The following is a 72089-nucleotide window of genomic DNA, read 5'->3' as shown; positions in this document are numbered from 1 at the left end:
ATTAGAGAAATGCAAAGCAAAACTACAATGAGGTATCACCTCACACCAGTCAAAATGGCCATCATCAAAAAATCTACAAACAATAAATGCTGGAGAGGGTGTGGAGAAAAGGGAACCCTCTTGCACTGTTGGTGGGAATGTAAATTGATACAGCCACTATGGAGTACAGTATGGAGGTTCTTTAAAAAGCTAAAAATAGAACTACCATATGACCTAGCAATCCCACTACTGGGCATATACCCTGAGAAAACCATAATTCAAAAAGAGTCATGTACCACAATATTCATTGCAGCTCTGTTTACAATAGCCAGGACATGGAAGCAACCTAAGTGTCCACCAACAGATGAATGGATAAAGAAGATGTGGCCCATATATACAATGGAATATTACTCAGCCATAAAAAGAAACAAAATTGAGTTATATTTAGTAAGATAGATGGACCTTGAGACTGTCATACAGAGTGAAGTAAGTCAGAAAGAGAAAAACAAATACCTTATGCTAACATATATACATGTAATCTAAAAAAAAAAAAAAAAATGGTTCTGAAGAACCCAGGGGAAGGACAGGAATAAAGATGCAGATGTAGAGAATGGACTTGAGGACACAGGGAGGGGGAAGGGTAAGCTGGGACGAAGTGAGAGAGTGACATGGACATATATACACCACCAAATGTAAAATTGGTAGCTAGTGGGAAGCAGCCGCATAGCACAGGGAGATCAGCTCGGTGCTTTGTGACCACCTATTGAGGTGGGAGAGGGAGGATGGGAGGGAGACGCAAGAGGGAGGAGAAATGGGGGTATATCTATATGTATAGCTGATTCACTTTGTTATACAGCAGAAACTAACCCACCATTGTAAAGCAATTATACTCCAATAAAGATGTTAAAAAAAAAGATTACAATTAGACACAAGTAGGCAGAAATATTTTAAATTTATATATAAATGGTTCTAAGAAAATAAGTATTAGAGTGATATTCTGGCAATGATCTCATAAAATTCTTAAATATTCTCTTTGTATTTTATGTTTAACTCACAAATAGTATTACTATTTCATCATATTTAAATTTAATTAATCAATTTACAAATGTAGGTTATAAACACTTTGGAGCGATTCAAATGTGTACTAAATGTGATAGTATTTCAGTTATACTCTTCACTGAGGATTCACGCACATGAACAGAAACAACTCATGACCTTCAGGGTAAGAAAGATGAATACACTATAGTGATCACTAATGATATGTTCCCTCCTCTCTGTTTCCTACACAGGCATCGAAAACATCAGAAGACTTCAATATAAAGATATCAATTCAAGTTTATGTATTTAACTTCCCCTCTTACCCAAATCCTATTGGAAAGTCTAAGGAAACATAGAAATAAGAAAGATAGAATTAAAGATGGCAGACCAGCTTAGGTATTACCAAAGAGGCAGATTAAGTAAATTGCCAACCAATGGATAATAGTTTGAATTTCAACCCTGGTGTTATGGGTTGAATTGTTTGCTTCAAAAATTTATATGTTGAAGTCCAACCCTTAGTACCTCAGAAAGTTACTGTTATTTAGAAACAGGGTCTTTAAAGAGGTAATTAAGTTAAAATGAGATAATTAGTGTGAACCCTAGTCCAATATAACTGGTGTTTCTATAAGAAGAGGAAATGAGGACACATATGCAGAGAGGAAAGACCATATGAAGACCCAGGGAGAAGATGGCCATCTACAAGCCAAGGAAAGAGATCTCAGAAGAAACAAACCCTGCAGACATCTTGATCTTGGACTGTTAGTCTCCAGAACTGTGAGGAAATAAATTTCTGTTGTTTAAGCCAACAAGTCTATGGTAATTTGTTATGGCAGCCCTAGCAAACTCATAAGCCTGGCAAAAGAAGGTCCTACCTCAAAAGTAATTGGTAGTATTTTCCAAACAAATATCTGGAAAACCCTTAAGCATGGAACCATATTTGAAAAGATGCTATAACCTCAGTTTGGGATGGCAACAAAGGTAGATAGAGAAGTCAAATTTAGTTGAGCCCCAAGCAACCAGATGCAGCATTTGTCCAGTGATTTCACTTAATGTAAATGAACACTGATGGCTTCTGATTGAGACATAAAGACAAGAGAGAATGAGGATAGCAATGTAATAGGTAAATTTGGGTTATCATAACAAAAATGAGTTAAAACAAAACCAAAAGGTTCAGAACTCCACTTACCTTCCATAGCATTCCTAGTGTTCTAACTGTGAGTTTCCACTGTCACCTGATGCAGACACCTACAAAATCCAACCAGTAGAGGCTGGAGGAAATGTTGGGGAGCAGCTCCAACAGAGAACATATCAAGAAGCTTTGAGAATTTTACAAGAACCCTATGCCTTAGATGACTTCTCTCAAAGTCTACTTGGCACGGAGAACCTGAATAGTTGAGTGGAGACTTGAAGCATCTTGAGTCTGGTGGACTCCCACATTGAATGCAATACACTTCACTCATCTGCAAGTCCAACTGTAGAGTAAGCACCAAAAGGAAAAGGAAAACCACAAGATCAAGAGCCCCTAAAAGGGAAACCAAGATAAATTATGTTAAATATTCCCCTAACTAATGTATACCAGAAGTAGTGGTGAGTAATAAATTCAAAGAAAAAAAATACAGTTAAGTATATCTTGATTTTTTTCTAAATTTTAATTCCTAAGTTCTTAGATTCTAATTCTTGGGTTCTAAATTCTTATTTATAAAGTTTACTTTGAACTTTACAACTAGTTGATTGTAATCATTTAAAAAATTATTTGACTACAAATGATGTAAGCAACAGTGATGTACTGGAATCAGTTTATAACAGCTCACAAGAGTAAATTCAGCATACATTCCTAATTCCACATCTGGTGGCATTGATGCTGATAGCTTGAAATTTGCCATGGCAGAAATATTTACACCATAAAAATCAGCAACTTCTAAAATTCAGGGATTTTTTTTTTTTTATTCCTCCAGAGAGTTACCCGTTAAGGATTTATCGGTACCCATACTTATAATAATTATATAATGGAGTTTGCAAGTTTGAGGATGAATGAGTCAATTCACCAAAACAATTAAAATACAAGATGTTGAGGATTGACTATAGTAAGAATTGCACAGACATACAGGAAGAAAGCTGTAAAAAGTTATCGAAGAACATAAATGAAAACATACCAAGTAGGTAGGAAGTCTAAATTTTATAAAAGATGTCAAACTTCCCCAAAAACTATTCTTTAAATTTATTGTAATTCCAATAAAATATCTACAATTTGGGAGGTTGATCCAGTTAAAGTTTATTTTGTCCATTTGGAGAAAAAAAGAAATGCTAAAGTATAGACAAAAAAAAAATGTTTAAAGCAAAATGATAATAGATTTCTCTTAAAATATTTTATAAACTCATTTTATTAAAAGAATATGGGACTTTCCTGGTGGTGCAGTGGTTAAGAATCCGCCTGCCAATGCAGGGGACAGGGGTTTGAGCCCTGGTCCGGGAAGATCCCACATGCCGCGGAGCAACTAAGCCCGTGCACCACAACTACTGAGCCTGCACTCTAGAGCTCACGAACCACAACTACTGAGCCTGTGCACCACAACTACTGAAGCCCATGCGCCTAGAGCCCATGCTCTGCAACTAGAGAAGCCACAGCAATGAGAAGCCTGTGCACAGCAATGAAGACCCAACGTGGCCAAAAATTAATTAATTAATTTTAAAAATAAAATAAAAGAATATGACAATGAAAAATAATGATTATATCCTTGGAACAATGTGGAGTACAGGAGGAGATAGATACTTAAATTTATTATATAAAAAAAGATAGCATTTCAAATTTATTATATAAAAAAAGATAGCATTTCAAATCCATGAATGAAAGGGCACATTGTTTTATAAATAATATTGGAAGAATTGGCAACAGTTGAGAAAAAAGTTAGATCTTTGTCTCACACCACTCTATTATGTTGAAGAAACAGGACTCATAGGTCACAATTATAAACTAACTTTGTCTTGTCTCCATTTTCCTTTAAATATGATCTGAGGTCTGCTGATATCTGTTTGCCCCCATTGGTGACCCTTTGGGACAAGACCTAAGCTGACCCCACCTGGTGTGCTTTTGTGCTGAGAGGCATAGTGAAGGAACTTTTGATCACAGGAAACATTCAGGAAACTCTGTTCTGAGAAATTCTGGGAATGCAGATCAGCCAATCAGCAGCAATCTGTCCTTCATTCTAACATCAAAGAACCTAGTAAACTAGTCACTTGTCCCTTAAGTTCTCCATCATGCATCAGACACCTATCCACCATGTCCTGAAACTTTAGAGGACACATTGAACTTGCTAAATGGTATCCTTAAAGAGAAGGGAGACCCACCTATGCCATCCCTCTCCCTGACAATGATAGTGAGATTCGTAGGACACTAGGAGCTTTATTGCAAGAACATCCATTCCTTTAATTAGCAAATCGTGACCCTCGTCTATCCCTGATGTAGTTGAGAGGTTGAAGAGTCCTGCAACCATTATGATATAAAATTGCAGTGGCTGCATCATGTTCTGGTCCGTCTAGATAATTTAGCATACGGTATCTATTGTATCTTGGCACCTTAACACAACTTTAATTGTAGGATCATGTACATATTTATAAAAATAAATTCAAAATGGAGTTAATATACCATGAAGTATTAGAAGAATATATGAAGACATATTTATAATCTTGAATAAGAAAGGACCTTCTAACCTTAAAGGGTAGAAATTTTGAGAGAAGATGGCGGAAGAGTAAGACGCAGAGATCACCTTCCTTCCCACAGATACAGTAGAAATACATCTACACGTGGAACTGCTCCTACAGAACACCCACTGAACGCTGGCAGAAAATGTCCGACCTCCAAAAAGGCAAGAAACTCCCCCCGTACTTGGGTAGGGCAAAAGAAAAAAGAAATAACAGAGACAAAAGAATAGGGACGGCACCTGCACCAGTGGGAGGGAGCTGTGAAGGAGGAAAGATTTCCACGCACTAGGAAGCCCCTTCGCGGGCAGAGACTGCGGGTGGCAGAGGGGGGGAGCTTCGGAGCCACGGAGGAGAGCGCAGCCACAGGGGTGCGGAGGGCAAAGCGGAGAGGTTCCCGCACGGAGGAGCGGTGCCGACCAGCACTCTCCAGCCCGAGAGGCTTGTCTGCTCCCCCGCCGGGGCAGGCGGGGCTGGGAGCTGAGGCTCGGGCTTCGGTCGGATCGCAGGGAGAGGACTGGGGCTGGCGGCGTGAACACAGCCTGAAGGGGTTAGCGCACAACAGCTGGCTGGGAGGGAGACCGGGAAAAAGTCTGCAGCTGCCGAAGAGGCAAGAGACTTTTTCTTGCCTCTTTGTTTCGCTGCGCGCAAGGAGAGGGGATTCAGAGCGCCGCCTAAACGAACTCCAGAGAAGGGCGCGAGCCGCGGCGATCAGCGCGGACCCCGGAGACGGGCGTGAGACGCTGGGGCTGCTGCTGCCGCCTCCAAAAAGCCTGTGTGTGAGCACAGGTCACTCTCCATACCGCCCCTCCCGGGAGCCGGTGCAGCCCGCCACTGCCAGGGTCCCATGATCCAGGGACAAATTCCCCGGGAGAACGCACTGCGCGCCTCAGGCTGGTGCAACGTCACGCCGGCCTCTGACGCCGCAGGCTCGCCCCGCCTCCTCCGTACCCCTCCCTCCCCGCGGCCTGAGTCAGCCAGCGCCCCCGAAGCAGCGGCTCCATTAACCCCATTCTGTCTGGGCGGGGAATAGACGCCCTCAGGCGACCTACACGCAGAGGCGGGTCCAAATCCAAAGCTGAACCCCAGGAGCTGTGCGAACAGGGAAGAGAAGGGGAAATCTCTCCCAGCAGCCTCAGAAGCAGCGGATTAAAATTCCACAAACTACTTGATGTGCCTGCATCTGTTGAATACCTGAATAGACAACGAATCATCCCAAATTCAGGAGGTGGACTTTGGGAGCAGGATATATTAATTTTTCCCCTTTTCCTTTTTTTTGTGAGTGTATATGTATATGCTTCTGGGTGAGATTTTGTCTGTATAGCTTTGCTTTACAATAGCTTTATTTTACTTCACTATATTATAGCCTCTTTCTTTCTTTCTTTCTTTCTTTCTTTCTTTCTTTCTATTTTTTCTCCCTTTTACTCTGAGCCGTGTGGACGAAAGGCTCTTGGTGCTCCAGCCAGGCATCAGGGCCGTGCCTCTGAGGTGGGAGAGCCAACTTCAGGACACTGGTCCACAAGAGACCTCCCAGCTCCACGTAATACCAAATGGCAAAAATCTCTCAGAGATCTCCATCTCAACATCAAGACCCAGCATCACTCAATGACCAGCAACCTACAGTGCTGAACACCCTATGCCAAACAACTAGCAAGACAGGAACACAGCCCCATCCATTAGCAGAGAGGCTGCCTAAAATCATAATAAGGCCACAGACACCCCAAAATACACCACCAGACGTGGATGTGCCCACCAGAAAGACAAGATCCAGCCTCATCCACCAGAGCTCAGGCACTAGTTCCCTACACCAGGAAGCCTACACAACCCACTAACCCAACCTTAGCCACTGGGGACAGATACCAAAAACAACGGGAACTACAAACCTGCAGTCTGTGAAAAGGAGACCCCAAACACAGTAAGATAAGCAAAATGAGACGACAGAAAAACACACAGCAGATGAAGGAGCAGGGTCAAAGCACACCAGACTTAACAAATGAAGAGGAAATAGGTAGTCTACCTGAAAAAGAATTCAGAATAATGATAGTAAGGATGATCCAAAATCTTGGAAATAGAATAGACAAAATGCAAGAAACATTTAACAAGGACGTAGAAGAACTAAAGAGGAACCAAGCAATGATGAAAAACACAATAAATGAAATTAAAAATACTCTAGATGGGATCAATAGCAGAATAACTGAGGCAGAAGAAAGGATAAGTGACCTGGAAGATAAAATGGTGGAAATAACTACTACAGAGCAGGATAAAGAAAAAAGAATGAAAAGAACTGAGGACAGTCTCAGAGACCTCTGGGACAACATTAAACGCACCAACATTCGAATTATAGGGGTCCCAGAAGAAGAAGAGAAAAAGAAAGGGACTGAGAAAATATTTGAAGAGATTATAGTTGAAAACTTCCCTAATATGGGAAAGGAAATAGTTAATCAAGTCCTGGAAGCACAGAGTGTCCCATACAGGATAAACCCAAGGAGAAACACGCCAAGACACATATTAATCAAACTGTCAAAAATTAAATATAGGGAAAACATATTAAAGGCAGCAAGGGAAAAAAAACAAGTAACACACAAGGGAATCCCCATAAGGTTAACATCTGATCTTTCAGCAGAAACTCTGCAAGCCAGAAGGGAGTGGCAGGATATACTTAAAGTGATGAAGGAGAAAAACCTACAACCAAGATTACTCTACCCAGCAAGGATCTCATTCACATTCGATGGAGAAATTAAAACCTTTACAGACAAGCAAAAGCTGAGAGAGTTCAGCACCACCAAACCAGCTTTACAACAAATGCTAAAGGAACTTCTCTAGGCAAGAAACACAAGAGAAGGAAAACACCTACAATAACAAACCCAAAACATTTAAGAAAATGGGAATAGGAACATACATATCGATAATTACCTTGAATGTAAATGGATTAAATGCTCCCACCAAAAGACACAGGCTGGCTGAATGGATACAAAAACAAGACCCATATATAGGCTGTCTACAAGAAACCCACTTCAGACCAAGAGACACATACAGACTGAAAGTAAGGGGGTGGAAAAAGATATTCCATGCAAATGGAAATCAAAAGAAAGCTGGAGTAGCAATTCTCATATCAGACAAAATAGACTTTAAAGTAAAGACTATTACAAGAGACAAAGAAGGACACTATATAATGATCAAGGGATCGATCCAAGAGGAAGCTTTAACAATTGTAATTATTTATGCACCCAACATAGGAGCACCTCAATACATAAGGCAAATACTAACAGCCATAAAAGGGGAAATCGACAGCAACACAATCATAGTAGGGGACTTTAACACCCCACTTTCACCAATGGACAGATCATCCAAAATGAAAATAAATAAGGAAACACAAGCTTTAAATGATACATTAAACAAGATGGACTTAATTGATATTTATAGGACATTCCACCCAAAAACAACAGAATACACATTTTTCTCAAGTGCTCATGGAACATTCTCCAGGATAGATCATATCTTGGGTCACAAATCAAGCCTTGGTAAATTTAAGAAAATTGAAATCGTATCAAGTATCTTTTCCGACCACAACGCTATGAGACTAGATATCAATTACAGGAAAAGATCTGTAAAAAATACAAACACATGGAGGCTACACAATACATTACTTAATAACGAAGTGATTACTGAAGAAATCAAAGGGGAAATCAAAAAATACCTAGAAACAAATGACAATGGAGATACGACGACCCAAAACCTATGGGACGCAGCAAAAGCAGTGCTAAGAGGGAAGTTTATAGCAATACAAGCCTACCTCAAGAAACAGGAAACATCTCGAATAAACAACCTAACCTTGCACCTGAAGCAATTAGAGAAAGAAGAACAAAAAAACCCCAAAGCCAGCAGAAGGAAAGAAATTATAAAGATCAGGTCAGAAATAAATGAAAAAGAAATGAAGGAAACAATAGCAAAAATCAATGAAACTAAAAGCTGGTTCTTTGAGAAGATAAACAAAATTGATAAACCATTAGCCAGACTCATCAAGAGAAAAAGGGAGAAGACTCAGATCAATAGAATTAGAAATGAAAAAGGAGAAGTAACCACTGACACTGCAGAAATACAAAAGATCATGAGAGATTACTATAAGCAACTCTATGCCAATAAAATGGACAACCTGGAAGAAATGGACAGATTCTTAGAAATGCACAAACTGCCGAGACTGAACCAGGAAGAAATAGAAAATATGAACAGACCAATCACAAGCACTGAAATTGAAACTGTGATTAAAAACCTTCCAACAAACAAAAGCCCAGGACCAGATGGCTTCACAGGTGAATTCTATCAAACATTTAGAGAAGAGCTAACACCTATCCTTCTCAAACTCTTCCAAAATATTGCAGAGGGAGGAACACTCCCCAACTCATTCTACGAGGCCACCATCACCCTGATACCAAAACCAGACAAAGATATCACAAAGAAAGAAAACTACAGGCCAATATCACTGATGAACATAGATGCAAAAATCCTCAACAAAATACTAGCAAACAGAATCCAACAGCACATTAAAAGGATCATACACCATGATCAAGTGGGGTTTATCCCAGGAATGCAAGGATTCTTCAATATACGCAAATCAATCAATGTGATACACCATATTAACAAATTGAAGGAGAAAAACCATATGATCATCTCAATAGATGCAGAGAAAGCTTTTGACAAAATTCAACACCCATTTATGATAAAAGCCCTGCAGAAAGGAGGCATAGAGGGAACTTTCCTCAACATAATAAAGGCCATATATGACAAACCCACAGCCAACATTGTCCTCAATGGTGAAAAACTGAAACCATTTCCACTAAGATCAGGAACAAGACAAGGTTGCCCACTCTCACCACTATTATTCAACATAGTTTTGGAAGTGTTAGCCACAGCAATCAGAGAAGACAAAGAAATAAAAGGAATCCAAATCGGAAAAGAAGAAGTAAAGCTGTCACTATTTGCAGATGACATGATACTATACATAGAGAATCCTAAAGATGCTACCAGAAAACTCCTAGAGCTAATCAATGAATTTGGTAAAGTAGCAGGATACAAAATAAATGCACAGAAATCTCTTGCATTTCTATACACTAATGACGAAAAATCTGAAAGTGAAATTAAGAAAACACTCCCATTTACCATTGCAACAAAAAGAATAAAATATCTAGGAATAAACCTACCTAAGGACAAAAGACCTGTATGCAGAAAATTATAAGACACTGATGAAAGAAATTAAAGATGATACAAATAGATGGAGAGATATACCATGTTCCTGGATTGGAAGAATCAACATTGTGAAAATGACTCTACTACCCAAAGCAATCTACAGATTCAATGCAATCCCTATCAAACTACCACTGGCATTTTTCACAGAACTAGAACAAAAAATTTCACAATTTGTATGGAAACACAAAAGACCCCGAATAGCCAAAGCAATCTTGAGAACGAAAAATGGAGCTGGGGGAATCAGGCTCCCTGACTTCAGACTATATTACAAAGCTCCAGTAATCAAGACAGTTTGGTACTGGCCCAAAAACAGAAATATAGATCAATGGAACAGGATAGAAAGCCCAGAGATAAACCCACACACATATGGTCACCTTATCTTTGATAAAGGAGGCCAGCATATACAGTGGAGAAAAGACAGCCTCTTCAATAAGTGGTGCTGGGAAAATTGGACAGGTACATGTAAAAGTATGAAATTAGAACACTCCCTGACACCATGCACAAAAATAAACTCAAAATGGATTAAAGACCTAAGTGTAAGGGCAGACACTATCAAACTCTTAGAGGAAAACATAGGCAGAACACTCTATGACATACATCACAGCAAGATTCTTTTTGACCCAGCTCCCAGAGAAATGGAAATAAGAACACAAATAAACAAATGGGACCTAATGAAACTTAAAAGCTTTTGCACAGCAAAGGAAACCATAAACAAGACCAAAAGACAACCATCAGAATGGGAGAAAATATTTGCAAATGAAGCAACTGACAAAGGATTAATCTCCAAGATTTACAAGCAGCTCATGCAGCTCAATAACAAAAAAACCAACAACCCAATCCAAAAATGGGCAGAAGACCTAAATAGACATTTCTCCAAAGAAGATATACAGATGGCCTACAGACACATGAAAGAATGCTCAACATCATTAATCATTAGAGAAATGCAAATCAAAACTACAATGAGATATCATCTCACACCGGTCAGAATGGCCATCATCAAAAAATCTAGAAACAATAAATGCTGGAGAGGGTGTGGAGGAAAGGGAACACTCTTGCACTGTTGGTGGGAATGTAAATTGATACAGCCACTATGGAGAACAGTATGGAGGTTCCTGAAAAAACTACAAATAGAACTACCATACGACCCAGCAATCCCACTACTGGGCATATACCCTGAGAAAACCATAGTTCAAAAAGAGTCATGTACCAAAATGTTCATTGCAGCTCTATTTACAATAGCCAGGACATGGAAGCAACCTAAATGTCCATCGACAGATGAATGGATAAAGAAGATGTGGCACATATATACAATGGAATATTACTCAGCCATAAAAAGAAATGAAATGGAGGTATTTGTAATGAGGTGGATGGAGTTAGAGTCTGTCATACAGAGTGAAGTAAGTCAGAAAGAGAAAAACAAACACTGTATGCTAACACATATATACGGAATCTAAGGGAAAAAAAAAAAAAGGCCATGAAGAACCTAGTGGCAAGACGGGAATAAAGACACAGACCTACTAGAGAATGGACTTGAGGATATGGGGAGGGGGTGGGGTGAGATGTGACAGGGTAAGAGAGTGTCATGGACATATATACACTACCAAATGTAAAATAGATAACTAGTGGGAAGCAGCCGCATAGCACAGGGAGATCAGCTCGGTGCTTTGTGACCACCTAGCGGGGTGGGATGGGGAGGGTGGGAGGGAGGGAGATGCAAGAGGGAAGAGAAATGGGAACATATTGTATATGTATAACTGATTCACTTTGTTATAAAGCAGAAGCTAACACACCATTGTAAGGCAATTATACTTCAATAAAGATGTTAAAAAAAAAAGGGTAGAAATTTTAAAAGATCTATAGATTTGACTAAATAAAAGACTATACTGAAGGAGACAGAATATTTAAAAGCAAATTACAAACTCAGAAAAACACATGCAACATAAATGACAAATAAAGCGTTAATATCCTTATAGTATAAAGATTAGCACAATAGAAAATGGCAAAAGTGGCATAAACAGGCAAGTCACTAAAGAAGAAATATGCATGGCCTTTAAATATATGAAAAGATATTAATCTCACTAATAAATGAATGTAAATTAAGACAACAGTGAGGATTTTTGTCTATCAGGTTGGCAAATATTACAAAGATTGATAGTTCTTAGTGTCGTTAATTTGGGGCAACAAGCATTCTCACACACTGTTGATGGAATTAGTATATTTTAGCAAATTTTTGGTTGGTAATCTGGTATAATTTATCAATTTATAAATGTATCAATTTATATCATATGCATTGCCTTTGACCCAGTGCAGTGATGCACCACCCAGACCCCCTTGTAGGAACTCATTCCTCCAGCTGCTGGGAGGGCTGCTGGCAGACAGCCCGCAGCTGTCAACAGTCTTCAGGAGTCCGAAAGAGAGCCACCTTGCTCAAAGGCAGGCCAGCCTCCTTCCTTGGGTAGCCTGCATCCAATGACTAATCAATTTAAGGATCATCTACCTCACTCCAGCATGAGACAACTCAAGCCATCCCAGGGGCAGCCCAGCTTAAAATTTCCCTGGAGGATCAGCTAAGGTTTCCTGAGACTGCATGGCAGCCAACTTCTCACTAGTGCTGCTTCCTTCCCTTCCATTCCAGCGGCATTGACCCAGGAGCACTTCCTAATATACCTCCTAAATGCAATCTTCATCTTAGAGTGTGCTGTTAGGAGACCCAACCTGCAATACCCAGCAATTCTACAGGTAAGATTTTATCATATTGAAATAATCACAGGTTTATGAAGGTGTAAGGGGCAGAATGTCCATTACATACTAGTCTATAAAAGGAAAAAAAACCCAAAAACAACCAAGCTAAATATCCATTAACAGGAGTGTGGTTAAATACATTATAGAAATCATACCATGAAGTTAAAAAGCCAATTATAGAATGATACACATATAGTTAAATTTTTAAATATCCCTATATGATATGTTTAGATATGTGTTTATACATGCATAAAAGGATTTGGGAAGATACTGCAAACTCGTAGCCATGTTTATGCAGGTCTCCACATGCTACATTTCTGTGTTTCGTTTTGTTGTTTACATAAAAAGCTACTGAGATACCCAATAAACAATGTAAAAACAGGATCACTAAACAAATATAGGCTGAATGTTTAGGTTCGAGTCTCAACTTGGATAAAGAACACAATATGAAGGGGCCTTCTCTAACTTTATGGCCACTGGCATCTTCATGCTGCAAGTTCACAAATTATTTTGCTTTCCTCAATTAAAAAGTATTTCATTAGGATAATTGTTAGCATGTCTCTAGAAGCATAATCATTCCTCATTTTTTATGCACATTCACATAAATATGAAGACAACAACAGAAAGTGAAAAGGACAACAGGCTATGACTTTAAACATTTAGGTTCAAATTCTGGTTCAATCTCCGATTCAGTTTATAACCTTAAACACGTTTCTGTCTCTCCTCATCAAAGGTGAGAGGTGAATATGAGAATGCGTGTATTCCTCACAGTTGTGAGGATCGGATGCAATGACCCCTAGAAAAATTCTTCGAAAAAAAAGGAAAGTAAGATACTAACATAAAGGTAAAAAGTAGCCATAAGTTTTAAATTGTTTTGCCATCTTGGAGACCAGTGTTATCTCACCTGAGTCTTCAAGACCTATTTATATTGGCCATTCTCACACAGCTCCAGTTCCCATTTAACATCTGTGGGCTGGTTTGTTTGAGCCAAATGGAGAAGTAGCTAGTGGGGTCCATGCATCAGAAAAACAGTATCTTTTCTAGGATGTATATGTGTGACTGGGAGAACAATATTCTAGTCCAGTCTCTGCCAGTAATTCCCGATATGACCTTTACTAGTCACTTTCTTCTCTGGGCTTATTTGATTAAAAATAATAAACACATACAGACATGCGTGCATGCATACGTACAGACATCCATCCATCCATACATACATAAATAGTTCAGAAAATAATGAAGGTATCAAGCAATATAATATATAAGTTTTCTTCCAGTTCAAAAGCACTTTCACTATGTGTTCTTGGACATACTATTTATCTTGCTTTTAATATTCAGTTTCTCTGAGCTTCAGCATCTTACTGAGTAAAATATGGACAAACAGTGGAAAAGAATAACCTCTGGGATCACTCTTGACTCTGAAATTTCAAAGTCTGTTTATGGTAAAACTGTCAAATACGTGGGTGTAGGTGTGTGTATGTATCTCACTTTGGCAGTTAGTCCACAAGTGATGGACCTCAAGTGGGGAGGCATTCATTCATTCATCCATTCATTCATTTATTCATATATTTTAATAATCTGAGTATTTATTTTTGGTAAAGCAGTGAGGTGAACATAAAAGCGAACAACACAAATGCCCGCTTTTCCTGGACTAACATTTAAATAGGAAAAATACAAATTATATGGAAATAATGACAACATAAGGTAGAAACTAATAAGAAATGCATAAGAAGTATAGATAAAACATTAGAAATTCAGAGTAGGGAGATAATGCGCCCACCTGAGGGAGGCTTGGAAAATTTCATTAACAATATGACCTTTGAACCAAGCCTTAAACATGGGGAATGAATCATTCCAAAATTCTTTGTATACAAAGATCACAGAAAAAAACTCAAGAGCAGAATCAGTTATACATGCAGAATTTCTTCCTCCTACCAGCAAGTCACATACTAAGTAGCTTGCTGTTTATTACAAATTTTAGAAATTTCTTGCCTTGTATTGATAGCAAATTAGGTGAAAATGTAATTTACTGGATTTTTTTCCTTTGGATTTACATTTGAAAAAACACCATTTTACAGCCTAATTGATTATAATAGAAAATCTAAATATCAATATTACTCTAGGGGCTTCCCTGGTGGCGCAGTGGTTGAGAATCCGCCTGCCAGTACAGGGAACACAGGTTCGATCCCTGGTCCGGCAAGATCCCACATGCCGCGGAGCAACTAAACTCGTGTGCCACAACTACTGAGCCTGTGCTCCAGAGCCCGTGAGCCACAACTACTGAGCCCACATGCAACTACTGAAGCCCACGTGCCTAGAGCCCATGCTCTGCAGCAAGAGAAGCCACCGCAATGAGAAGCCCGCGCACCGCAATGAAGAGTAGCCCCTGCTCGCCACAACTAGAGAAAGCCCACGCACAGTAACACAGACCCAACACAGCCAAAACAAATAAATAAAATAAATAAATAAATTTAAAAAAATATATATATATTACTCTAAAGGTGACCCAGGGGTCTCTGAATAGGTGCACTAATGCTGCTTATTGATAACACTCTCAATAAGAAAACTATTTGGATGTGAAACACAGCAAACATGTTAGCTTCTTTCCTGTTTTATTGTCCTAACAGACAAAAACCCCTATAGCCAATAAACTGAATCTGCTTTATTTTTTATTGCTTTGTCTTTGAAATTGTGGCCCTTGGTCTTAAAACCAATGGTAGAGTAGTTACAGATGAGGAAAAGATATGGTCACTTTGGAGTGTGATGCTTACTTGTTAGAAATAAACAAGCCAATTTTAGCAAAATAAAACTGACTTAACTTTGTGCTAAGATCTCAGACTTAATAGCCACTCCAATTCTCCCTGACATTTAAAAATTATAAGGCACTGCAAAAAGAAATTCTTAAATGTCAGAATCCTCATAATTTCTTCAACTTTTGCTACTGAATTCTTAACTCCTTCCCCAACACCCCCCGCCCCCTCCCCCTCCGCGAGAGTACCATGCATATAGTTCTGCTAGCAGCAAGGCCAATCAGCCTGAGACACATTTCCCATCATTATCCTCAAGCCAGCTCCTCTGAGAGGCTCCTTCAGAATCATTTCATTGCATCATTAGACACATTTTAAAGGTGGAGTTAATGAAAGGAGAAAGGCTGAGAAACTGAGGCACCACAGTTCTCTTCCCGGTGTTTCCTTTCCATTAACTTATCAAGATAACTATTTTTAGCCACTGCAGTTGTGCCACATTTGCCTTTAATCTAGTGAAGTCTGAGTCAAGGCAGAGCTGAAATCATATGGTAATTCTAAATGAGGTGGCGGTAGTAGGGAATTTAATAAGAGGAAGATGATGGAGAAGGAAAAATCAAATGTAGGAGGGAAACAAGAAGGGGGGGAGGAGGAAGAGGTGAAGAGGAAAGAAAATATAACATTTATTCATATTTACTAAAGGGAAGACACTCTGGAATTTTGTATAAACCATGACACCAGCACAGTGCACCTATTTTATATACAAACAACCAGCGGTTGAGGTTCAGAGGGGTCTATAACTTGCCTATGATCACACAGCTAATAAGTGGGAGAACTGGGATTCAAAATCCCACACTATGTCTCCCTAAAACAGGAAGCTGGTAGCTCTAATGAGATGTTTATGTTTAGGAAAATTTACAGAAATAGTCCTCAATCTAATAATACTAAGTCATTTCACGTGACTTATTGAACGTCTGTCAGTATAATAACATCTTTTAAGCTATTTCTTCTAGTTTCAGTCATAACATTGAAATGAAGCAGAGATATTCTGATCTGCTTTCTTAGTATTTTATGTGAACTCATTTCTTATAAATTCCAATTTTACAGACCATAAAATAAAGGGAGGCCCCATTCACTTTTTTCTCCTATCAAATTTCAATATACATTCTCAGAGATGGTTCGTGTGTGTGTGTGTGTGTGTGTGTGTGTGTGTGTGACTAATATGTACATATAAAACACAGCACTTCATAAATTATTATTGTTGGGCAACATCTCAATCAATTCCCTTTTCTCAGTTCTACATTCTGAGGAATCCTGCTGATTCTGTTTTCAGGGTTGTTGTTGTTGTTGTTGTTGTTTTTCAACATTTACTGATTGCCAGCAAAGGAGATTTTATTGTCTACCAGTTTCCTCAATTTAGAAATAAAGTAATTATCATTATGGAGAGTACTGGTTAATGTTCTACAAAAAGGAGATTTTAAAAAAGGAAGCCTTATTTCCTAGTCAATGAAACCATCACATTATTACAGGAACATTTTCTCTTAATTCTTAAAATACTGTCTAATCCAACAATCCAGAAAACCCTGATTTGACAGTGACCCTTTATAGCAACAGAGGGATTTCATATTGCCTTGTCAGAAGTAAATGAACTGTGTTCTCTCTAAATTCTACCATATTTGTGTCCATTCTCTGATTTTGCTTTAGTTTGGTTGTTATCTATAAAATTACTGATAAGTAATAAAACACAGGTCAAAAGTCTTAAACCCTTGTTGCAAGTACCACCAAATTATAACAAGGAAATATCAACTGAAAGCCACAATTCCTAGCATTTACCTGTAAAATACAGTTTAAATAACAGGATTCTTTTTCTTCTTCTTGTGGTGGCTTAAGATTTTGCATTGTTCCCATAGCTTGCCATCCAAATGAAAGGAACTGTTTCTAGAAACTTCTTTGGTAAAATTCACTTGAGAATAAACTATCTTTAATTATTAAATATTCATGGAGGGTTTTGGTTATATTATTTTTGTCTGGCAAGGAGTTGGTACCATATAACCACTTGTCTCTAAAGTATAAGGAAGGAGGATGAATGCATGCAATACTTGCTCTGGCTAATTCTTCCTAATCCATTTCCCTTCTTTAAAAAAGGACAGTACAGTTTTGGTCTTTTTTATGATGTTTTAAGGTTCCATAGAGCTCTTAGAAATGTTCTCTGACTTGTAGTTCTATATGAATTACAAGTTACATGAGGCTGTAATGCCCTTGCATAGACTAAGACAACCAGGGGTAAAACAGTGAGACCCAGGGGAGAGCTTGGGCAAAACCACGGTAAGCAAAGCCAAAGAACAATGAACTGTGGTGATAACGTTGACTTTTCTTATTATTACATGACATCTCCCATTAGTAAAAGCTTACTTAACCAAATAGTTGTTCCATTCTCCTCCTGTAACTTGACATCTCAATAGATTTATGGCCAGCATTCTCAATATACATTTTTAAGGAATAGTTGGTTCAAAGAAATGTTAGCAGGTGTTAACCTGAAAAGGGGTTCTAAGATCAAAGAAGTTGGGGGACTACTTAGACTATAGAAAGTTAAACAGGTTGCTTTTCTCAAGGTCTTCTTAGAACTTTTAGTATGATAATATTTACTGTGAATCACAATAAGAAGCATACATATCTACAACATTTCTTGAATGTATTTGTTCTTTGAAACTTTTTTCATACAATCTGCTTATAAGAATAATGCTCAACAGTATTCACTTTGGGAAACACTGAAATACATAACTACAAAATTACTGCTGCGTGTATCTTTAAATGTAAGAGGTAGGCAGAAGTGTGGGTAAATGGAAAGCTTACCTCTTCTACTTTTGAAACAATTGGCTAGGAAGGGAAAGGAACTTGAAACCATTACAGGAGAAACAATTAATAGAAAAATGGGCATTTTACATGGAAATACTGACTCCAAGGTGATATGATGTGGCATTCTCCTTACATAGATGGGTTTAGCCTTATTTTAACCTCATGAGGTCAAACTGGTCACACTAATTGTGGTTACTGTGTAAACTATCTCAAAAGGTGATGAAACTTTTGTCACTGTAGATACTGAAACATAAACTGAATGACTATCTTATAGCAAGTTGGGGGACAATGGGATTTTGATTGGCTGGGTAAGATACTTTAAAGAACCCTTCCAACCTTGACAGACTATGGTTCCAAGACTAGTTTATAATAATCTGTTGCTGCACAAAATCACCAAGCTACAACTGGTAGTACATTTTTCTCTTAGAAATTCTTTAAAAAGTGTCACAATTGATTATTTTCTTTCTTCTCCCCAAATAGTTTAGTGGCTTTCACAATGTGGAAACTAGGAATGCAGGAGGCATTCACAGAGCACATCTATCCATGCAGTTTTACAGGGAGAGATTCTTATCTATGTTTCTTGTACCATGTAGAAAATCTCCATAATGCTTCACTCTAAAACTCTGTAAGAGCTTTATTTGTCTCCACAAATCAAAGAATTGAAGATAGTATTCTCAATTCATGTACTGCAAATGAAGTCATGGAATTTTATAAGATATCACATGAGAACATATACACAGGTATTTTTGGAGATGAAATTATCATCATCCATAATGACCTTGTGAATGTTTGCAATTTATTTTTTAAATATTTATAAATTATCCATGTGAACTTGTTAAAATGTTATGTTTTTTAAATAGTTAGTAGAACATCTACGTTTGGCAGTATCTCCAATTCTTCAACCCACTTTGTTTTTCATAAGGTCCTAATGTTAAAGGATTCAACAATCCACATACTCAGCCCAGGAGGTGACCAGGAAAACAAGCTCAGTGTTATGTGAATTCTGTCACTGCAGGACAGCATTTCCCTCCATTGTTAAGTCTACAGCAGGAGTGGGAGGAATTATTAGCCTGTCTCCTCCAAATCAATGAAGCGTTTACTCTTTCAGGTTTTGTGTTTATTCCCTATAAATATCCTAACTATTGATATCTATTTAAAGAAGATTCAGGTTCCTAGGTTTCTCAGTCTCCCACAATGTCCCTCACTCCAGAATCATGGCTTGAAATTCATTTATTCCTTAAGTCCTGGATAATTTTTATCATCCTGACACAGTACCTCATTTAGTTACATAATAAGGTTTTAATACATAGCTTACGTACATACATATATTCATACGCACAACTATTTAAGCTCTTCTATCATTTAAGAAGTACGAATAATGCAGGATTCCTACCAATTTTCTTCTCTGCTTGATATAAGAAAACAACCTGGAACTAAGAGTCGGAAGACCTCTAGGACCAGTCTTTTGCACATACATGCAAACTGTGCTTTTAACTCACGTATCATCAATAGCGTAATTCTCTCCAAGACATACTCCTGAAAATTTAACAAATTCTCAAGTCATAAACTTCAAACTTAACAAGTTTCCAGTAAAATCCATTTTCTAAACTATTGTTTTAAAATAATATTATTTAAATTCCAAATATCCAGTTGAATATGGATTTCATTCTTTTGTAAAATATGTAGTGATATTCCATCTAGATCTGAATTTTCTATTAAATATATTTCTACGCAATAGAAATTATAATGAATGGGTTATATATTTGCTTCAAAATTTGTCAACGTTACTCTGGCTCCATAAAGTTCATTTCTTTTCATTTATATCCAGGAAAAGTCATGCCATATGTATTTGGCTGTATTTGTAAATTAAACATCTTTCTAGTCACAAAGGAACTATATATTGCATGACTTCTTCAGTAACAAGTCATAGAAGAAAATTGCATTATAGGCATATATTTTATGAACAACCATATTATTGAGTATTACATATAGGTAGTTGTCATCATTTTTACAAAAATACATGAAAACATTTCCACGCCCCATTTTCTTACTTGATTTATCAACAGATATTCAATGAGTGCCTATGTGCCAGGATAAATGCTGCCATGTGATCAACATCTTCTTAGAGGGTACCACACAGAAAGAAAGATGGACAGTGAACGAAGAATGACAATCATGGTAAGAGTAGGAACGAGAAGCACAGGATGCTTTTTCTCTGAGATAATATGAGGAACATAATACTCTCAAACTCCCTCCCAGACTCTCTCACTCCCTGAGACACCCAGTTTGCACAAGAGTGCATCATCTACTTTTTGTGTGCAGATACAAAGATCTCATAAGGGTATGGGATTATATGCCAGTCAGAATCTGGTCAGAAAAATAGAAGGGAAGAGAATTTTAAATTGAGAATTGGTTAAACAGGTATTGAAGGACTGGAGAGGCAAAAAAAAAAAAAAAAACATGGAAGTAACACAGAGATAGTAACCATGGGGAGAGGCTACCTCCTTAGAAATGGGGGCCCAGAGGGAAAAGACTGGGGGTAGAAGACCCTAGAAGTTCAGAGGAAGAATCCTACATAGTTAGGCTCCTTCTGAGGACAGAACACTCTCCAGCTAGAGCTGGGGCCTCTGAGGGGGCATAATAAGGATGGTTCTAAGAGCGTGGGGAAAAGGCGTGGAAACTAGAATTAATTACCAATACTCAGGGGGAAGGCCATCGCTGGGGTGCCATTAAAAGGAACATCACACAAAACAGGAGCAAGTCGCTTCTCCTTCCTTCAGTCACAGAATCTCCCTTTAGTGCCCCCTATTATCAGAACTTAACAGGGATACAGTTGGCAAAGGAGAGGTGAAGTTTGCAGAGTCCCAGCCCCAGTATCACAAAGCTTAATATAGAAGAATGAGTTTGGAGATAAGAGACAATAGCTTAATAAGAAGTACTGGGAACCGGAGAGGGTGGATCTGAGGGTTGGAAAAGCAACAACTCATTTTGAGGGCATTTGATACCCCCAACCTCTTCCCTCTGCCCCTCTCATGCCTAGGGAAATAGTTGCTCCCTGCAGTTTCTCTGTGTTTATGTCATGCTGCTGCCTTTCCAGCCCTCCAATAGCAATTCAACCAATTCCCTATTTGAAATTTTTATTATTTCTGTTTTCCCAGCAAAGCACAGGCCTTGCTTGACCTCCTCTATCTAAGTCCTAGAGATTCTATACCAGCCCTGCTCAGTTACTGTTACTTAAGCTGCCTTGCCTGCCTTAAAAAGTCTTCTCTGCCCACACCTGAATCCTGCCCAGTTCTCCTAACCAGTACCTGATGTTGATTTGCGTATCTCTATTACTAGTTAATACAATTCCACTTTACATCCTGTGTTTCCATCAAAAGCCATCTTACTTCCACTTTGATGGATTTCATTTCTAATCTCGGTATCATGTCAATGTACGGAAGTATCTCATGGGAACTTCCAAAGACATTCATTAGAGAATTGCTCTGTATCCCTTCCTAGCCCCTTACCATGCTGTTTGGAAGCTCGTGTGTGGGAGGGTATATCCTTGAACAGTGGGAGGAAAAATTAAGGGAGAAAAATTAATGAATATATATAACCTAGTTGATAACTTATTCATTAGTTTACATACATTAACTCATTTAACTTTCCAAATAACCCTGTGAATTAAGATATTATTCCCACTTGAGAGAGGAGGTTCAGCAAACTGAAGGAATTTACCCAAAGCTGAGCCCAGATTCAAACCCAGTCCTACCTGATTTCAAAACCCCTGTACCCACTGATATAATACTTTTCAGTGGAGTAGCAGGGTTACAGACTCTAGCCCACATGAAAACTTCCTAGCATAACAACTTAGGCAAAGATAAAATACTGTCCCCATATCCCACACTGATTGCACTTTTTATATATAATGATTTGGAATCCAATATTAATCCAATTCAACAAAGACGTATTGAGCCTCATGTATGTGGCAGGCATATGATAATGATTGCTAACACATTTATTAAGGGCTTACTATGTGTTGGGTACTGTTTTGAGAACATGCCTCATTAATTCTCAGAACAACTCTGTAAGACAGATGCCATTATTAACAGCCTTATCTTACAGAGGATGCAAATGAGGCCCAGAGAGGCAAAGTGATGTGGCCAAGATTCACAGCTGGGAACTGGCAGAGCCAAGAAGAGAACCTAGGCAGGATGACTCTGAAGCCCATGGTCTTAACCATTATACTGTATTTCCTCATGTGTAAAGGCTGAAGAGACAAAAATGAATAAGACTTAGGCAAAGAGATCAGAGTCTAGGTGGTGGAAAATATCAAGAAACATAACAGATACGAAAAAGACACTTGTAAAGAAATATATACTGTAAAATAGTGACTAGTTTTGCCAGGCGAAATCAGAGAAGATAACTTTTGAGCTGATTCCTAAGGAGATGAAAGTATGGAGGAGGTTGATTCTCTCTTTAGAAGGAGAATCAACAGGTCCTCGTGATGTAAGGCATGAGAGAGGTGGGAATCCAGGATGGCTCTGTGGAGGAGCAAATCTGAGGCGGTAGATTTGGAGATTCATTTTAGACAATTTAACTTTGAGAAGTAGGCAGCCGAAAAAGGCCTAGATTTGAAGATGAGTCACAACTCTTTTATAGACTTTGAAATTTCTAACACAGAAATTTCATGGGAGTGGATGGTTTCCTAGGAAGAATATGTGGAGACAAAGAAGTTGAATTTTTCTCACTCTTCTTCTGGGCAGGTACCCATTATGATCAGCCGGGTAGCTGAGATAAAAAAGCACGGAACTGAAAAAGGACAAGGCAGCCCCTGACATCTGGGAACTGGTAGCCTTGCACTTACTATCAGCTGGGCCTTGGTGTTGTTAGGAGCTGGCCTGGTTCTGTCAGCTACGTCTTGGTTTCTCCTGTTGAACATCAAGGATTCATAGAACATCAACATCAGACAAGGGTGCTCTGTGATCATGACAGACAAGACAAAGACCAGTCTGTAATCACTTCTGAACACAGACAAAACATGAACATTTCCAAACCACAAAATGATCAAACATCCCTCATCCTGGCTAATATAAGTGACTGCTTCTTCTTCACCAATGACAGCATCAGCCTCGCTCTGGTCTGCCCTCCTGGCTCTGGAAACCTCACAGGAGCTAGGAGTGGATGCGGCACCTTGAAGCCCAGGTGTAATGCTTGGAGCAAGTGTCCAAGGAACTCCCTCCCCTCCAGCACCTCCCAGCCAAACCCCATTTCAAGACCCTCAACCCGGTGAGAAATTAAAGTTAATGAACACTGTACATTGCTACTTTTTTTTGACTTGATTTCATATAGCCAGTATGCACTTATGAGTCAAATACCCTATTTGTTGAAAAAGCATCGACTTGGATGATTACTTCACGGTGAAAGTAAAGTGAGAATAGTGGAAAATCTTACTGTGAATGTGACATAACTTCTCAAAAACGTTTGTTCAAATTAATAGTAAAAACATTGATCTTTAGTCGCTACTGATTGCAAACACTCAAACTCTAACCATAATTTTTAAAAAGCAATACATCACTAGTAGATTTAGACCCATATAGAGCTATAATTTTTTTATAATACAGGTGAAATAAAATTAGTTACAATGAGCATGTGTTGTTTAAATTGTCAGTCATTGGTTTCCTTCATTTTTTTACTACTCAACATATTTTTGTTTCTATCATTAGAAACAATAATAGGGAATATTTACATAAGAATTCTGGTAGACTATGAAAAATAGAAAAATACCTTATTTTTCATTGATTCTTGACATGACATAATGTGAACACATGTGACTGATGCAACCTGACAAATCCAGTCACAATATGAAATGTCACAGGAAACATGGGAAAACTACTATCTTTATCCAGACTGAAAAGAAAAAAAAAATACTTATCATGAAATATAAAAACAAAGGCTTTGGAATATGAGCAAATAATATGCCAGCATGGAGTCTGTTCAAATATCTTATATTTAGCCCTTTTGAGACATATTCTATAATGGATATTAGGCCAGTGTCATGGATTTTAGAAATTATTTTTTCCACTGGAAAGTATTAGAAATATCACAGCCTGAGGCCCTTTTCTGTGTTTAAGCCTGTTTAAATACATCTGGAACCTGTGCTTTCTAAAGGACCTCTATTCTGTGGTTTCATAACTCAAAGTCTGTGCTTTCTCATAGGCTCCAAGGTAATTCTAAATGGACTACACTTCAGCTGAGCTGGTTTTCTGAGACTGTACCCTGCCTCTGAACTGTGCTAAAATAACCTTGCATTATCCTAATTAGGATTATTCACAATACACACATATTGCAAAGAGCCATTTTCATTTTCAATTAGTTGAAAAGGATTAGTTGCAGTGATACTCCTATGGTCCTGAATGCAATTATTATTAAATCCAATATTTTTTATTGCTGTTAAAATTATACTCCTTAGAGATATAACTTAGCTAATGGAGTAAAAAGATGGTCTCTTCCTGACAAATCATTCTCTTCTAAAGAAAGCTGTGAAGGTAACAATACATAAACGGAAGAAAATATATGTGTGGTAAAGAGGCTGTTTAATCACAAGTAATGGCAAACCTAAAATTAGTTCCAATTAGAAGAGAAATGCATGAAAACCAAACTGAACGTAGCAGATAAAGGGTGGCATGAAGAAAGATCATTAAGCAGTAGCATAGAACAGGCCCCCAGGTGTAGTACTTCCTCATTATACCTATTCTCAAACAGCAACATACTGAATGTACAGTAAACCAAAAAAAAAAAAAAAAAAAAAAACCTCCAAGAAATAATTTTACATGGTGGCTACACTTCAGATGAACAAGTACATGTTTTTTAGAAGAAAGACCACAACAACTTGGTTTTTACTTCCAAAATACAGTGGCATGTTAATTGCTTGATCAGCCAAATGAAACTAAATGTAATTAAGACTAGTGTGGGGTTAATTTGATCCATAATTATGTTATATAAAGTAAATGAAAATTATTTCTTTCCTAAATTGCAATTCATTAAAATTACAGATATTAAAATAAGATACTATAAAATTACATGAAGCATGTACACATTAATAGCCATTAGTAATAGCTTGATATTTCTATCTAAGCAACAGTTTATTAGAACGCTAAAAGGTGATATTTGACCGCTCACATGACTGATTTTTTTTACTTTGTTTTTCTACTCTTCTAAGAAATTATTTTTTTAATGAAGCAAAGTATTCTAATCTTAGTCTGTTTTTGCCATTTTCTAGATATTTATCATCTGCTTAAATACCTTTGGATTAATGCTCATTGAATCTTCATTAAAATACAAACACAGGTATTTAAAAACTCAAAATGGCATACAGGTATGTACATTTCGTATGACACCAAATGCATACATTACAAGTAAAGTATTTGGAAGATTATTATTCAAAGGGAAAATTCTGCATCTTTAATTAGAATTATAGTCATATATCTATTTATAGAACATTTTTGTCTTAACCTCATTAAAAAAGAATTGAAAGAAAAGGAACTAACATTTACTGAGGGCTTATCCTGCTTCAAGTACTATGCTATGTGCACTTTAAAGAAACTATTTTCATCCCTTTATGAAATTGATATTATTTATTCTTCTCCTTTTACATATAAGAGAACTGAGACTCAGAGAGACTAAGGATTTTGCCTGAAAGCATGGAGCCACTTACTTGTACCATTTACTGTGAGGTGGGGAAGGGTTCTCTTTTTTTAGACATGACGACAACACAAGGGAAAACAATTAATTTGCTGTGAAACAACACAGTGTTTTAGTTCCCACTTTAGATTCTTTTTCATTGAAGATAACTTGTTTATTTCTGTGAAAATAAAAACCAGAAGGTCATAGCATATAATCTCTGCGCCCATTCACGTGACATTAAATACAATTTGGCCAAACAATCCTATCATTCCAAGTCCAAAATTGTCTAACAAAGCCTCTTTAGTAACAGAGAAGGAAATACTGACGGCTAATGGATCTATCCTACTGAGCAGTAACGAATGCCTTACACAAGGTTCCACACAAAGAAAAGACTCGCATTTAGGCTAGGAACAGAAAGCACCAGCTGATTATTATACTGTGCAATTGGAGGGAAAGGAGTATAAAACAGTAGAAGGTGTGTACAGATTCTACTGAAGAAGCCTGGCCTTCCTATATGTAATAATGCCCATTACCTTTACTTGTTTTGGGATTGAGGACAAGAGTGGTGACTTGAAGATCTGGTATAATTTAAAAGGAAAAGCACTTACAATAGGATTTGCTTATAACACATAGCAATAGCAGTTTACCTGTTAGAGACCAGAGATATTAAAACCAAGTCTAGAGGACTTCCCTGGTGGTCCAGTGGCTAAGACTCTGTACTCCCAATGCAGGGGCCCAGGTTCAACACGTGGTCAGGGAACTAGATCCCACACGCCACAACTAAGAGTTAAATAAATAAATAAATAATAAAAATAAATAAAATAAAACCAAGTCTAGTTGAAACTTCAATGTGCCACAACACATTTATTTATTGCTATAAAGCAAGGTATCTGCATACCCAGGAGAATCTGATATACTTTGCACAATAAAGTATCACTATATTACGATTAGTAGTAGCATACAAATATTAACAAATGTTTCTCAATAATTGATTATACTGTACTAATGAGGACAACCATCCTTTCGATTTCTTGGAAGTCATCTGCATTTCTCCTTAAGTTACAGCCAGATATCATCCATGAAAAAAACGAAACTAAAGGATAATCGTACTTAACAAGTTGCCAGAACACATTATTTACAGTAAGAATGTGTGCTTAACAAACCAAATATTTAATATTTCATGCATGAGAAATGGGCAGACATAATAGTCATTAGTATTCCAGGTGAGGCAGAACATGCATATTTACTCAGCTATTAAGGAATGAGTCATATGCTATTTAATATAACAAAATAGTTTATGTATATTAGAGTAAACAGTGAAATCACAATAGGAAAAAAAATGGATTTGGTTCAGATGTTGAGCTGCTCTGTAAACCAATTATCTATCCGGAGGGAAACAGCTCTGTCTACAACTACTTAGGCTCTAGGGCCTATTAGAAACCCTGGAGTGGGCTGTTGTTGTTGTTCTCAAGGGAATTTACCACGTCACACTAGAAATAGCTGACAATAATTGGAAAGCCTGCTCCTGCCAGTTTTGCACACATTTTTAATACCTTCCTAAGTATTATGGGAGATAATACACAAGGTCTTTAGAATTCTAGTCATGCCACAACAAGCCATGGAAAGGACAACTAGACAATAGCCCCAAACTGGACTGTGACAGGCTAATTATTGTGGCTTCATTATAAAACCTCTTTTTACATAGGTCACCTGGGAAGTGTAATTAAAAATGCATTATTGGTGTATTTTTTATTGAAGCAATTAAACTAAAAAGCCAAAAAAATAATTATATGAGGAGCAAATAATAATGTTGGTCAACAGCGTTTATCTGAGAAAGAGAGAACACGTTAGTGGTTCATTAGCAGTAAATGTGTTAACGGGAATCTGTTTGAAAAATGAGCCATAGAACAGCTTTTAAATACGCAGATTAAAGGATTTATAATGTCAAGTTTAACACAGAAATTACAGACAGTATTACATAACGATGAGTAATAGCACCTTTAATCTGACTTAGTAAAATGATTTACATCATACTTTGTGCTGCTTCAATTGCATGTGTATTATATGTGCTGCATCTCAGATAGATAATTTCCCTTATATTTTTTACACACTTATGGATCTGTTCTTCCTGCTTTCTAATTATGTAGTACATCTAAATAATTAGATGTTAAAATAGGTATTATCCAGGGGCACAATGTTTGTCTTGGATATCCATTCTGTAGGAATACCAGAACATGACACCATTTATTTAGGAAAATTTTTACAAAGCCCTAAAGGTATCATGTCAAATCAACCCTCTCTCATCTCAAAACTCTCCTGGTACCTCCTTACATCATCATCATCACCACCCTATAATTATCATGATCACTAATAATTAATGAGTGCTTTCTACATGCCAGGAACTAAACATTGCCTATATTGTTTAGACATTTAATTCTCCAAATAACCTTCAGAGATTGGTATTTTATCTCCATTTTTTTTTAATGAGGATAATCAATTAATATTTAATCAATCTCTCTGGATATATCTACAAAAATGTACTCTCCTTCAATAGACTAGCCTAAAATCTCAATCATTTTTTCCGCTATCCTACTGGAAATCCTCCATATCTTAAGCCCGGTTATTTTAACTGACTATTTTCCAAATATATAAAAGCAACTAGTAAGCATCTACTAAGTAAGACTCTCACAAGCAACCCTTATAATCCCTTTGGAGAGGAAAACCAAATTCAGGGAGGTGGAGGAACATCAATTATGAAGGGTGGTGAATTACAAGATGAATAAGTGAATGAATGGATAAATGAGAGAATTTTGTTGTTAAAACATGGGACTTTTGATTCAAGAAAAATATTTTTACGGTTTACAGAAAAAATAGAGTTCTATTTATTTTCCGTATTTTTTTTTTTATCCTTTCACCGTTGATTCGTTTGTAAATATTTTCTCCCATTCTGAGGGTTGTCTTTTCGTCTTGTTCATGGTTTCCTTTGCTGTGCAAAAGCTTTTAAGTTTCATTAGGTCCCATTTGTTTATTTTTGTATTTATTTCCATTACTCCAGGAGGTGGATCAAAAAAGATCCTGCTGTGATTTATGTCAAAGAGTATTCTTCCTATGTTTTCCTCTAAGAGTATTACAGTGTCCGGTCTTACATTTAGGACTCTAATCCATTTTGAGTGTATTTTTGTGTATGGTGTTAGGGAGTGTTCTAATTTCATTCTTTTACAGGTAGCTGTCCAGTTTTCCCAGCATTACTTATTGAAGAGACTGTCTTTTCTCCATTGTATATCCTTGCCTCCTTTGTCATAGATTAGTTGACCATAGGTGTGTGGGTTTATCTCTGGGAATTCTATCTTGTTCCATTGATCTATATTTCTGTTTCTGTGTCAGTACCATATTGTTTTGATTACTGTAGCTTTGTAGTATAGTCTGAAGTCAGGGAGTCTGATTCCTCCAGCTCCATTTTTTTCCCTCAAAACTGCTTTGGCTATTCGGGGTCTTTTGTGTCTCCATACAAATTTTAAGATTTCTTGTTCTGGGTCTGTAAAAAATGCCATTTGATAGGGATTGCATGGAATCTGTAGATTGCTTTGGGTAGTGTAGCTATTTTCACAATACTGATTCTTCCAATCCAAGAACATGGTATATCTCTCCAACTGTTGGCATCATTAATTTCTTTCATCAGTGTCTTATAGTTTTCTGCATACAGGTCTTTTGTCTCCCTAGTTAGATTTATTCCTAGGTATTTTATTCTTTTTGTTGCAATGGTAAATGGGAGTGTTTCCTTAATTTCTCTTTCAGATTTTTCATCATTAGTGTACAGGAATGCAAGAGATTTCTGTGCATTAATTTTGTATCCTGGAACTTTACCAAATTCATTGATTAGCTCTAGTAGTTTTCTGGTGGCATATTTAGGATTCTCTATGTATAGTATCATGTCATCTGCAAACAGGGACAGTTTTACTTCTTCTTTTCCAATCTGTATTCCTTTTATTTCTTTTTCTTCTCTGATTGCCATGTCTAGGACTTCCTAAACTATGTTGAATAACAGTGGTGAGAGTGGACATCCTTGTCTCGTTCCTGATCTTAGAGGAAATGCTTTCAGTTTTTCACCATTGAGAATGATGTTTGCTGTGGGTTTGTCACATATGGCCTTTATTATGTTGAGGTAGGTTCCCTCTATGCTCACTTTCTGGAGAATTTTTATCATAAATGGGTGTTGAATTTTGTCAAAAGCTTTTCCTGCATCTATTGAGATGATCATATGGTTTTGTTTCTTTTTTAATGATCAGTTTTTTTTTAAATTTATTTATTTATTTTTGGCTGTGTTGGGTCTTCATTTCTGTGAGGGCTTTCTCTAGTTGCGGCAAGCGGGGGCCACTCTTCATCGCGGTGCATGGGCCTCTCACTATGATGGCCTCTCTTGTTGTGGAGCACAGGCTCCAGACGCGCAGGCTCAGTAGTTGTGGCTCACGAGCCCAGTTGCTCCGCGGCATGTGGGATCTTCCCAGACCAGGGCTCAAACCCGTGTCCCCTGCATTAGCAGGCAGATTCTCAACCACTGTGTCACCAGGGAAGCCCAATCACATGGTTTTTATTCTTCAGTTTGTTAATATGGTTTATCACATTGGTTGATTTATGTATATTGAAGAATCCTTGCATCCCTGGGATAAATCCCACTTGATCATGGTGTATGATCCTTTTAATGTGTTGTTGGATTCTGTTTGCTAGTATTTTGTTGAGGATTTTTGCATCTATATTCATCAGTGATATTGGTCTGTAATTTTCTCTTTTTGTAGTATCTTTGTCTGGTTTTGGTATCAGGGTGCTGGTGGGCTCATAGAATGAGTTTGGGAGTGTTCCTTCCTCTGCAATTTTTTGGAAGAGTTTGAGAAAGATGGGTGTTAGGTCTTCTCTAAATGTTTGATAGAATTCACCTATGAAGCCATCTGGCCCTGGACTTTTGTTTGTTGGAAGATTTTTAATCACAGTTTCAATTTCATTACTTGTGATTGGTCTGTTCATATTTTCTATTTCTTCCTGGTTCAGTCTTGGAAGGTTATACCTTTCTAAGAATTTGCCCATTTCTTCCAGGTTGTCCAATTTATTGGCATAGAGTTGCTTGTACTAGTCTCTCAGGATGGTTTGTATCTCTGCGGTGTCTGTTGTAACTTCTCCTTTTTCATTTCCAATTTTATTGATTTGAGTCCTCTCCCTCTTTTTCTTGATGAGTCTAGTTAATGGTTTATCAGTTCTGTTTATTTTATCAAAGAACCAGCTTTTAGTTTTATTGATCTTTGCTATTGTTTTCTTTGTTTCTATTTCATTTATTTCTGCTCTGATCTTTATGATTTCTTTCCTTCTGCTAACTTTGGGTTTTGTTTGTTCTTCTTTCTCTAGTTCCTTTAGGTGTAAGGTTAGGTTGTTTATTTGAGGTTTTTCTTGTTTCTTGAGGTAGGATTGTATTGCTTTAAGCTTCCCTCTTAGAACTGCTTTTGCTGCCTCCCATACGTTTTGGATTATCGTGTTTTCATTGTCATTTGCCTCTAGGTATTTTTTGATTTCCTCTTTGATTTCTTCAGTGATCTCTTGGTTATTTAGTAACATATTGTTTAGCCTCCACATGTTTGTGTTTTTTAGGTTTTTTTTCCCTGCAATTGATTTCTAATCTCATAGTGTTGTGGTCAGAAAAGATGCTTGATATGATTTCAATTTTCTTAAATTTACTGAGGCTTGATTTGTGACCCAAGATGTGATCTATCCTGGAGAATGTTCCATGCACACTTAAGAAGAAAGTGTAGTCTGCTGTTTTTGGATGGAATGTCCTGTAAATAGCAATTAACTCTATCTGGTCTACTGTGTCATTTAAAGCTTGTGTTTCCTTATTAATTTTCTGTTTGGATGATCTGTCTATTGGTGTAAATGAGGTGTTAAAGTTCCCCACTATTATTGTGTTTCTGTCGATTTCCTCTTTTATAGCTGTTAGCAGTTGCCTTATGTATTGAGGTGCTCCTATGTTGGGTGCATATATATTTATAATTGTTATATCTTCTTCTTGGATTGATCCCTTGATCATTATGTAGTGTCCTTCCTTGTCTCTTTTAACATTCCTTATTTTAAAGTCTATTTTATCTGATATGAGTATAGCTACTCCAGCTTTCTTTTGATTTCCAATATGTTTTTCCATCCCCTCACTTTCAGTCTGTATGTGTCCGTAGGTCTGAAGTGGGTCTCTTGTAGACAGCATATATATGGGTCTTGCTTTTGTATCCATTCAGCAAGCCTGTGTCTTTTGGTTGGAGCATTTAATCCATTCACGTTTAAGGTAATTATCGATATGTATGTTCCTATGACCATTTTCTTAATTGTTTTGGGTTTGTTTTTGTAGGTCCTTTTCTTCTCTTGTGTTTCCCACTTAGAGAAGTTCCTTTAGCATTTGTTGTAGAGCTGGTTTGGTGGTGTTGAATTCTCTTAGCTTTTGCTTGTCTGTAAAGCTTTTGATTTCTCCATCGAATCTGAATGAGATCCTTGCTGGGTAGAGTAATCTTGGTTGTAGTTTCTTCCCTTTCATCACTTTAAGTATATCATGCCACTCCCTTCTGGCTTGTAGAGTTTCTGCTGAGAAATCAGCTGTTAACCTTATGTGAGTTCCCTTGTATGTTATTTGTCGTTTTTCCCTTGCTGCTTTCAATAATTTTTCTTTGTCTTTAATTTTTGCCAATTTGATTACTATGTGTCTCGGCATGTTTCTCCTTGGGTTTATCCTGTATGGGACTCTGTGCTTTCTGGACTTGGGTCACTATTTCCTTTCCCATGTTAGGGACGTTTTCAACTATAATCTCTTCAAATATTTTCTCGGCTCCTTTCTCTCTCTCTTCTCCTTCTGGGACCCCTATAATGTGAATGTTGTTGTGTTTAATGTTGTCCCAGAGGTCTCTTAGGCTGTCTTCATTACTTTTCATTCCTTTTTCTTTATTTTGTTCTGCAGCAGTGAATTCCATCATTCTGTCTTCCAGGTCACTTATCTGTTCTTCTACCTCAGTTATTCTGCTATTGATTCCTTCTAGTGTATTTTTCATTTCAGTTATTGTATTGTTCATCTCTGTTTGTTTGTTCTTTAATTCTTCTAGATCTTTGTTAAACACTTCTTGCATCTTCTCGATATTTGCCTCCATTCTTTTTCCGAGGTCTGGATCATCTTCACTATCATTATTGTGAATTCTTTTTCTGGAAAGTTGCCTATCTCCACTTCATTTAGTTGTTTTTCTGGGGTTTTATCTTGTTCCTTAATCTGGTACATAGCCCTCTGCCTTTTCATCTTGTCTATCTTTCTGTGAATGTGGTTTTTTCCCCACAGGCTGCAGGATTGTAGTTCTTCTTGCTTCTGCTGTCTGCCCTCTGGTGGATCTATTTTCCATATTAAAGCTGAGTGTTGGTCTAGAACTAGTTATTACCTACTGACTCTAAATTATATCTTGACATATTATGATTAGATAAATTAATAGTTTTAGTAGTGTTATTTTGCATTAGTTCTTTATTAATGTTATTATTTTTTAATATCCGTAGCACCCACTTTTGGATACCTACTGTAAACCAGGTCTTGTGCCAGAGCTTTTACATGAAATATCTCTGAACCTTCACACATAACGGAATCAAATTTTTCTCATTTTAGAGATGAGATACTTGTAGTTCAATAGGTCAAGTGACTTTTTCAAGGTCATGTGACTGATAAATTGAAGAGTTCAGATTTGATTCCCAATCTACCTGACTCCAAATTACACGCATTTTTCCAGTATTCCACTTTGTTTATGAAAGAATTTATAAAAGGTATTAACATAATTTTTATTTTTTTCACATGTAAATCCTCCTTAACCGAAATTTCAAATTCATTTTAAATTCATAAAGTTCAAGTAACCACAATGGTTTACTGGGGCTTCCCTGGTGGCGCAGAGGTTGAGAATCTGCCTGCCAATGCAGGGGACACAGGTTCGAGCCCTGGTCTGGGAAGATCCTACATGCTGCGGAGCAACTAAGCCCGTGAGACACAACTGCTGAGCCTGCACGTCTGGAGCCTGTGCTCCGCAACAAGAGAGGCCGCGATAGTGAGAGGCCCGTGCACCGCGATGAAGAGTGGCCCCCGCTTGCCGCAACTAGAGAAAGCCCTCGCACAGAAGCGAAGACCCAACACAACCAAAAATAAAAATAAATAAATAAAAACATGTAAAAAAACAAAAGAAATTTTTAAAAAAAAAAATGGTTTGCTGGGTAATGTATATTGGTAATTGGGACTTATCAGGATAACCATAATAATTATAGTGTTTTGGGTTTCTGAGGAAAAAAAAAATAGATGAACTAGAATCGTTGTGAATTCAGTGTTAAGTATCTATCTTTATAGTAGAGTTATTAAAAATTGGAAGTCCAAAATCCAGTGATATGCATAACTGTTACTTTGGCTATTAACCAATATCCATGTTGTCAATATTAAATACATGGGAAAATACTGATTTATCATCTGTGAAATATGATACACTAAAAACCTAAAGTTTACTATGAGTACTTTTCTCAAACAGCATGTTAGTTTTTTATTATACTCATTTTTTTTTTAATTTAAAAAAAATTTTTTTTGGCTGCGTTGGGTCTGTTGCTGCACGGGAGCTTTCTCTAGTTGCAGTGACTGGGGGCTACTCTTCACTGCGGTGCATGGGCTTCTCATTGCAGTGGCTTCTCTTGTTGCGGAGCATGGGCTCTAGGCACGTGGGCTTTAGTAGTTGTGGCGCGTGGGCTCAGTAGTTGTGGCACACGGGCTCTAGAGCAGAGGCTCAGTAGTTGTGGTGCATGGGCTTAGTTGCTCCACCGTACGTGGGATCTTCCCGGACCAGGGATCAAACCTGTGTCCCCTGCATTGGCAGGTGGATTCTTAACCACTGCGCCAACAGGGAAATCCCTATATTCATGTTTTAATAGTACATTTGTTGTTTGTAATAGTAGCTGCTCTAAATTTTATGGAACTAATTGCATATATTGATTGTCAGAACATTATATACAAATTGAATCAAAAAAGGGAATCTGTGATTCACAAAGTAGGACCTCTTTAGAGTTTTTCCACTGAAACCTCAAACTAACAGCTATGTCTTGGCAGAAGATGAGCTATAAATTACAGCAGAGTCTAGGATAATGGAGTGAATACAGTAATGTTAGATCTCTGAAGCATATGGCAATAAATTGTGAGATTATAATGAAAGAGAATTAAAGAGCTTGTTCCCAAGGTAAATAGCTGATATTTTAAGAAATTAGGTAACTGGATAATCACTGGGTGGGTACATTCTCTAAGTTGTTATTTAAACCCTCTTTACCGCATTGTTCTACTCTCCTATAACCCAACTGGATAAAAGATATCATTGCTGTAGATAGTCACAGACAGCATAGGTGTTCATCAGAGCACCCAATGCATCAAGCACTTTAGAAAGTTCAAAGTTAATTGTAAAAGACCAGGTCCTGAATCTCAAGAGGTTGACACCAAAATTCAGAATAAACATACTTGAAATATACAAAACTCAAGTTGATTTGTCTCTAACACCTATCACCCGACTTATCTGTTACCTGTGTCTGGTCTAATGCTGATGCTTTATAAACGAGTCCCAGAAGCAGCCCAGTACACCAAACTGCATAAAAGTAACTGAAGTTAATGGAATTCTTTCTGAACCAGCCATCAACACATTGCATTATTTATTAATTACTTTGTTTGTTTGTTTGGAAGAGGAGGTGTGATTTCTGGTCACTTCTTCAGGCCTTCTACTTAATGTCTGCAACTCTTCTTTTTGATCTTAAAATTTTTAATTGCTAAAAATTGCTAAAAATGCTCTCTTGACATACCAGCTCTGATTCCAAGACTTAAATAATAATAAAGCTACCTAGAATTTACTGCAGGCCCGACACTACATGCAACATGCTTTATATATGTCTCATTTAATCCTCACAGTAAATTACAAGGTAGGTAGGACTATTATTCCTATTTTACAAATGAAAAGAATTGAGGCTCAGGAAGGTTAAATAGGGCCACACAGATCACAAGTAGTAGAGCTGGGATGCAAAACTAGGTGCATTTGACTTTAAACTCTTGCTCTTTTCCATTATGCCCTACTGCCTCAACTAGACTACAAAGAAACAATCTCCTTTCTAGTCTCTTAGGTTGACATCCTGGTAACAGACCCTATCTTTTAGAATCAATTTTACAGGCAATACTGATTAGGAGAAACTCACACACTTGTCTCAACCACTACTTTCTGTCATAAAGGCAAATGAAACATTCAACTCATGAATTACACTGAGTCCCACAGCAACATCTGAGATGCCCAGGCTGAAGCTAGAAGCCTATGATTTTGGGAAACTTGGTAGGCAGAAGCTAAAAAAAAACAAAAACATTAAAAAACCACTTTAAAGGTGCAAAAATTTCTTATCTGACAAGAGACAGAGATTTCTGGGCAGATTTCTTCTGAGAAAACCACACTAACGGTCCTTTTAGAGATACAAATAAAAACCAAAGACCCTCTACCAAAATGGAAACTAGAACTCCTTCAGGTACAAGAATATAAATATTGTCTATATTTGAGACCAAGGGAACTTTAAAGGAAATATGTCTTATCTAGGAGGCATGAAGGTGTTGAGATGTCACATTATTGAACAGGATTTAAGACAGGTAAGGGCCAGAAGTTGATGGCTCTGTCATCAAAAGAGATTTTGTGAGACTTTAAACAGAAGTAGAACTGCTTCAAAGTACAAGCTCTGAAGTGAGGCACAGAATTAAGGAGAAGAAATGTTTCAGTCTTCCCTTCTCTGCTCCAGCACATTGGTCTTGATAGGCTATTTTGAATGGCAACTTCCATTTTTTATTTTTTATTTTTTTAGTTATTCATTTTAGGTTTTCTTGGTATAAATTCTATAACCGACAAATGATGATGAATATGCTTTCTTCTTATGCTTAGTTTGTATATTTTTCTTTTATTACCATGGTTCCTGTAATGGCAATTATTTTTAAATGACATGAAGTCATTAAAACAGTGAGTTTTTGAGCATCTTTGGGAAGGATGGACTTGAAAAAGAGAGGCCAGAAGGAAAGGGAGCAGCTAAGATGCTACTGTGTAATATGATGATGGCCAGGACTAGGGCAACAGCTAAGACAATCAAAAGGAAGGAGTATATTTGAGAGACTAAAGAATTGTTTGGCCTCAGTGATGTAGGGAAATGACTTAAAATTTCCCCAAACTTCAAATCTACATCATAACTTTAATTTACTATAACCAGAAAATTGATAATATTTTATTTTTTCAATTTTTATTTATTTTTTACTTTTTTATTATTATTATTTTTTTGGCCACACCCTGTGATGTGCAGGATCTTAGTTCCCTGACCAGGGATTGAACCTGTGCCCCCTGCATTGGGAATGTGGAGTCTTAACCACTGGACCACCAGGGAAGTCCCAACCATATTTTAAAAGTAGATACCAATATATCCATCTAATCAAGGTAAAAGAAATTGAATAAAATTATCATTTTACAAAAGAGTTTCAAAAGATTAATTAGAAGATTAAAGAGAAATTAAATATTTAAATATTTAAATATTTAAATGTTATATCTCTATATACTGATATTTAATTTAGTGATGTCAAAACAATTCTTAATATTTAATATGTTTACAATACTTTCCCAGTTTTCAAAGTGACTTTGCATATATTATCTAATTGATTCTCACTATGACTCTCTGAGATAAATAACAGCAGTGATACCCAGCATGTTTCTAGCACTTTACAGATTGTACGACGCCATTGCATTACTGATGCCCACATTTCCATCAATCATTCTATTGCTCAGTTCTGGGGTTTCTATGTTAACTGAAATATATTTTCAATACCAGTACATCAGATTTATTTTACTGAATGTGATCTATCATCTACAATGCACAGATATTAAATGTCAATCCATTAAGTTAGATTATTTTTATCTGTGGAGTTTTTCTGACATTAATGTCCTATATGATGGTTACAGTCTATTTCCAAAAACTGATATGAATGCTCAGCTTTATAAAAAACTTTCAAACTATTTTTCCAGAGTGGCTGTACAATTTTACATTCCCACCAGCAAGGTATGAGTGATCCAGCTTCTCTGCATCCTCGCCAGCTTTTGATGTTGTTACTACTTTTTATTTTAGCCATTCTGACAGATGTGTAATCATACCTCTTTGAGGTTTTAACTGGCATTTCCTCAATGGCTAATGATGTTAAACATCATTGCTTGTGCTTATTTGCCATCTGTATGGCCTCAGGTAAAATGTCTGTTCATGTCTTTTGCCTATCTTCTAATTGGATTGTTTGATTTTTGATGTGCAGTTCTGAGAGTTCTTCATGTATTTTATATACTAATCTTTAACCCAGTATGTGGTTACAAATATTTTCTCCCAGTCTGGAGTTTATCCCTTCATCCTCTTCACATGGGATTTTGCAAAGCAGAAGTTTTTCATTGTGATGAGACCCAATTTATCAATTTTTCCTTTTGTACTCTCAGGCATTTATCTGAGAGAAATGAAAACACATGTTTACAGTAAAACCTGTACCCAAATTTTCTTAGAAGATTTATTTGTATTTGTACTTATTTATCTGGTCTTAAGGAAAATCAGAAATTAAAATAGATATAATTCTTTTTTCCCTAGAACCTAAGCCCCAAAACAATCTCACTCAGTTCTGGTCTTGCTTTTCATCATTCCTATCAATCATCTGAATTCTTCCTAGAGGGGAAAAAACAGTTGTCTATCACATGACATTTAGTAAGGTCAAAATATATTTCACAAAAGATTTGGTTTGAGTAATGTGTGGCTTATGGTCATATGGAGAATTATTTTGATTAATAACATTTCTTTCAAAAATAATAATTATATCTGGTTATCAATTCAATAATACTTACTAAGTGTCTACTATGTGCAATACCAAAGATACAAAAAAAGTTTATTAAGTAATCTCCTCTAGTTGCTTAGTCCATATCAGAGTAGAGATGTAAACAAATCATTGCAATATGGTGTGATAAGTATTGTGATGGAGGTGCTGAAGGAAGAAAATAACAATGCCCGGAGAGGTGATCAGGTAAAGCTTTACAAAGCAAGGGTTACTTGAATCTAGTCTTGAAATATTGTGTAGCAGTTCATCTGGTAGACAAGTTCGGGGAAGAGCATTTCAATCCCAGGAAAAAGTATACAAAAGTATAGAGGCACCAAATAATATGACATATTTAGGAAACTGCAAGCCACTGGGTATGACTGCAGCATATGGAGTGAGTTGGGGAGTTGTGGAAGATGAAGCTGGTTGAATGGTTCTACCTGAACCATATTTTGCCTATAGTGAAAAGGAAATCATGAAAATATTTTTTGAGTATAACAAGGCTATGATCAGATTTAAATTGTTAAAAGCAAACTTTGAATTATCTAGGAGATGGTACTAGAGAAAGCTGAGGTTAGAAGCAGTGAGACTAGTTAAAAGGTTGTACTCAGGTCCGTGTGAAAAATGTGGCATCTATGGAAGTGACGGTTGGGGGATACACTGAGGAAATATTCAAGAAATATTCAGAAAACAGAAACGACAAGATTGGTGACATTATATATGGGTGGTGAGGAAGAGAAAGGGATCGAGAAAGGGATCAAGAAAGGCTTCCTGGGTTTCTGACTTGAGTTACCCTATGAGTATATTGTCTCCTGACTTGGATAGAGAATGCAGGGAAAGGGACAGTCTTACAAAAGGAAGAACAGAGTGTGAAGTTTGGGGTATCTCTTGGACATCTAGGTACTCTAAATCAGCACCTCTTAAACTTGAACATGCTTACATGAATCATTTGAGCATCCTGTTAAAAGGCAGAAGCTCTGTGGTACGGCCTAAGATTTTGCATTTCTAACAGGCTCCCAGGAGATATCAACGTCATTGGTTCTCAAAGCACATTTTGAATCGCAAGACTATGGCGTGCTGACATTTTTAACCTTAAGTGCAAACAGGATGCCTGCTAATGACAAAGTGAAGTTTGCGGAAGGAAGGAAGGAAGTGACGGAGGGAGGGAGGGAGGGAGAAAGAAAACAAGAAAATAATAATAAGAAGGGAGGTGGGTAAGGCAGAGAGAATGAAGGTGCTGCAAGAAAAATGAGAAGAAATGTGCACTAAGGAGAAAACAAGTATTGATAAGTAGCAGTTTGTCGGCAACAGTGACCTTAGTTGCTTTTAAGTCACACCTGTGTCAAAGGATGCCTATCCCTCCCCTATCTAGAAAATACTATAAAGTGATTTAAAAAAAACAACTTTTTAGAATCTGCCAAAGTTTAGTACCAAAGAGCCAGTGTGAACTAGAGAGACATAAAGGCTGTTCTTCTGAACCCAAAGTTTTTATTTTATTTAACCAATGTAATGAATGTTATACAAGGATACAGTTGGTACATTTGCAACAAGATGGTCAGTATCTCATAAGGAGTAATATTAAAACCCAGGATAACATGAAAAAAGAAATTGCTGGGAAAAAATAAAGAGAAATTCAAGAGATCCAAATCTATCTCCCATGCTACAGGACTTTAGTTTTTAATGTTGTTTTGTTTTGTTTTGTTTTCAACATTAGGCTGAATTCTTACAGGCTCAGTAGTTTTTAGTGTGGTCCTGCCAGAAAGGTGGTAACCTCCATGACCTCTCCAAGTCCTTTCCAACCCTCAAATTCTATGGCTGTGCACTCCTCTGTTTCTCCTTTTATCTGTCAAGGCTTAACTTGTCTTTTCCTATTGCATTCAACTCAACAAATACCAAGCGTACTTCATTTTTGTAAGTTTAGTAATTGTTACTCATTTTCATTCAATTATTTTTTTTTCATCTAATTGTTTCAAAATGTTTTCAAGTATATCTAAAGGAGAAAATAACCAAATGCCCACAAATGTATCCCATTTTGCGAAGTAAGCACTGGTCTATATATTCCCTGCCTAATCATCTAAACATAGTCATAGACAAGGAAATTGCTAGGTTAATAGTAGAAAATAATCATTTATCAGGAGAGAATCAATGGCACATTATTTTTAGCATTATTTTATCTAGGTAGTTTTGTTCTATCAAATATTTGTTCTGGTGCTAAATTAGGCTGCAAGTTTAATTTTTACCAGGGAAATATATATATATTCGCTAAACCAGAAAGGAGAAAGTCCATATTAAAAATAACTATGATTACTGAGACATTCTATCAAAGCCATAAATAATTATTTCCATTTTTCATTCAGATATCCCAAAGTGTTTTAATATTTCACAATAATGAACTCATTAATCCTTACATCCTCTGATGGTACAGGTAAATAATCTGATTAACCTTGCTTTGCTTTTTTTTTTTTTTTTTTTTTAAGATAATTGTAAAATGACTTGCAATGCTGTTGTGTTTGCAGGGAGGGGGATACTAGCCAATTCTTGATTCTTTAGTCTTCACCAAGACCATTTTACCACCAAATCTCAGTGAATGAATTTGTGTGAAATTGACTGATGTTTTTGTTACTAGTTGTTGCATTTTTTTCTTTGTTTTTAAAAATTTATTTTCAGCAGACCACATCTTGCTTGCCTTCTTACTCTGTTAGCAATATTTCTCTCATAACTTGTTTATTTGGCTTCTTTCTAGGTCACCCTATTACCAAATTTTTCTGCTTGGACATTCTTCCCGGTCGAACACTTTCTCTTAGTATTATTACAAATTGAATGCTTCCTTCAAGGCTGTGTATCTTATTACGTAATATCAAATTTTATTCCATTTTGGTTAATTTTACTTTAAGATTAAGTTATTTGTTCTGCCCAGAGGTCACTAAATTGAATACTACCACTTCTGTTCCCTTTCTGCCTTTTTACTTATGAAAAATCATTCCGGTTACATTTCAGGAGGAATCATCTGCCCCAAACCATTTGCCTAAGCTGTGTCTCTAGAGCATAACCCAAATAAGTCTTTCTTTTTTATTTTTCCTCCCGTTGAAAATCAGAGCAAGCCATTCCAAGGCTTTACCTATCAGTACATTGCTAATTACACTAAATCATTTCATTGTAAAGATGAAGAAATCTGGGAAGCAGTAAAAATATAGAAGAGAAGGTTTATTAGTGTGTATATAGAGAGATGGAATTCAATAAAGAAAGGAGAAATGATCAGAAGGCATAATGGCGGAAAAAAAGCAATACTAATGTGGCTTTTCAAATTAACATGAAGTAAAATACTGGAAAGACCAAAGCTATCTTCTTTCCCCTCCCCCCGCTCCAAGACACAGGGTATAGAAAAAATTATCAGAAAGTAGAATCTAGTTGCTTCTTTTTGACAGGGGAGTAGGTTCCTGTTATTCCATATTATGTAAAAAGTGAATTTAAAAGGGTTATTCAGGTTAGGTTTCACTGACGTTGCAACAACTAATCTAGCTATCAGAATTTATGTCTTCTTAATGAACTAGAGTAGTGGATGGTTAGAGAAACCAGATTGTCACACCAATCATGTCTTTTCTACAGTTCTTTCTAATAAGTAATCAACTATATACTTATCTGTGTACGGATTGGTAAAATATGGCTGTCCATTAATGCCAAAACAGCAATTCATTTCTTGCATATAATATTACACACTGTGATGGCTAATTTTATATCTCAACTTGGCTAGGCTATGGTGCCAAATATGCCAGTCTAGATGTTGCTGTGAAGGCATTTTTTAGATGTGATTAACATTTAAATTAGTAGATTTTGAGTAAATCAAATTACCTCCCATTATGTGGTAAGCCTCATCCAATCAATTGAAGGCCTTAAGATCAGACACTGAGGTTTCCACAGGAAGAAAGAATTCTCTTCAAGATTTCAATATAGAAAAACCTGTCTGTGTTTCCAGCCTGCTGCCCTACAGAATTTGGATTCAAGGACTGCAACATCAACTTTTGCCTGTGTCTCCAGCCCATTAGCCTGCTCTATGGATTTCAGACTTTCCATCTACCAAAATTGAATGGGCCACTTCCTTAAAATCAGTCTTTGTCTCTCTTCCTCTCTCTCCCTTGTTTCTCTGAATAATCCAGACTAATACATGTGCTAAAAGGATGTCTTCGGCTGTTGCAATACAATTTATACTCACCTCTATATCATCTCATTCTACATTAGAAGAAGAACAGTTTATGTCCATTACTTTGGATCAGTAAATATAAACAGAACACTTTTAAATCATTATTTGTACAAAGACCCTACTCTTACTGGCACCCTCCAAGAACCAGGTCCTCATCTACTAATGCCCAAATTATCTACACGTCTTATTCTTCCTTCTCCTGTATAACAATGCCAGTTTTATCTTGATAAAACACATATATCAAAGGGTTATTTTAACAGACAAAACTCTAAAAATTCTATAGTATATAAATAAGATAAAATCCTCCCTGACCAGTTCCTAGCACTGAAAACCCTTCACAATTAGATCTGCCTCTGTGACTTTATTATCTCCACAATCCCCAGCATAAATCCTATATTCTAGTCAGAGCAAATTCCCTGTTGTCCCTAAAGATGTCAAGTTCATTTTTGTCTTCCTTTTTCCTCCTGCTTCTTTCTTCCTTTCTCACTATAATGATCTTACTCTCCTCTACTGCCTACCTAAATCATACCTGCTTTTCAAAACCTAGCCTATGTTTCATATTTGCCTAAGAATTCCTAGACTATTCTAGTGCAAGTTGAAGAGCCCCTATTTGAGTGCTAGAGTATGTCATAGACTATCATAGACTCATGAAGTCACAAATTTTGAAAAGCCATCAATAATCATCCATTCCAACCATTATCAAAGACATGAAAATACCTTTACAGCATTCTAAACAAGTGGTCTTTCATTCCCTTCCTCCACACTTCCAGTGATGAAGAATTCAGTACCTCCTGCTCATTTTATTTTATGAACAGCTCCAAATCTTAGAGGTGTCTTCCTCTAAGTCATATTTTGACATGTATAGTAACAGCCAAGAAATGAAATATTTTTGAGACATAATTTATAATATAAATGCCAATATAAAAACCACCAAAATACATAAAAATGATTATCCCTGCATAGATACCAAAGCAAATTTTATCCAAAAATGTCCATTGGAACAATTTTTGCAGTCCAGAATTTGTCTTTTTTTTTTTCCTAGTCTTTATTTTAATATTAAATAATGACTGCCAACTATGTTCCAGTTTGGCTACAATGATATGCTCATACAGACAGATTGGTTTTTTAATTAATCACGTGATGCTTTACATCTGCCCTTGTCTTTATTCTTTAGCAAACTAGATAATAGCCTCCTCTGAGTCAGATGCTATCTTAGAGCCCTCATTTTTCTCTCTTTGTACTTAGATCAGTGCAAGGAACATCAACTTCTCTCAAATGATTGCTGAATTTAAAAACTGATTTAAGGAAGGAAAATGTACACAGCAAAAATCATTCCTGGGACTTCCCTGGTGGTCCAGCATTTAAGACTCCGTACTCCCAATGCAGGGGCCCGGGTTCAATCCCTGCTCAGGGAACTAGAGCCCGCATGCTGCAACTAAAGATCCCGCATGCCACAGTGAAGATCCCACACGCGACAACGAAGATCCCACCTGCCGCAACTAAGACCCGGCACAGCCAAATAAATAAATAAATAAATATTAAAATAATAAATAAATTTAAATTAAAAATTAAATTTAAAAAACTCCTAAAATATTTGGTAGAATCCAATTTCAAGATCAAGCCACAGAGAAACTTTCCTTTTAGTTTTTTTGTTTTGCCTTTTCCCCCTTGAAAATATATGCCTAACAACAAATAGTGAAGTTCTTTACTCAAAAAAATGTGCTGGTCTTTTTTTCTTAACTGAAAATATGTTACTGGAATGAAGTTGACAGATATAGATAGCATTAAAAAATATTGTACCAAAATCTTGAAATAAAATGATAAAAACAAGCCTACTTACCCATATATATTTTCAAATTAAGGACCATCTGTGAGCTTTAACTGTGATTCTTATATATGAATCTCTTGAAGTTTACCTCTGCTTTACTGCACTTTCCTATAAGTAAACTGAATCCAGTGCTAATAGTTTTGCAGAACATTGTATAACATGAATTTAGAGTTATGTCTGTTTGTTTGTTACTTGCCTGTTTTTACTCTCTTGTGTATCCTTCTTGCTCAGAGAGATACTGAGGGAGTCATTCTTTGTACATCTTCTTCATCCTCTGATAATCTTGCAAGGTAATTAGTTAAAAAAAAGAAAAGATGTAGAATGTATAGCAAATATGTAGCAAATTGGTAAAAGAAATAGTCTAGTAGGGAAATTATGCTAAAAAAATAAAGACATTAACTGTACTAGGCAGGGAGGAGAATATCTAAAGGTATAATTGGCAAGGCGATTGACAAGATGACCTACTAGATTATTGTTTCCATCTCTAATTTTAGTTTATCAAGGAGGATTTTCATACTGCAATTTAAAAAATCTTCCACGTGTCAAGTATTTATTTTTTGTGCGTAGCTGATACGTAAATGTTTCTCAAAATGTACACCAACAATCTTTCTGTCAATATAGCCAATCAAGTTTCCTTCCTTACTAGTCTCCTAGGAAACCACTACAGTTTCAGAAATGGATAGCAGAGAGTGGAAAACAAAGGGGTAACCAATCCCCCGTTTTAATGTCTTAAAAATGCAGCTTTGTCATTATTTAATGGCTAAAAGCTAGATATGAGCACTCATTATATGAGGACCACCTCAAAAATTCTCCTATAAGGGAGAGTATTTATTTAATTTTATAAGTTTGATTTTCACAGGAAAAAAGACATAGAAAAGTCTTAACTGACTGCTCAGATGTGAAAAATGGTGGCCCTTAGTTTTTTACAAATATGTTGTGGCAGTTTTGCTTGTGCCTACCTCTTCTCAGCAAGATTCTTTTTCCTGCCATTATTCAGTAACATAAGCACTGTTTTTGTTTAGAAAATCCATTCTTTCAGAATTGTATCTTCCAAACAGACAGTTTAGATCTACTAGTGCATCCAAAACCTTATGCATTGATTCTCTTATTTGACTCTAAATCCATAATTCCCTCTCAATAGTTTCCCTAAATTCTCAGTGGGAAGAAAAACCACTGCCCAGCATTCCCAAAGAAAAGAGTGAGTATCTCCCAACTAAAATTCCAAATGCACACAAAAAATGAGAAAGTAGTTACTCCTAAACTTCCTCTCAGGACACACACACAGGCCTTCTGTACCCTCCCTTTATTTAATTCCCTCTCCTCGAGCTACAGCTATTTGAGCAGCAGCCAACCATTGTGCCATCCCCAGGCTTATTTACCAGGTCTTGTGTACTCCTGTTATCATCTAGTATCTAGTTGCTCCTATAACATATATTTTTTTCAAGTAGTAATAACTGCTGTGAAACAGAGAACAGGCAGACAGTGGACAACTGCAGAGAGGCTTTAGGCAGGACAGTTATGCATCCTGCCACATTCTCACTGGCATGTGGTTGTGGTGGCAGCGGTGGCAATCCCTTCTGACTTTCCCCACCCTACACTAGGTGAGTGCTAACAACAAAGCAGCACCCTTCCCCTTCCCACTAAGGCAACAGAAGAGCACTTTTACCTTGATCTGTCCTACTCCGGGTAAGTGCCAGCAACAAGGAGACAACACTCCTTGCCAGCAACAAGGAGACAACACTTCCCAGACTTCTAGCCTGCAGAACTAGGGGATAATAAATGGATGTTATTTTAAGGCAAAAAAAACCCAAAAAAACTAATAAAATAGAACAGAGTAAACTGTCTACATAGAGTGAACTCTTGATTACATTGTAACAATTTCACAAGTTACCTTAAAATGTGTCTATAGGTTTTATCCACAAATCCCAGGAAGACTAATGTTCATAAAGCACTCACCGATCATAATGACCATATAAAAAGGACTGAGTTCAGCACTTCTAAAAGCATTATTTAACGATCAACACAGCTCCGTAAGTAATTTCTATTTATTCAGATAGCAAAACCTGACTCACTGAGGTTAAACGACTTGCCCAATGTCACATGTAAGTGATATAATTAATGGCAGAGGTGAGTAGAAGGAGGGATTATAGAAAAGGAAAGGAAAGGCAAACTGGGCGAAAGTCTAGACTATTGATGCAGGAAAGCACAGAGGAGAAAGGGAAAAGGGTAAAAAAAGAGTGAATACATAGGAAGCTGACATTCCCTGGAGTTCAGAAGTACAGATCTACATGTGGTCTGGCTCTAGATAGAGAACTCCCCTCCCAGATAAGTTGGTTGTTGTAGTAGTGACATCAGGGGTGGCAGAGGATATGCCAGTGGAAGTGTCCACACATCCAGGTTCCTGACAGCTGGGTGTGGATGTCCAAGAGTAGTTGGAGCAGAGTTGGGCCTAGATGTTACAGAACCATAATGAGCATGAATTCCAAAGTGGAGAGTCCAGGACAGTGTTTTTGAAAAACAAAAAGGAAGGAATAAAAAAGATCTCTCATGAAAATTAGTTAAAAGTAATTAGTCATAAAATGGTTGTCCCCTGAGGCCAGAGAAGCAACTGGCCCTAATACATTTGCCTATTTTACCCCGAGGCAAGGAAAAGTTGTTCCAGGCAGAAAGTAATAATGACCGGTGCTTGCAAGAGTATCCAATGTAAGTAGGTATTCAACAAATGCTTGTTGAAAAAATTAATACCCAAATGAGTGATTTAATAAATGAGTGAATAAATGAGTGCCAGACTATGAGTCCCAAGATCTGAGCTTTAAACCTATTTTAATTTCCAAATATATGGGTTATCTTGGGCTAATCACTAACTCTCATTTTTTACAAATTCAAACAAATAAATTACCAATCAAGAAAGTACCTGCCAACTATGAAAGAGAACACTTAGGAGAAGCAAATGAAAGGAGAAGCAAATGAAACTTTGACTATGAAAATACTAAGTCTGAATCGCTACACAAATGAAAGACATTGTATTTATTATTTGGAATCCATTGGAAAAAATGTAAAGTGCTGGGTCAAGGAAAGATAAAGATTTGGGATAAAAATCATGGTTTTCATAATAATACTTTTCAGAAAGAAAAAAGTAATGGGAATTAATTACAGCTGATGAAGGATCCATAAATATATTTATATCCATAAATATCTATAATGTGAATATCACCATATTTAAATAAAAATGTATAAAGGAAAAACAACAGTAAGAAGAAAACAGTTTGTACATTTTTGTTTCCAATTTTTTTCTTTACTTTTCCCGTATAAAGTAAGTGAGGCATAAAATAATACCATGGTAAACTGCCTTTTCTCAAAAAGTATAATATAAAATATAGTAAAGTAATATATACTGAGTGATCACTAATGGTTACATTATACGTCTCATATTTAATTTATATTCCCCCCACAACTTACCCTTTTTCAGCCTTTACAATTTATAATTTATCATATTTTTAATGAATTGAATCCCCTCAGTTATACATGGTTTCCAGAAATGCTTGGTAACTCTCCTGTTGTTTTCTGCAGAAGTGGTTTTTGAAAAACAGTCAGAGATTCCTAAACATGCTTCTAATAAGTGCCTTGCACCCTCAGAGATGTTTCCTGAGCTGTTGTCCAAGTTAACACTGAAGAAGATTTAATGATCTGTCCCTTGAGATTTTTTTGTTGGTTCCCAGGAATGTAGCAAGTGTACAATAATCCCTTTATTAAATGCTTGTGACATGCTTTGTTACTACTGATGTATTAAAGAAAGGCAATTTTCCACAATTCGTACTTTCTTCTATCTGCAACAATTCTCATAAGAAAAAGAGAAGGGTTTCACTGTACATCTATCAAGTTGTAAATAGATAGTTATTATTTAGGCAGATTCATAAACATATAGAATCCAAGCATGCTCTCTCCCCTATTTAAATATACTAGATTTTACTTCCTTTAGAAATTTCTTGCACTAAACTGTGTAACACTGGAGTCCTACATACACTACAAATAACCCAATTTGTCATAATATTTCATTTCCTAAAATGGTTTGATCTCCATTACGTAATTTTTATTTTTACGTATCCAAACAATGTTCTCAATATTAGTTTATAAGGAAGAGAAAGACAGGAATTTATGTCAGCAAAGCTATACACAAAATCCAGCAGCTCATGAGAAAGGAGGTGATTAATTCGTGCTTCAGCATACCGCTGTGGCCATCAGGAGGCTGGGACTGAGTTCCATTCTCTTACACAAGTATGCTATGTGGGTTTGGCCAAGTCCCCTACTCAACCAAGCTTCTGTATCATGAAATGAAAATCTGTGAACTTTCTGTAAACATCACCTATGAACCTATGAGTTGCTCACTGAGAAAGGCTTGAATTATGTCAATTAGATTTATTTGGTTACCAACAAAAGCAACTGACTGGCTAGCTTACAGAGAAATGGAATTTATCAGAAGGATATTGTGCAGCCCACAGAAACTATGAGACAGCTGGACAACCAGGCCCCAAAAAGGACAAGAGTAGGAGCAACTCTCAGGTTCCAGAGGAAATAAAGAGCATTCTCTTCAGGGAGCTGATTTTTTTTCTATCTTTGTAACATTTAACTCAAAATTCCTTTTGTTAGAAGAAAGAGTTCCATGGGCCTACCTGAGCTTATCATTGGCTAGAGGGTATCAAACCCCCTGATTTAAAGTTTTCCTAATCTGACTCATAATGATGAACAGTATTTATGCTGAAGAACTGGATCTGTTATTCATTACATAAGATTAGATTAACTAGAAATTAGACTATCTCGAGGTGAATTCAGAAGTGAAGAGTTGATTCTAAAAAACAACAGAAAGAGAAGAATCAAACATTTAGTTGGTCATTTAATATATCATTTTATTAGACTTTTTGTAATGTGGGCACATTTTTTATGGAATTTAGGATTAAAATGACAAATGCAATTCGTTTCCAAAGAGTGGAAAATAAGTGAGCACTGATCAAGAGAAATGGTGATTCCACAGAAATTAGGTTCAAGTATACACTTGGGTTAATAGATTTGCCCTCAAGTAAGAAAACAGTCAGAGGAAATACTTAGATATACTAAATCTACTGGATTTTTCAAACAATTGAGAAGTCTGGTGTGCTGTTTGCTTCAAACAGAGCCAACCTTTAACTGTGATGGCATACGATGCTATTTTACTTGACAAGCTTCTCCTCCAAATCACCTCTAAATTCTACCACCAGAGAACCACCATTTTTCTTCTCTCTTTCATTCATGTGTCCATTTGTTTACTTGTTCATTCATTTGTTTGTTAGCACACAAATCCCCCTACTAGATATAACCCTTTATATCAAGAAAGCATTAATATTAAATGCTATTTGAATGCCCTTCTTCTTCACAAAAGGCAGCCTGGACATCTGGGATGTGTGTTAGAAACTGACCAGAGGCACTTAAGAGGCAAAGAGAAGGAAAGCACTGGAAACAGGGAGGCTGCCTGAGGTCCACTCTACTGGAAACCAGCTCTCTGGGCCTCTCCACCGAATAGTTACACCTAAAATCCCTAGTGGTTGATGAAACTGAAAAACTATAACTACATGTATTTGACATAAAAGCTATAGCCCTTGATTTTTATATAAACTCCCCGCCCCCAATTAGCTATATTTCTAGTTTGTCTTTGCTTGAAATATAGACCAAATATTGCATGGAGCTAGTTAACCAAGACCTGTTATACATGCTGGACATGATAAATTGTGAGCTTTTCCTTCCCTCAGTTATGTCAGTGCCTCTTTAATTTCACTTCAAATTATTGATTTTATTAAAGTTAAAAATTCAAAATATTCTTTTTAATATAATAAACAAAAAACATGTCAGTAACCATTTCTAAAATTGTTCACCTATATCTATCACAAACTTCAAGTTTCACGGCTCTCCAGTACATTATAAAATACAACGTAATATTATGGAAAAGCCTGAATTTCTTAGGGCAAAATTTTCTTTGGGTCACTGAATTTAATTAAAAGATTGTAACAAGCTTATACTTAAACACACAGAATATGCTTACAACTGTCTTCATAATGTTTAAATACCTTCTTAAGAGTGAAAAAATAGGCAACCACTTTATTTGTTTGCATTATACTTTTTAAAGTCTGGTTGTTTTTTTTCCCCACACTGGATCAACTTATTACTTAGCTTTATTCTTTCACAGTAATGATGAATATTTTGCATTTTAAGTACATACAATCCATAGTTAAAATAAAAATGTTCTAATATTTAAAAATATGAAAAGAACCTCTGAACAATATTCCTCAAGAGTAGAATAAGGATATCAGGGTATATGTAGTTTTAACGTTTATCCTGGCAGTTGTAACATACACTGGTAGGACCATTATAGTAAAATAGATAGTGACACCAAAGTGAAATTTCAGTTTTAAAACCAAAACTAAGAAAAAGAAAAGAAGCATGAGGCAACAGTTGTAAAATTACAAATAATTTTAACTACCTTTTTTAACTTGGAACAGAAACATAACTATTTACCGATGGAACATTCCAAACTGAATTGCTCCAGGGCTGAGTGCCATTACCTCTCCTGGTTTTCTTCCATCTGTCTCTCACTGTCTAGATTTTGATTTCAGACTTGTCAAATTTTCTGTTTCTCAGCAGTACACGTTTTTGACAGTAGAGGGCACTTTGAATTTAGACAAAGCCCAAGAAATCTCTGAATCTTCATTCAGAGAGCTTTTGTTTGACTATAAAGAAATAAAATGCAATTTTAGTGTACATTGAAAATGACACATTTTTAGACTATGTGATGTTAAAGTTTGTTTCTATTATGTGAAATCAGTCTCTCACTTTATATTATTTTATAAAAATACTGTAATATGAATGTCATGCAATATCACTGTGTCTAGAAAAGATCTATGACACAATAAAATAACAACAAATTAGGATCAATCTATGAATAAATAAATCTTTGATTTTTTTCTAGTTAAAAGAGCCAGTGAAGAAAACTGCATGTACATGTTAAGTGACACATTAAAAACTACATGAAAATCCTAAATTACACTATAAAACTATAAAATGTCTAAATGAAATTGGAGACACAAAAATTCTATTTACTCAGCTCACCACAGAAGTATAAAGACTTCATCCTTCTTTTTATAGCTACTTAAAGAATATTCTTAATGGAATGTAAGTTTTCATGTAATCTCACATATCATTTTATAAAACTTCCTTCAACGTCACATTGAAAAAACTATTTAAATGACCTGACAGTCTATTCTCTTGTCTTTAAGAAAATTCTTTTCAAAATTTTCTAAAATGCTACATCATGGTTGTTGAAATATGTAGAATAATTTATCTAAATGTAGTATAATTGTTTTTCTAATACAAATGAATATCTTGATCACATTCATTTATGTGACAAATGTAATCTTACTTGTAATTATTCCACTCCACTTGAAATAACCAAATAATAAAATGTAATGCATTTTAAAATTTCAAAATAGACAATTACTTCTTCTGTATACATTTGTCACCACATCAAATAATTTCCGCTTCTAATTTAAGGCAACTAAGTTCTTTCCTACTTAAAAAAATTTCATTTCTTCATTTAATTGAAACCAATTATCTTATATTTACAAGTTAAAATTTTGAAGTTTGGCTTATTCTTCCTAACCAAAAATGCACCTACTTAAAGCTAATTGTGAGTCTGGTAGCTTCCAAACTATGGAGAAATCCCCAATTTTGCCATTTAGGAGTTTATACTTAAAAACACAATAAATCTATTTAATTCTCCAGCAAGTGAACAACTTGCCTAAACTCTTCAATTGTTAAATGCCCAGGTGAATAAAGACATACATAATTGTATGGCGGAGTTAAAGTTCATATATGTAAAATATTGTAAACTTTTAGGGTAGAATTTAAAAGTCACATGGGGTAGGCTTAATGAAGGCAGACAGGTTGGCTAAAAATGCCAAAAAATGTACAATTAGTTTTGCTTGAATATTTACTAGAGGAGAGAAATCCATACTAAAAAGGCTCATTGATTTTTTTGTTTATCTAATTAAGGAAAATAAAGTTGAATGCTTCCACTCACCTTGACTTCCAAAAATATGAGAAAAATAATATAAAGATGTATGTCTCACATATAACCTTGCCCTGCATAACTTTCATAAGAGAAAAGCAAATAAACAGCAATTGTCACTACTCTAAATGCACCGGCACTCCCTAAGATTTATCTTTACCCCTTCATTCATTTATTATTGCTTGTAAACTACGTATTTGCCACTAACACTGTCTGAATAGATTTGAAACAGTAAGGGTAACAGGCTCAAATGGACGTGCCTATTAACCCTTCCCTCTTCTGTCTTGCCCTTTAATGGCCTATAACTTCATTCAATCTGTAGCTACATTTGTGTTCCTTTTACAACAAAAAGGGTCATAATGTTGTCTCTGATAATACTGAAATTGCCTCATTTGTTCATCTTCTTTCAGTGCCTTGGAGCTGGTCCCCCTCTCAAGCGATGCCTAGGTTTATCCCCATCAACTTTGAAAATTACGGTCTTGTTTAGTCCCTGGCAATCTCACCCACAAAGTGTCTCGGGGTTTGATGAGCCAACCGGAAGACAGATGCCCGGGGAGGCCCAGGTCTAACTGGCTCCGGGAAGTAACGCCTGAGGCCGCAGGGACACCTACTAGAACCAACCCGGGTGTCATTCGCGTGCATCGCGGAAAAAGAAAAGGCGGCTTTGCCAACCCCCAAGGCAAGGGAGGGAGCAGCCGGTCAGCTGACGCTGAGAAGGGAGTGAAGGAATGAGAAGAATGTGCTTGCTCAGAAGATGCGAGAGATAGGGACTCCCCACTCTGACCCCGGTGCTGCGGCACCGGGGAGAAGCCGGGCCTCCCCACAGCTGTTACCACTCGGGCTGTCACCGCGGCGGCCGCTCTGCGCGCCGCCGGGACGGTGAAGCCGTTGCTGGACCGGCCGCGGCAGCCGCTTCTGCCTAGACTGTGGCCCCTGACCCTTCTGCTGTTGCTTCCTTGATTTTAGCATCAGCTTTTCTTTTCTTTCTTTCTTTTTTCTTCTTCCCCCCCCCCCTCCTTATTACAAGAGGCAATACCTCTTGCAGAAAGCAGAAAATAGCTTCCACATTTGCCATGAGAGCGAGGGCGCCGGGAGAGGAGGGAAGGGTGGGGTGGCTGAGGCCTCTAACAAATCTGGGTTCCTGGGGCCCCTCCTGTCTTTTCTCTCCCGCTCTGCTTAGCATTTTCCTTCCTGCTGCAGCGATGCTTTGTCAGCCTTGGGCTGGGAACTAACTCCCGCGTAGTCCCCTCCTCCTTTCCGACTTTCGAGGACGCTTCACCCCCTCACCCCTCCAACCAGGAGAAAAATACTAAAAGGTAGAAAAGGGAAGTAAATCCTCCAAGAGAACTTCATCTTCGGCAGTCCAAATTTTACAGGGATTCGTGTAAGAGAAAACGGATCTTTTCAAGTCCTGGGACAATAAAATAAAATTCAAACGGATGAATACGGCAGGTTGGGGAGCAATTAACTGCTAATTTGGAAGAACTCTTCTGGAGGATTTTCCTGACCTGCCCATTCATGTTACTTCCCTTTCTACGATCCTCTTCCCCTTTCAAGGCTAAAAATGGGGTATGATTCAGCTCATAAAAATATGTCACAGCAATTGGAATTTACCCTTTGACCTTCTCTCTCTCACCACCACCTCACCTACACACACACACACACACACAGAAGCTGCAATTCACTAGCTAGCCCTGTTTTCACTAAACAGATGGCTGTGTCACTGGTGAAAACTGCCTTTTTGCACAAGATAAAACTTCTAAGATCCTAGGATAGCACCTATTTGCAAAAGGAGCTCAAAGCCACATTTTTCTGCGGTGCACATGTGAATGCTGAGGTAGTCTGGGCAATAGAGAGGTAGACAGATAAATAGATGTTATATGCAGAGGAGAAAAAAAAACAAACCTGTCAGTAAATAGCAATCTTTCTTTTAACATCATTCTCTATGAAATTTGTTTTTCTGGGTCAGTTATGGATGATTATATTCAGCATTTAACATTCAGAAGCATAATTCTTTCAGGGATTCTAGTGACTAGATTTAAAACACACAGGAAAGGGATAGAAAGCTGAGTCTAAAATGTATGAGGAAAGTTTTCTAGTTTTTCTAAAAACCTGTTCACCTTTCCAAATAATTTTTCCTTGCCTTTGTGCTGTGAAAGCCCCATTACCAGCTATGGAAAAAACAGTGCTAAGTGTTTTGTACAATTTCTTTTTGTGTGTGTGAAGCTTCAAAAGCCAAGAAAATGGGCAAAATACTGAATCAGGCCACCAGGGCCAGTTCAAATGCACAGAGAGACATTTTTACTGCATTATTTGAACTATTACTAAATAAAATGCTTTCTTCCTCGGAGCTTGGCTAAGTACTAATTTTCCAAAGCATGAATACGACTTCTGGTGGAAAGTTAGAAATAATTTAAATGCATGACTACACCATTGTACCCTCTCAAATTAACAATATCCCTTTAGCCCTACCCTACATCCTGAGAATGGTGCAGACTCAAATCACGTTGGGAGGGTCTAAAATGTCCAGGAAGCGTTCGAATCTAGAGGTTTGAGAACATAAGGGACAAGTTTAAACACTGTTTTCTCCGTGAATGTGGGGACTACAAATGATAAATGGAAACAGTTTCTGGCAGTTCATTACCAGATGCCTAAGTAATGACTAACTGACAAGTTAAAAAAGAAATTGCCAGACAGGAATTAAGTATGTATTATACTCTTCCTTTTGAAACAATTATTTCACTCTTCTATGTTTGCACAACATGCTGCAAACACTCATATGCTTGAACTCACAGCCCAGAACTTACAATAAGAATAACAATGCATAAAAAACTACATAAGGTCTTTACTAAGTAACTCGGCACCATTTTTCCCAAATCCGGAGAAAAATCTCAGATTTTCTGCAGTAATTATTCACATTTGCTAATGCTATCTCTGCTTGGTACAGCACAGATGATAATTTAACAACATCAGTCTTTAGGTAATAATTTTTCTCTACTGTTTCTATGTGCTGCTTAAGGTTTGGGGGGGTTTCCTTCTTCTTTTTATACTCTCCATTTTGTTTGGAGTTCATGAATAAAGATAAATCTGCAAGTAATCCTGGATACCCTTTATCACTGTCTCTAGCTTAGTGGTGGTCTGCCATTTTTATTGAAACTTGGGCACCAACTGCTGGTTAGAAATATTTTTCATGGAATTCTTTGTACTTTAAATAAACTACTACTTCAGGATCTGCCATGTGTCCCTCATTCATCTTTAAGGCACAAAATCTCATGTACTTTTTGTGAGCTTTGACTCTGAAATATCTGTCTCACATATGCAGTCTCTAGCAGTCTCTGAACTCAATGCAGTTTTATTGATGACCTGCAGCAAATTAGGGCAGAAATGTGTATTTTGAAGGCTTGTGCTGTGACTCATCGTATGCAAACAAACAAAATTCATTTTGAAAAATCGCGCCTATATTCATTTTCCACTCTTTTTACCAGAGACCAGTTTTAAAATGTCTCTGTGTGGGTTTCACGTAATGAACATCACAGAGGGGGAAAAATTGCTATTCCCTTTGGCATTTCTCCTCTTAAGTTGGTAGAAAAATACGCATCTGCTTTTCCTGTGGAGAGGGAGATAATATGATAACCTTCTGATTATATACATAAGCGGAAACTGATCAGCTTCTCTTTTGGTTCATTTTTAAGGGCAAGTTCCAGTTGGATTGTGCTAATGCACATATTCATGAATCTCTCCAAACAGGATTCACGGCCCTCCAGGGAACCCTTGAAGTGTGCATCATTGTTTCAATGAAGTATCTTCATTATAAAACATAGGGACTATAAAAGGTGAATATCATTTGCCTCAGCCTAATATAATCTCTGGTCTGACTTTCCTCCACTATGATTTCTTTCCTTCCTTTCTTTCTGCCTACCATCCTTCCTTCCTTCCTTCCTTCCTTCCTTCCTTCCTTCCTTCCTTCCTCCCTGCCTTCCTTCCTTTCGTTCTTTTAAACAAAAAGAAAAAAATGACAAAAAAAATCATATTAGATATTAGACAAAATCGAGGAAAAAAATCTGTTTCTTTTCAAAGTCAAACTTAATCTCCTTTGAAATGTTATATAGGTAGGGTTAGAAAACTTAACTCCAAAATCCAAAAATCCTTATATTTGTACAAATGTTTTATTTGATAAAAAGCAGCTTATGGAAATTTTTGGTCTCTGGGTGTGCATAAGTTTCTTGCATTGAAAAAATAAGGCCAAAGGTGGAAGGTATAAAAAATAAGTAGGTAAACACTGTTAAAGCAGGCAAAGAAGAGAGGCACTATCATCAGAACAATGTGATGAAAACAGGCACACAGATTCTTCAGCTCATTGGCATTATTGTAAAGGGAGCAATATCTTGAACTGATCAGTCTTTTATTTATATTTGTACCAAATATAAATCCTAATGCTTCCCCTTTCTTCTCTTTAGAATTCTTCCAGAGAACCTGAGATTTTAAGGAGTTCTACTAATGCGTGTGTTACAAAGAGGTCTTTATTACAGAGGACATGAATAGAGGTCTGAGCGAGACTACAAAAGCCCTACACTGCACTCGGGTATAATGGGGTGCTTTATAGGGAAGGAACACTGTCTTTGGGGTATGAAGGACAGTTTAATACAACATCTATTGCAAGGGAACAAAGGAGTTATATAGCTCACAAATTAGGGTATTCACATCCAGATATATTAGTGGTGGAGTGTAGAGACTTGGAATTCAGTGTAAAATGATCTTGTCATCCAACAGAGCATACTGTGGAATGTGGCATTCCTTGGATGTAAGTTGTATAGTCATCAGAATAGATTGTACAAGTCACAAATAACTGACACTCTGTGACTCTATAGCGATTAGCTCCCAAAGATAGTAATTCTTAGTGGCACTAAAAATAAGACGAGACATCTATGATTAAGCAGGAAATGACAAATGTAATCCAAGATACTATATATTCCAGTTGTCTTAGTCTCTCCATGAAAATTAATTGAGGATAATATTTTTTAAGAGGCATAAGGGGCACAGCACATACAACGTGGAGTCCATGATTTATTGTTTCAGTTTACGTCACCACTTCAGACGGACAGTCAAATCTCAAATCTCTATTGTTTGATATGCCATGAGGTGGGGAAAGGAAACAAGAATTGAACAAAAATTCAAGAACTCAGCACCATGCTATCGGAGCTGCTTGTCAAGTGGACAGGCCAACAGGCAGACTACAGTACACTCCCTCCTCACCACTGAAATTAGTAAGGTCATGGCTCGTTCTATGTTGCTAAATCCTCTGGATTTACTTTCAATCCTTGATTTACTGTTACTGTTTTACATTTGACATTTGCATTTGACACTTAACCACACACTCTCATTCCCTTGGCTTCCCCACCCTCAACCTTCATAATTTTACCCCAACCCTCTCTAGCCACTCTTTTCTTACCCTGCTTCTTGGACCCGTTTGCCTTAGCCCACTCCTTAAACAGAACTATTCCTCTTAGATCTGTCTTCATCCCTTTGTTCTGTCCATTCTAAACCTTCTACTTGGATGATGTCAACTATTCTCATGGCTTTAATTATCTGTATAATTATGAGGCTGACTCTCCAACCCCAGCCCTGATTTCTCCTCTGAGCCCATGCTCATGAAACTCACTCTTTCCTGGAAAACCACCTAGATCCCCCACAAGAACCCTGAATTGGATGTGTCCAAAACTGAATTCATATTATCCTCCCCCCTCTCCCAGATTTCACCTATTCTCTGCCTCCTGTTTCCTCATCTTAGAATGGCATCATCACCCAAACTGTTGCCTAAGTCAGAATGAATCATCCTTCTCTTTTATGCTTTACCACCAGTTAGTCATTAATTCCTATCCTAAATCTACAGATTTATCTCCATCTCCATCACCATTCTCTTGGTTCAAGCCACCATGATCTATCATTGTGATTATTGCAACAGACTTCTACCTGGTCTCCCTACTTTAGTTATACGCTGATCTAATACTTTCTTCCCAATTTTCTTTCTAAAATACAAATCTGACTGTGACAAAAGGGTAATGTGTTTATGTAGGGTGAAGGAGAAGGCAGAGAAGATAGATATTATGCACAGCATGATACTGTGAATACTCACCCAATCCATTAGCACATCCTGTTGGCTCCATCATCAGAATATGATTTAAATAAGATTTTCCACATAAATTACTGCAATAGTCCCTAATTAGTCTTCCTATCTCAGTCCTTATTATCCTAGAGTCTATTTTTAAGAGAACGGTCAGAGTAATAGAGTTACCCCTAAGTCAGATTGTGTTGTGCCTCTACTCAAAAGCCTCTAGTGCTTTTCCATTTCATTCAAAGTCAAGTCAAACTCTTAATGGCCTACAATGACCTACCTGATCCAGCTCCTGATTTCATCTGATTTCATCCCCCACAGTTCTTCCTCTAGTTCACCATAGATTCAACACTTAGCAACACAGACCAAGAAAATCGAGTCGACCAATGCCAAGGTAATTTTGGGACCGAATCCAGGTTCTACAATTACCTGGTTTAAAAACCTTCAGCAAATTATTTTATCCCTCTGAGCATCAGTTTCCTCATGTTCAAAACTAGGATAAAATGCCCATTTCAAAGGGCTTCTGTGAGGAACTTAGGTATGTAATAAGATGTATGCCTGCCATGTAAAAGGCATTCTTAAATTTTATTCTTTTTCCCCATTTAATTACCTTCAAAACCAATTCAAGAAGGATTTCCTACTTTGAACTAACACAAAATTTTTCCTGAAAACAGTTATATTTATTAATTTTTAAGCCTAGTAATTCATATAATTCCTATAGTAGATCAGATTTCAAAATGAATCATTGTTATTTGTGTTATTTTATCCTTAGAAAATTCACTGAATTGTCTTCATTTATCATTGCAGTCTAGAAACATATAGAATCCTATTATCACCTATAATCTTGTTATAGTTTTCTCTTTAATTTTCTAAAATATTTTAATATAACAAAATGCTGACATGACACATTGAATCAATTATTTGAATTGTATTGGGATTACTTCAATAGATTGCTAAAATAAACCCTGGAAGAACTCAGTTATTTAGGTTATAGACTTTGCAGCAGTGTCATGAGTTTCATATCACACATTTATAAAAGAAGAAGGCAAGCCTGTGTTCAAATCACAATCCCAGCTTTCACTAGCTCTGCAACCTTGAGAACATTATATAACTACTCTGAGTCTCAATTTCTTATGCCATAAAATGGGGTTAATAAATAGTAGCCACTTCATAGGAAAGTTTTGAGAATTAAATAAGATATGCAAGTAAGACAGCTCAATAATGGTTACTAACAGTAGCAGAGGTAAGGGTAATACTCATAGTAGTAGTAGTAGTAAATTAGTCTCCTTACAGTAAGACTAGGATTCTGGAAAAGAATGTTGAATGATCTTGAAAACTCTGTATTAAGATTGCTCTCTCAATTCTCTTAAGGGACAATCAAGTATTTCTTTACCCTCTGATTTTTGTAATTTTCTTAAATTCTCATATGTGAATCAAACATTAAAGATATTTTTGATAGAGTCAGGAAATCAGCATGAATGAGATACTGTTTCTGAAAAGTCAAAGTATAACACTCAGACATCTTCAGCCAGATTTTTCTGAGGCTGAGAGTCACTGTCATATGAAGAAAACAGCCATGGAGAGACTTGGTTTTAAAAGCTGTAGGTTCCAGTCTCAGCTCTAACACTCACTAGTTGTAGGCACCTAAAAAAACAAAAACAAAAACCAAAACACACACAAACCCATTTACTGAATACCCTTTATGGGCTTTGGTGTCCAGTGGGAGTAGAGGGCAGAGAAAAGGATAAATTTTATATGGTCCCTGATCTCCACAGCATAGTACAATGGCATGACACACACAAAGGTAAGCGCATTCCTTCACTTATTTATTTTACACAAATTTATTAAGAGCCTCCTGTGTATCAGACACTGTTCTAGACAATGGGGAGAGAACACTGAAGAGTCAAATAAATAAACAAACAAACAAAAATTAAAATCTGACCTCATTGAGCTTATATCCTAGTGAGCAGAAATAGACAAAAGCCAAAATATATAAGTATGATATACAATATGTTATTAGAACAATTTATAAGTTCTATAGAGACTATAATTCAAGGAAGGAGGATGGAGGCCCAAGCCTTAAATATGTTCATCTCATAAGGCCTCACTGAGAAGATGACATTCCAGGAAAGACCTGAAGAAGGTGGGGAAAACTCAGGCAGATATTTAGAGGAAGAGAATTCATGGAAAGAACAGAAAGTACAAAGGCCCTGGGGCAGAAACACGTGTGATGGTTGTGGGAAGCAGCAGAAAGGCCTTGTACCCAGAGCAGAGTGAGCAAGGGATGAGACCAGAGAGATGGAAGAGGGGCCAGATTGTTCAGGACCCTGGAGACAAGACAAGTCTGTGAACAGATGTCACTTGGTATACTACAGGGACATAATGTGTTGAAGATAGAGTATGGGGAGAGAGGGGCAGAAACAGGGAGACCCTACAGGCACTCTTGTAACAATCAACAAGAGAGGTGATGTTGGAAGTTATAAGAAGTTATCTGATTCTGGGTAGATTTTGAAGGTAGAGTTGACTGCATTTACTGATGGATAGGAGGAATCACTCTAACATCACGTTTAGCGTATTATAAAACATGCAACAGGAGTCTAGGTCTCTTTTTTTCTCTTTTCTTACCACCTCTAAATATGCATACACCACAGATTAATTTTGTCTGAGAGGTTAGGAAAGACTGCACAGGAAAAATGGCATTTGACATTGAACTTGTTCTCGAAGAATGACTAAAATTTTTTGGCTGGGAGAAAGGGAAAAAGACTCCAGGGTTTTGCAATTAGTAAATCATTGGAAACGGACAAAATCAGTGTCAGTCGGGGGTGGAATATACAACATTTACAAAACATGTGAGAGTGTTGGTTCATGGCCTGATAGGAGAAAGGTGAGTAACCACATGTATACATGTGGGGTTGGTCTAGGAGCCTTGGGTTACATAATACAGAAACTAAATTCAAATGATTTTATTTAAAAAGGAATGCAAGCATGGCTGCATCCAGGATCAGAAGATAAAATATGTTTTTAGAGCTACAGATCTTGTGAGGGATTGGGTATCTACAGACTCCATGATATATTTACCTTGAAAGCTGCTTTTTAAAATAGACTTTATTTTTTAGAGCAGTTTTAGATTTACAGCAAAATTGAGCAGAGGGTACAGTTTCCATACACCCTTTCTTCCCACATACACAAAGCCTCCCCCACTATCAACATCTCAACACCAGAGTGGTACATTTGTTACCTAACTCCCAGTGTGATGGCTTATGGGAGGTAATTAGGATTAGACAAGGTCATGAGGGTGCAACCCTCATAATGGAGTTCGTGACCTTACAAGAAGAGACACCAGAGGCCTTGCACTATCTCTCTTCCCAAATGGGTGCATAAAGAGATCTTGTGAGCACACAGGAAGATGGCAGCTGCCTACAAGCCAAGAGAAGAGGCCTCAGACTGAAACATAATTTACCAGTACCTTAATTTTGAACTTCCCAGCCTCCAGAACTCTGAAAAATACATTTTTGTTGCTTAAACCACCCAGTCTATGGTATTCTGTTAGGGCAGCCCAAGCCAACTAATACACATGGTAAATATCCATCCCTTTACTTTTAATTTATATGTGTTTATATTGGGTTGGCCAAAAAGTGCCTTCGGTTTTTAACTAAAAATAAAAGACACATTTTTCATTTTCACCAAGAACTTTATTGAACAGCATATTCACCCTTTTGTTCCACTACCTTCTGCCATTTTTCAGGCAACTTCATAATTCCATCTTCCCAAAACGTTTTACCTTTTTGAGCAAAGAACTGTTCCAGGTGTCATTTACAGTCTTCCAGGGAATTGAAATATTTTCCATTAAGAGAATTTTGTAAAGGCATAAATAAAGGGGAATCTGAAGGTGCAGTGTCTGTTGAATACAGCGGATGAGTCAGAACTTCCCAGCCAAGTTGTAACGGTTATTCCTTGGTCATCAAAGAAACACACAGTCTTGCGTTATCCTGACGGAAGATTATGTGTTTTCTGTTGACTAATTCTGGACACTTTTCATTGAAGTGCTGCTTTCAGTTGGTCTAACTGGGAGCAGTACTTGTTGGAATTAATCATTTGGTTTTCCAGAAGGCGCTCATAATAGAGGACTCCCTTCCAATCCCACCATGTACATAACGTCACCTTCTTTGGATGAAGACCGGCCTTTGTTTGGTGTGGTTGGTGGTGGTTCATTTCGCTTGCCCCATGATCTCTTCCTTCCGTTCCACGTTATCGTACAGTATCTACTTTTCATCACCTGTCACAATTTGTTTTAAAAGCAGAACGTTTTTGTTAGGTTTAAGTAGAGAATCGCATGCGGAAATACGGTCCAGAAGGTATTTTTCGCTTAACTTATGTGGAACCCAAACATCAAAGCGATTAACATAACCAAGCTGGTGCAAATGATTTTTAAAGCTTGATTTGGACATTTTGAGTACCTTGGCTATCTCCCGCGTGGCATGATGTTGATTGTTCTCAATTAGTGTTTCGATTTGATCTTTATCAACTTCAACTGGTCTACCTGACCGTGGAGCAGCGTCCAGCGAGAAATCCCCAGCACAAAAGTTTGCAAACCACTTTTGACACGTTCGATCAGCCACAGCACCTTCTCCATACACTGCACAAATCTTTTTTTGCGTTTCAGTTGCATTTTTCCCTTTCTTGAAGAAATAAAGCATAATATGCCAAAAATGTTGCTTCTTTTTCTTCCATCTTCAATATTAAAATGGCTACTCAAAAATTCATCAATTTTGATAAGTCTTTTTAAATGCACGCTGATATGACAGCTTTCACATACACTCTAACAAAATTGTTTCGAATGAAATTAAAGACACCTAAGTGCTACTAGAGCCATCTTACTGAAAAAAAAAACAAACGAAGCTTTTGGCCAACCCAATGTTTAAAATGAGTTTCTTATAGACAACATAGTGTTGGGTTTCATATATTGATCCACTCTGATAATCTCTGGATTTTAACTGGTATCTGTAGACCACTGACATTTAAACTGATTATTGATATAGTTGAATTAATATCTGTCATATCTGTTACTGTTTTCTATTTATTGCCCTTGTTCTTTGTTCCTATTTTTGTCTTCCTCTCTTTCCGTCTTGTCTTTTTTGGTTTTAACTGAACATTTTATATGATTGAATGTTCTCTCCTTTCTTAGCTTATCAGTTATACTTCTTAGGAACTTTTTTAGTGGCTGCCCTAGAGTTTGCAATATACCTTTTCAACTAATCCAAGTCGACTTTCAAACAACACTATAACACTTCACACATGAGTACAAGTACCTTACAATGACAAAATAATCTAATTTCTCCCCCATCCTTGTATCCGTACTGTCATTCATATCACTCATATATATGCACACGTGTGTGTGTGTGTGTATATATATGTGTGTATATAACTGAATACATTGTTGCTATTATTATTTTGGAAAAAAAACTGTCACCTGTTAGATAAACTAAAAATAAGAAAAATAAGTTTTTATTTTACCTTCACTTTTTCCTTCTCCAATGCTCTTCTTTTCTTGGTGTAGATCCAAGTTTCTAACCTATATCATTTTCCTTCTCTCTGAAGAACTTCTTTTAACATTTCTCGGAAGTAAGGTCTACTAGCAACAAATTCCTCCAACTTTTGTTTGCCTGAGGAAGTCTTTATTCTGCTTCATTTTTGAAGGATAATTTCACAGGGTACAGAATGCCATTTGGTGTTTTTCCCCTTAATATCCTAAATATTTCACTCATCTCTTCTTGCTTGCATGCTTTCTGACAAGTCGAATATAATTCTTATCTTTACTCCTCTGTAGGTAAGGTGTTTTTCTTCTGACTTCTTTCAAGATTTTTCCTTTACCTGTGATTTTCTGAAGTTTGAATACCACATGCCTACATGTAGGTTTTTTGGGCATTTATCCTGCTTGGAGCTCTCTGAGCTTCCTGGATGTGTGGTTTGGTGTCTGGTATTAATTTGGGGGAAATTCTCAGTCATTATTGCTTCATTTATTGCTTCTGTTTCTTTCTCTCTTTCTTCTCCTTCTGATATTCCCATTACATGTATGTTTCATCTTTTATAGTCGTCCCACAGTTCTTGGATATTCTGGTTTTTTCAGGCTTTTTTCTCTTTGCTCTTTCATTTTAGAAGTTCCTATTGATATATCCTCAAGCTCAGAGATTCTTTCCTCAGTGTGTCCAGTCTACTAATGTGTCCATCAAAGGCATTCTTTATTTCTGTAACACTGTTTTTGATCTCTAGCATTCCTTTTTGATTCTTTCTTAGAATTTCCATCCCTCTGCTTACGCTGCCCATATGTTCTTGAATGTTCTTGCATTACTTTATCCAATAGAGCCCTTTACATATTAATCATAGTTGTTTTAAATTTCCACTTTGATAATAACGTCTCTGCTATACCTGCGTCTGGTTCTGATTCTTGCTCTCTCTCTTTAAACGGTGTTCTTCACCTTTTATTATGCCTTATAATTTTTTCTTTTTTTCTTTTTTTTTTGTGATGACTGGACTAAGTAAAAGGCACTGAGGTAAGCAGGCCTTTAGTAATGGGGTGGTAAGATATGAGAGGCAGATGAAGCATTCTGTGATGTGATGTTACAATTAGGTCTCGGTCTTTTAGTGATCCTGGGAATCTGGACTGTGAGCAAGTGCTCCTCAGTCCTCCCTTTCCCCCAGCTCCTCAGGTGGGGCAGGATGGCTAGAGTGGGCTGGACTTGGGTATTTCCCCTCTCCATGCAAAAGCATAGTGGGGGTTGGAACTGCGTATTTCCTTCTCCCACACAGATGGCTAGAGCCAGCTGGAGTTGGGTATTTCTCTCCCCCAAGTCAGTTAGGCTCTGAAAAAAAACCTATAGTTTAGGTTCTGGTAAAATATTTTCTCTTGGGACTTCCCTGGTGGCACAGCGGTTAAGAATCCGCCTGCCAGCGCAGGGGGACACGGGTTTAAGCCCTGGTGTGGGAAGATCCCACGTGCCGTGGAGCAACTAAGCCCGTGCGCCACAACTACTGAGCCTCGCGCGCCTAGAGCCCGTGATCCGCAACAAGAGAAGCCACCGCAATGAGAAGCCCGCGCACCGCAAGGAAGGGTAGCCCCGGCTCGCCGCAACTAGAGCAAGCCCGCGCACAGCAACGAAGACCCAACGCAGCCAAAAATTAAAAAAAAAAAAAAAAAAAATTTCTCTTGAGGGCAGGTCTTGCTAAGAATGGAATGTTCTGAAACCATATTTCAATATGGTTCCTTTTCCCCTCTCCCAGAGGGAATTTTTCTCCAGTATTCACTGGAAGAGCCTGGTCAAGTTTGCAGCAGTAAAACTCACAAAAGTTTGGGCACCCCTCCTAGGACTGGAATTTTTAACTCTCAGACTTATCCACTTTAAGCTACTGGCAATTCATCAATGGTAGTTCAAGTTTTCCTACCCTGGCACTGCTTCCCAGAGAGGTTTCTGCCAGGGGGTATGCTGTGATTCTCTGTATTTATTTGTGTTTCTCTAATTTTTAGGGGTAGCAGTTTGCCCTGTGACCTCACTTTTCTGACAAATTTAGAAAGAGTTGCTGATTTTTCAATTTGTTTAGCTTTTTCATTCTTGTCAGGGCAGAGTGACAACTTCCAAATTCCCTACATGCTAGAACCAAAACCAGAAGTCAAAAGTGGCTTTTAAAATAAATTTCTAAAATCTTTTGTTAAATTATTTTCATAAAGATGGATGTAGACAAAAATATGTGCTATTGAGTTTTCTTTTATATTATTTTCATCTAGTTGAAGTCTTCATATTTATTGGGCCATTGTTGTAGACAATTTAGATTGATATTTACAGTTTTATAATGCCAATCTCAGATGTAAAACAAATCATATCACCATGGCATCATATGTCTTTACTTTTTGGCCAGGCTTTTTAGTTGCAAACAACAGAAATTTTCTCTGGTTAACTTAAACTGAAAAGGAATTTATTGGAAGGGTGTGAGTTAGCATAAATGATAACCAGAAAGTCTGGAACACAGGCCTGGCAAAAATCCAAGGGAGTAAAGAATAGCCAAAATTCTCTCTTCCTGTTTAAGGTGTCACCTAAGGATACCTAAGAACCCTGGAGGGATCAAACTATAAATCCTCAACACTGCCAGTTTCGCTATAAAAACAACTTCAATAGGACTTACTGCCTTTGTCTCATGCCCCAAAATTCAAGCTTGGGTAGAAGTGCCTGACTAGACACACATAGGTCATTTGCCTTCATCTCTGGGGCTGTGAGAGGTGAATTATTTGCCAGGACTATGAATGCCATTTACATTTGACATTGAAAGGCACTGTGTGGTTTTTATAGCAAATTTGTCCCCTGGTTATGCTTAAACTTAGTAAGAAACATAGAACTAGTAAGTCCTTGAGCCCATACCACCTACTAGTAGGGGACGGTGGCTCAGAAGCCTGCTGGGTGTCATTAACCATCTACATAGAGATAATGGCGTACTGGCTAAGGAAGGATTAAGGAGTATTTACTAGAGTACTTTGCTGTGGTTGGAAGGACGTCTAAAGTCAGAGATTTTGGCACAACTTTGAAGTTGCTTATCCTAAGCTTTTTAGAAATTATTGAACCTGTTCGGTCAGAAAATTGGGCTGTAAATCCCATGATACTAAATATTTCTTATAAAATATCAAGAATGTATACGTTTAAATTGGGTTGGAAATTCTGCAAGAACAGCACTTTTTACAGTAGTGCCATATTTCTGACTGACGCCTGTCCTAATCCCAGGCCATGCATGCATAGCTTCATGAAATGTGCAGCATCAAATAAATTACCAAACATTTGGAACTTTGAGAAAAGACAAAAATAAAAGTTAAAGGTTTAGAGATCCCTTTATTCAAGCCAAATTGTTCCACCTTTATCACAGTGTAACAACATATTTTAAAAACCTCAAATAAGTTACCCATGTAACCTTGTGACTTCAATTTTCACAGGTTCTTTTTGTCTCTGGGCCTGTATACCACACCACGCTTTCATCTCCGCCTCTTTCTGCTATGGGCTACAAACTGTACTATAGCAGAGTTTCAAAACTGCCAAGCATCATGGGAAAGGTAATATTTACACAAAAAAGGCACAGGAGCTGCTATCTGTTCCCTTGATGTTCACCTTCAAAAGTTCTTCAGGTGTCCTGCTTGTATACCCAGCCGCTACTACAGGGCAGCTCCATGATGTTTGGCTAAAGAGTCATTTGAAGAACAAATAGCAGAAGGCAAGTTTGGGCTATAAATTAATAGGCCCCTGCATTAGCAAGGTCTTTCTTGCATTCAGCGTTTTAAACCGGGATTAAAATTAAAAACAATTTCCAAGAGAGTAAGAATTAAAATCTCCCATTGTTAATTAAATGCATTTAATTATAGGATAGTGATTGCTTCCAGTAGAAGAAAAATAAGAAAACATTTGAATATTAGAGGAGTATGAATTGGGAATATTCTAACAAAAGGAGAAAGTAGGGATTCATTAGTCTAAGAAAAGCTACATCTCAAAAAGTAGAGAAATTGTACATTATTAATTTCATGTAAGCTGGCTAATTAGTTGTCATGATGCAAGTAAATAAAGTAAATAAGAAGTACTCAGTATTTGTACTGAGCATCTATTCTGTGCCAGGAGCACGTGCTATGTGATGACGCTGTTCAGGTGAAGTGAAAAAAAAAAAATAGTCCCTACTCTCAAGAGTTCACATTTTAGTGTAGGAGGATAGAAATGCAAGCAAATGAATCAAACATATTACATTCAAAGGAATATTACTATCTTTTATAAAAGGTGTGAAATATTTTTAAAGCTGAGATTATTCAGAATCCTATATTTTAATGGTTCCATAGATTTAGCCAAGTATTATTTTATTTGATTTAACAACAGAGCAAAATAAAATAATCTCAAGCTCTACAAACCTGAGCTCCATGCCATGTGTGTAGTGTTTTATTTTGTTATTAGCCTAGAAACCAAAAGAGAAATTACAGTTCTCACATTTCATAAATTTTCTGAGTAATGACTAGATTGTATTTTCATATCTTTAAAGAACAACAACAGTTTTGCTGGCAATAGACAGCTGACTAGATAAAATCCAGTCCTTGCCTGGGAGACTCTATCAATAAGGAGAAAATGAAAGACACTAGGAAAAGGTGTGTGACTCACATTTTGGGAAAGTAGCTGTTGTTAGTTTCAATTTTCTTCAATAAGGATGGATGTTTGTAGGGATGTTAACCCCGTCATTCTGGCTTAAATCCAGCTTGGATAATTACATTCTCTGCCTACTTAAATTCTCTTTGGGTCCAAAGAGATCCTTCATTCTCACCTCACACTGTTGTGTGATGTTGCTGCACACAGCTAAATAGAGGCCACATTTAACCCTGGGAATGGCAGCTTCTCTGTGGTGAAAACTTGATCCTCCTGCATAGTATCAGTATAAATTCACTTTTGGGGTAAAGGTTTTAGAACACGTAACACAATAAAGCAAAAGAAGTCATAGGACATTCTTAACTAAAGATGCACACACAAAAAATCCAATAGAATGAATTGTCTCTGACAGGGTCTCTGCAGTAATGGGAGATTGTTTTTTAGCTTGCCCTAGCTGCAAATGTAAGATCATTATCATTAGATCTTTAAAATACCAACAAGCAAAATATGAAGAGACTTAAAGTCACCTTTAAAATCACCCCAAAAGTTCAGTCTCAATTATCTACAATCAATGTCATTCTCCTTGGCTAGAAATTGGTACCAGAGAATAAATTCTAAGAAGAGGAAAATTTAAAAGTACAATTGATGCTGACAGTTTATCAATGGAAGTGCATTTCTAAGTCGTGCTCATCTACACACCAAACCTCTGTTTATTTCTCTGCTCCACCTACTGTGCACTTTTGCCACATTTTTGTAGGGACATTAGACATTGCTCAAGAGTAACCTTTCCTACAAATACTTCAAACCGTTTCTGTGAGATTTCATTTGGAGATATGCACCGAGCTCCGTGTACTGTGAGATGGCAAAAATTTTTACAAACATTTAAAAGGTTCCATGGAGATTTCTTTCTCTCTGTAACACCTATGAATAAAGCTGCTGAAAGTTTACTTTCCTTAGACCCATTTATTTAATGACAATATATATACAACATTACACCTATGTATTATAGCTATGACACAATTACCCATATAAAATGAATATCAATTTTAAGATATATTAAGCTAAAAATAGACAAATTGACAAGAAAAAGGTAACATAAAACCCTAATACATAATTGGACAAAGAATAGGTATAAGTGATTTATAAAGGTGAAAAGAACACAAGCAATTTATAAAAGTAACAAAGGAGACATTTCCAGTGTCACAGGAACTGCAGTTAAATAACTAGCATATAATATTTTTTGACAAGTTGTCAAAAAATGGCAACACTCACTATTGATGAGGATTTAATAAAGTAAACATTAGTACATTGTTGGTGAGAATGTAAATTGGTACAATCCATTTGGATAGCAATTTGGTAATATTTATCAAGAGCCTTAAAAGAGTCCTATTCCCAATAATCCCATCTCTGGGAATCTATTTTAGGAAAATAATCCTTTTAAACATAAAGACTTATGGACAAAGGTGTTTATGGTAATAAACCAAAAAATTGCAATCAATAAATTAATAAGTAAAAGAAGCACTAAATGCCCAACACTGGCCCCTAGAGAGCTTACGTTTATTTGGGGGAGAAAAACAATAAATAATAAATGTGAAATGTAAGTTACTTATATAATATGTTAGATGGTGATAAGTGCTAAAAGGAAGAAAAAAAGAGAGAAAAAAAAAGTCAAGCAGGATAACAGGGAATGGGAGTACTTAAGGCTGTAGTATCAAATAGGGTAGTCAGAGTAGGCCTCATTCAAAGTGAGATATTTGAGCAAAGCTAGAAGGATGTATGAAAGTTAGTCTCACAAATACTCACGGAAAGAGAATTCCAGGCTAGAGGCAGAGTTATAGCGAAGGCCCTAAAGTAAAAACATGCCTGTCATGTTCAAGGAACAGCACAAATGGCAGTGTGGTCCAAGTATGGTGAGCAAAGGAGAGAGGAGTGGTACCTGAGGGAAGGGGGGCAGAAGATAGCCAGAGCATGGGGCCTTGTGAGCCACTGTAATGACTTAGACTTTTACTTGGAATGACATGAATGCCAGACATGGGTTCTGAGCAGAGAAATGACATGGCCTGACATGTTTTCATGCTATCAGTTTAGCTGCTGGCTTGAGAAAACAATATCAGGGGCAAGAATAGCAGTAGAGAGGCCTGTTAAAGAAGCTATTATTTTATATAGACAAGAGATAACAGTGACTTGGACCAGGGTGTTATCGAAATGAGAAGTGATCAGATTATGAAAATGCTTTGAAGAAAAAGTCAACAGGATTTCCTAACAAACTGGATGTGGGAGTAAGGAAAAGGAAGGGTGATAGATGATTCTAAGTTTTTTGGCCTGAGTAACTGGAAGGGCAGAGTTGAGGTCAACTCAGCTTGGGAAGGCAGAAGGAATAGGTTTGAGGATGAGAGAAATCAGGAATTCCATTTTAGGAAAGTTAATTTGAGATGTCTATTAGACACGGACAGAGAGATGTTGAATAGGTAGTTACATATATGAGTCTAGAGCAGAGGTCAAGATTGGAGATAAAAATTTGGGAGTCATCAAAAAAAATGGGGGATTTATCAGCATATAGTTAATATATAAAGTAATAACTCTGGATGAAATCACCAGGAAAGTAAATATAAGTGGAGAAGAAAGAGATAGGACAGAGCTTTGGGATTCTCCAATGCTAAGAGTTCGTTTGTGTGGAAGAGGAGAAATCAGAAAGGAGCGATCAGTAAGGTAGGAAAAATAATGTATGGTGTTCCTCAATTTGAATGAGAAAAGTACATGAAAACAGAAGCAGTGATCAATTGTATTACATGATGTTGATAATCAAGATGAATACCAAGAATTGATCA

Source organism: Eschrichtius robustus, chromosome 5 (assembly GCF_028021215.1).
Source record: "Eschrichtius robustus isolate mEscRob2 chromosome 5, mEscRob2.pri, whole genome shotgun sequence".
NCBI lineage: Eukaryota > Metazoa > Chordata > Mammalia > Artiodactyla > Eschrichtiidae > Eschrichtius > Eschrichtius robustus.
This window is presented reverse-complemented; position numbering follows the sequence as displayed.